Raw genomic sequence first — 60,948 nt, forward strand, 5'->3', positions numbered from 1 at the left:
TCAGTTTTTAATTTTTTTTTTTATTTAAATAAAAAATTTTTTGAAAAATTCAGAAAAATACAAAAACAGTGTGTGTTTGTGTATATCGATTCCTGTGAACCTTAAAATGGCCTTTGAAATAGAGTTTTTTAAACTTTGTATCTCTTGTAGTTTAGATGAGCATCCTTATGCACAACTAAGCAAGTAAGTTTTGTGGCTCTTTGTTTGTGATAAGTAAAGTTAAGTGATCTCTTGTACTTAACACTCGTATCACTCTTTTTGACGGGGAGGACTAGAAAATCCTAAGAGAAAGACATAAATAACCATCTCACCACTGTTACCTGCCAAGCATGATATGACATCTGTATGTTTCGGCATAGCAAAAGTGCAATGTCAATAACATCTGTATGCTTCGGCATAGCAAAAGTGCAATGTCAAAAGCTTAACATAATTAAGTGTTTCTTCTCTCTCCTTTGTATACCCATGCATGGTTTTCTTAATAAAAAGAAAATATGCAAAGAAAATAAAAACAAAAAGAACAAAAATGCTTTAAATATGTTGCAATAGTGTTTTCTAAGAGATGTGGGAGTTATAGGATGTACCTCAAAGGTGATAGTCCCTATCAAACAGTTATGATTGTGTGTGAGTTAAAGTGATTTTCTCATATCTCAAATAGTCATAACTTTGAGACATTCATGCAATATTGCAATGTTTTTCACACACAACACGCAATATTCTTTGCTACTTTTGATACATGTGCAGGTACAATGTGATTTGGCATCACAAGGTTTACATGTGTTGATGTATGCTTGCTAAACTGTCTTAACTTGTTTTTGAAATATAAAATTGGTTAGACTTATTTAGTGTGTGTGTGTGTGTGTGTGTGTGTGTGTGTGTGTGTTTGGGAGCTCAATGCTTAACTCTTTGTTGATTAAGAGATGTTTTGAGAGGTTAAAATGTTGGTTGGATCTTTGGCTGAGTTGCATGTTTGATTGCATTCATATCTGTGTTTTTCCCTTCTTGAAAAACTATTTTTAAGCCATCTCGACACCTTCTCAACACCTCTCAATACCTGGCTTGTCTGTCGAGCTTCTCAGTTGCATCTTATCGCAATCTTGACACCTCTCGATAGCTTCTGGATCGATCGAGAAATCTCCTGACCTCTTGATAGCTTCTCAACAGCTGGTGGATCGATCGAGCTTATCTTTCGTGTCTGATGTTTGGTTCCTCATCACCTACTCGACAGCAGCATCTGTCGACGCATATATTCTCGACACCTACCTTGACACCTGGATTGATACCTCTCAATGCCTATATCTGTCGAGCTTTACTAAGGTTCTATTTATATGTTTTCACATGATCTAGACCTCATTCTCTCGATCTCTCTCGATCTGTCCGCACCTATTCCTCTCCCAAACACTCTTTTCTCACTCAAAACCTTCAACCCACGTGTTTTTTGGCTTTTCTTGCTTCAAAACACTTGGTATGGTTCTTTTTCTTCATAATCTTTTCCTGCGTTCATATCTAGGTTTTGAGTTTTTGAATTTTTTTTTTGGGGTTTTTCAAAATTTGTTGAGTTTTTGAGAAATTTTTGGATGGTTTTTGTCTAAATGTGTTTCAAATCTCATGCATTGCATCACATAAGCATAATAACTGTATTATCATGCATTTAGATGTGTGCAATTTGATTGTGTGCTGGTAGGATTGGATTGGACGGAGCCCATGATGTCTTTTATATCGCATGTCACATGTTTATGCATTTTTCATGCATACGTTCTTTCCTTTCAATATACTTGCTATATTTGAATTGTGTTGGAACTTTTCTGAGTGTTTCTTTCTTCCCCCTCTCTCTTTTGTTTACATTAGTGCGTCAATGGCACCCAAATGTAAGTTTGCTCCTGTCCAGATTCCTCTGTGTTCTAGGGCCTCTTCATCTTTTGATCCTACTCCCTCCGCTATTCGGTTCCATGATGAGAAAGCCCAAAAGGACTTCTCGAAGAACTTCTCTAAACGAGGTGTTCATTCGGAATGTCAAGTTGTCTTGTCAGATTTTGTCGACATTGACCTTCCTAATGTCATTCACAGACAGGAATGGGAGTCACTGTGTGACGTCCCAATCACATGTCCTACTGTGCTAATTCAGGAGTTTTACTCCAACATACATGGAACTGATCCTTCGGTACTTCTCTTTTATACTTGCGTTCGAGGTACGCGCATTGTCGTCACACCGAAATTGGTATCCGATGTACTTCGTGTTCCGAGGGTTGCGCATCCTGACTACCCCAGTTGTGAGCGTCTACAGACTGTGTCCAAAGACGAGATGATCTCTGCGTTCTGTGAACGTCCAGCTGATTAGGGTGAGCATCAGTTTACATCATGTCGACCTTTTGCTAAAGGTCCTAGATTCTTGAACATGGTGATGACTTTTGTGTTGTATCCTCTCTCTCACTACAACTCCATTACAAAGTCTCGTTCTCATTTTCTGTTGTCTCTTCTTGAGGATCTGTCCATAGACTTTCCTTCACATTTCATCTTTTCTATCATAGATGTATATAGGGATACGGCTACCCGTGATAAGCTAATCTTTCCTTCTACTATCACGCGAATCTTACGCCACTTCTCTGTTCCTTTTCCCTCATCCAACCACTTCTCCTTTATGTGTGCCATTGACTACGCTACCGTTAAACGGAGCGAGGCGCAGTTTCGTGCGAGGCAGTCTGGTTCGACAGCTCCTCCCACTCCTTCAGCTCCTTCTACCTCCGCTCCCTCTTCTTTAGAAGGAGGTGTGACTTTGGATGTGATCATGGCACAGCTTCAGGACATGGATGCTCGTCTTGATACCCTTTCTACGGAGTTGTATCAGATGAACACCCGCATTGGCCGCATTGCTAAACGGCAGGCTCGCCTTAGTGGTTTTGTGGAGTCTCCCTCTCCTCCTCCCAAGGCATCTGAGACACCTGATGGTTTAGGCGATGATGATGATGAGGATGGAGATGCTAGCTCTTCTAGTTTTGACGAGATATCTACTTGACACTCTTACCCTTTGTCACTCGTGACAAAAAGGAAAAGTAGTTTTGGATATGAGAGTAGTCATTCTTAGGGGAAGAGTTAGGAGATTTTTTTTTTTAGAGGGAGAGTTTGTTTTTGAGGGATGTAGTAAGGATTACATGTATTTTTTTTCTTTTCTTTCTTGGTAGAGATACATTATTCTTGTACCTAGGTCTTGTGACCATTTTTACATACATATTGCTTCTCAAGTAGTATATATATATGATGATGTATGTTTTATTCACCTATCTCTACATGTGTTGTTTCTTTTCTCTCTTTATACACATGATTCTTTTATTTGTATGTAATCTTTTATTTCTGCTTTACACAAAGATGTCTTGATGTGTTTTGTTTAAAGTGTTTCAGAAATACAAGTTGTCAAAGTCTACTTGTCATGAACTCTCTTCTTGCAAAGTTTTTCAAGAGTTTATGTTAGGATAGATTTTATTGTATTTAACAAGTGAGTATGAGTTGAGTGATTTATAACTTCTCTCATGTGTTCATTTGTTTGTTGTGGTTTTGTCACAGATTGTCAAATGGAGAGATTATTAGGACATATGTGGTTCAATTGTTAAGAACATATGTCATTATTTTATGTAATTGGCTAATCTTTTGACAAAACGCACTTTACTTGTAATTATATCTAGGATGTTTTTGATACTTCAAGAAACAAGGTTTTGAAATCAAGTGTTAAAGCCATGCAAGTCTGTCTAAGAAACAAGCTAAGAAGTGTTCTTCATTAAAGCTCGATAGTTGCATCTATCGAGCTTTAAGAAGATGTTCCAACCTCGTGGCTCGACAGCACCTCGACACCTCTAGCTGTCGAGATTTAAGAAAAACAGTTTTTCAATACTGTTTTGATTCTAATCCGTGAACATGTCTTTGGGCTTTCTTTTCTCATAACCCTAGACATATAAAAGGATTATTTTAAGGGCCATCAAAGTAAGCACAAGTTGCATAAGCATTGAGAAAAGTCTGTTCAAGCAATTTGTGACCGAAGACAAAGTTTACCCTAGTTCATCTCTTTGTGAAGAAGCTGCTGTGTCTTTGCACCATAGGGTTTTGTAACCAAGCATCTTCTTGTTCTTCATTGTGAGGATGAACTGAAGAACTTTGCAGCCAACATTTTTCTAAAGTTGGTGATTGAAGTCGCGTATTGGGATCCACGCAATTGGTTAGTCACATACTGGGAGTCGTGCATTGAAAATGAGAGATTGTCACTACAGAACAAGTCCAATTGGGTATTGAGGTAAGGGTTCAACTGTAGGTTGGTATAAGGTACTAGGATTCCTTTACTTGTAACCGCTTGTTGTGATAATAGTGGATTCTCGGGAGTAATGACCTTAAAATCACTCGGTGGAGTTTTTGCCTTGGAGGTTTTTCCCATTCTTAAACAAATCACCGTGTCAATTTATTGTTCCACTACATTTTAGTTTATTGGTGATTTGTTTGTGCTATCACGCGTTTGCATGTTAATTTGATTAATTAATAAACTTGACTAATTAATCAACGTAATCCATCACAAGGGGTCAATACTTTGGCCTATCAGGGTCAATACGTTTTTGGCCTATCAAGTGGTATCAGAGCAGACACATTCTGATTAGGGTTTAATCTCTGCTGTGAAAATCTATTGACCCCTGTTTGTCATGGATAGAGAACAGTCTCTTATTGTGCCTCCTTTATTTGATGGAACTAACTATGCATACTAGAAAGTACGCATGAGAGTTTTCTTGTAGTCCTTAGATGAGAAGGTGTGGCAAGTTGTGGAGATAGGCTGGACCAAGCCTAAGGAAGTGCCGGCCGATTGGGATGATGCTAAGATCAAGGCAGCGAACTTCAACATTAGGGCATTGGATGCGTTATTCGGTGCAGTCACTAATGAGGAATTCAAGAAGATATCCTCTACTGAAACTACTAAGGAAGCATGGACCATTCTCTAGATAACCTGTGAGGGAACCAAGGCTATAAAGGATTCGAAGCTTCAGAGACTCACTACAAGCTTCGAAGAGATTAAGATGGAGGAGGATGAGTCATTTGATGAGTTCTATGCCAGGCTTAAAGATATAGTGAACTCAACATTTAATCTTGGGGAAACCATTTCAGAACCCAAGATTGTGAGAAAGGTGCTCAAATCTCTACTCGAGAGATTCCATGCCAATATCACTACCATTGAAGAATCCAAGGGCATTGACAAAATTCCTTTGACAGAGTTGGTTGGCAATCCGCAAACCTATGAGTTAGGTTTAACAAGGATCGAGAAATCAAGCAAAAGCAAGAGCAAGAGCAAGAGCAAGAGCAAGAGCATGGCATTGAAGGCCAAGAGCAGTGACACTGATGAGTCTTCTAATGATAAATATTCTAAAATGAAATCATATATCACTCGGCAATTCAAGAAGTTCATAAAGAATGCCAATGCAAAGGGCTTTGACAAGGAACGTAAGCAATCCAGTTCTTCTCAATTCAAGAACCAAGACAAAGGGAAGAAGGATGCAAGGGATGGCGGTTAGTACATTTTTTCTGTAGAACCTAAATGCTTTGGGTGTCAAGGCTTCAGACACATGAAACAAGAGTGCCCCATTTATCTTAAGTCTATTGGGAAAAGCAAGGCACTTGCTGCTACACTAAGCGACACCGAACTTGAGGATGATTCCAAAAATGAGGATGAAGGAATCCTGAATGCCTTCACCGCCATTGTCAATCCTACTGAAGGGATTGTAGAAGATATGGAAGAAGAAGAAAGCTTGATGGAGTCAAAATTTGAGAAGATGGATGAGCAAGATGACATCCATACAGCCTATGCAAAGTTGTACAAGGTCTCAGAAAAGCATGAGAAATTGTATAGGTTGACCACCAAGAAGCTTAGTGATGTGGAGCTTGAGTGTGAAGAGCTTTCCACAAAGTTTGATGAAGCCAATCAGACTATTGGAGCACTAAGGTTTGAGAACAACTTCCTAGCTGAGAAGATCAAGAAGCTTGAGGCAGAACTGTTCCAAGTCAGAGCTCAGCTGGAAAGGACTTCAAGCGCTAAGCTCGATGAGGTGCTCAGTCTTCCAAAATCTGCATCCAATTGAACTGGTTAGGTTATGATTTCTCTTCTCCTAATATTGCTTCTACTATTACTACTATTTTTGTTCCTCCTAGTAATAATGTTGATATTGAGAACACTAATGTCAGAACTGATTTAGCTAGTGAAAACATAGACAAAGGGAAATCCATCTTAGGAACACCCCCTAAGCAGGATAAGAAAGAAGCTAAAAATCCTAGGACTAAGAAGGTTAACTCTCAAAAGCCTAAACAGAAGAAGCAGCATCTCTGCCATCACTGTGGAGCAGCCGGTCATACTCAACCTAATTGCTATAAGTGATTAGCCACTCAACAGAACAACAACATGATCACATCGGCAAGATCGCATCGGGAAACCAGAATCAGTTTCCTTCCTCTCTTGCACCTCTTGGAGATCTTCTCAAAGCCCTCATGTTTCTTTCAAACTTGAACGGGTTCAATTCTTTCCCCTTACCGCGGGTTCAAGGTTTTGCTCAAAGGAAATGTTCTTCCAAAGTGTGGAAGGAAAAGGGCTCCAAGTGGTTTTATCACTTCTTTTCTCTCTCCCTATCTTTTTTTTATTGTATTACTTGTGTGTTTTTGCTTTCTTGTTTTTGAGTTAGTCTAGTTTTATGCACTGTTTTTTTTTTGTTTATCATGTTTTTGTTAGTTATTTTCAGTTTGTTCTATTTTTTTAATAAAAATAAAAAAAAAAATTGAAAATTTTGAAAAATACAAAAACAGTGTGTGTTTGTGTACATTGGTGCTTGTGTACCTTGGATGGCCATTGAAATAAAGTTTTCTAAACTTTGTATCTCTTGTAGCTTAGATGAGCATAGCTATACACAATTAAGCAAGCGAACTTTATGGCTCTTTGTTTGTGATGAGTAAGGTTAAGTAATCTCTTGTACTTAACACTTGTATCACTCTTTTTTACAGGAAGGACTAGAAAATCCTAAGAGAAAGGCAAAAATAACCATCTCATTACTGTTGCCCGCCAATTATGAAATGACATCTGTATGCTTCGGCATAGCAAAAGTGCAATGTCAATGACATTTATATGCTTCAGCATAGCAAAAGTGCAATATTAAAAAACTTAACATAATTGAGTATTTCTTTTCTATCTCCTATATGCCCATTCATGGTTTGCTTAAAAAGAAATATATGTAAAGAAAATAAAAAGCAAAAAGATCAAAATGCTTTAAAATATGATTGCACACGTGTATTCTAGGATATGTGGAAGTTATAGGATGTACCTCGAAGGTGATAGTCCCCATCAAGCAGTTATGATCGTGTGTGAGTTAAATTGATATACTTATATCTCAAATTGTCATAACATAGATACACTTATGCAATCTTGCGATGTTTTTTACACATAACACGCAATATTCTTTGTTACTTTTGATACATGTGCAGGTACAATGTGATTTGGCCATCACAAGGTTTACATGTGTTGATATATGCTCACTAAACTGTCTTGACTTATTTTTGAAATATAAAATTGGTTAGACTTGTTTAGTGTGTGTGTGTGTGTGTGTGTTTTGGGATCTTTGTGCTTAATATTTTTGTTGAGAGATGATTTTGAGAACTTAAAATGTTGTTTGGATCGTTGGTTGAGTTGCTTGTTTGATTGCATTCATATCTGTGTTTTTTCATTCATTGAAAAACTGTTTATAAGCAATCTCGACAGCTTCTCGACACCTCTCAACACCTGGCTTATCAATCGAACTCTTCAATTGCTTTTTATCGCAATCTCGACAGCTATGTGGATCGATCAAGAATTCTTCTGTCCCCTCGATAGCTCCTTGACAGATCCGCTATCCATTGAGCTTCATTTTGCCTTGAACACCTGTTCGATAGCTTCTTCTGTCGAACTCTTTAAAGCTCGACAGATCCTTAACACCTTTCGATCTGTCGAGATTTACTGAGGTGCTATATAAGGAGCACTCACGATTCGGATCTCACTTTCCTCGATCTCTCTCGATTGCTCTCAGCCATTTCACCTCCCAAACACTTTTTTCTTCCTCTAAACCTCTTCATCAAGGATTCTTCAACCTTAATCAAGTCTTTCTTCACTTGGAAAGTGTCTAAATCCTTCATTGTCATGCATTTCATCTTTTATGACCTAACTTTTGGGTTTTGATGAAAAATTTAGGGTTTTTCAAATCAAAGAGGTTTTTGCCAAATTTTTTAGATGAGTTTTGTAGTTTTGATCTCAAAACATCATGCATTGCATCTCATGTGCATTATAACTATATTTTCATGCATTTAGATGTGTGTTATATATGTTATATGATTGTGTGCTGGTAGGATTGGATTGGGTTGAGCCCATGATACAATTACCTTTGCATGTCACATGTTCATGCATTCCCATGCATACGTCCTTTCTTTTCAATATATTTTTGATATATTTGAACTGCTTGGGACTTTTCTGATTGTCTCTCTCTCTCTCTCTCTCTCTCTCTCTTCTGTTTGCGTTAGTCTACTTCTATGGCACCCAAACGTAAATCTGTTCTGTCCAAAAACCCTCTACATTCTGGGGCATCCTCTTCTGCTGATTCTACTCTTTTTCACGTCCGGTTCCTTGATGAGAAGGCCAAATTGGACTTCTTTGAGAACTTTTCCCGACAAGGCATTCATTCAGAATGCCAAGTTATTTTGTCGGACTTCTCCGACACTGACCTTCCTACTATCATCCACAGTAGGGAATGGGAGTCACTGTGTGGCGTCCCGGTCACATATCCATCCGTGCTGATCCAAGAGTTCTACTCCAACATGCATGGATTCGTTTCTTCAATACCTCAATTTTCTACTCACATTCGAGGTACACGCATTGTGGTCAATCCGGTTCTTATAGCCGAAGTGCTTCACATCCCTAGGGTAGCGCATCTTGACTACCCTAGTTGTGAGCATCTTAAGACTGTGTCTAAAGACGAGCTTATGTCTGCTTTTAGTGAGCGCCCTTCTGATTGGGGCGAGCGTCAGTTCACTTACTGTTCGACCTTCGCTAAAGGTCCGCATTTTCTTAACATGGTTATGACTTTTGTCTTACATCCCCTCTCTCATTATAACTCTATCATAGAGTCCCGTGCTCGGTTTTTGCTTTCCCTTCTTGAGCATCTTAGTATAGATTTTCCCTCTTATTTCATTCTTTCTATCATGGATGTGTATAGGGATTCAACAACCCGTGATAAGCTTATCTTCCCTTCTGCTATCACAAGGATCTTACGCCATTTTTCTGTTCCTTTTCCCATGTCTAACCACTTCTCTTACATGGGTGCTATAGATACCGCTACCGTTAAATGGAGCGAGGCACAATTTCGGTCGAGGCAGTTCGGGTCAGCAGTTCCTCCCACTCCTTTAGCTCCATCCACATCTGCTCCCTCTCCTTCTACGAGTGGTGTGACTCTCGAGAACATCATGGTGCAGTTTCAGCGCATAAATGCTCGCCTCGACACTCTCAGCGATGAGTTGTGTCAGGTGAACACCCGTGTTGGTCGTATTACACGACGGTAGGCAGTCATGGGTGGCTTCGTTGCTTCTCCTCCACCTTTTCCAAAGGCTTCTAAGGAGGATGATGATGATGATGCGACTGCTTCTGATGATGAGGATGATGGTGATGCTAGCTCTTCCAGTGCTGACGAGATGTCTACTTGACACTCTTACCCTTTATCACTCGTGACAAAAAAGGGGAGTAATTTTGGTTATGAGAGTAGTCATAGTTAGGGAAAGAGTTAGTATAGGAGATTTTTGTTAGGGGGAGTGTTGATATTGAGGGATGTAGTGAGGATACTTGTATCTTTTCTTTTCTTTCTATTTTAGATACATTATCTCTTGTACATGGGTCTTATGACCATTTTTTACATACATTGTACTTACATTCTTTATATGTTGATGTATGTTTTTCACCTACCCTTACATGTGTTGTTTCTTTTCTTTCTTTATATACATGTTTCTTATATATTGTATGCAATCTTTTAATTCTGTTTCACACAAAGATGCCTTGATGAGTTTTGTTTAAGTGTTTCAGAAATACAGGTTGTCAAAGTCTACTTGCCATGAACTCTCTTCTTGCAAAGTTTTTCAAGAGTTTGTATTAGGATAGATTTTACTGTACTTAACAAGTGAGTGTGAGTTGAGTGATTTATGACTCCTTTCATATGTTCATTTGTTTGTTGTGATTTTGTCACGGATTGCCAAAGGGGGAGATTGTTAGGACATATGTGATTTAATGTTAGGAACATATGTCAACATTTTATATAATTGGTTAATCTTTTGACAAAACGCACTTTACTTGTATTTAGGTAGATCTAGGATGTGTTTAATAATTCAAGGAACCTTGTTTCAAGTCTAAGTACTAAAGCCATGCAGGTCTGTCCAAGATTTAAGTGTGAAATGTGTTGTTCATTAAAACTCGACAGCTAGCATCTATCGAGACTTAAAGAGCTGTTCTAGTCCGTGGCTCGACAGCAGCTCGACAGATAGGGTATCTGTCAAGATTTATGAAACTTAGATTTGCGAGTTTGTTTTTCATTCAATCCGTGATTATATGTTTGAGCTTTCTTTTCTTACAACCCTAAACATATATAAGGATTATTTTAATGGCCGTATCAGGTTACACATTGCCAAGAACATAATTGCACAAGAGCAAATTGTAACCGGAGACCTAGTTTTGCCCTAGTTCATCTTTCTTGTGAAGAAGTTGTTGTGTTTGTGCACCATAGGGTTTTGTAATCAAGGAACTTCTCAATCTTCATCGTGTGATGAACTAAAGAACTTTGTAGCCAACAATCCTTCTCTAGTTGGTGATTGAAGTTGTGTACTGGGATCCGCGTAATTGGTTAGTCACGTACTAGGAGCCGTGTAATACAAGGAGAGATTGTTACTACAGAACATGTCCAATTAGGTGTTGGGATAAGGGTTCAACTGTAGGTTGGTATAAGGTACTAGAATTCCTTTATTTGTAACTGCTTGTTTTGATAATAGTGGATTCTCGGGAGTGGTGACCTTAAAATCACCCGGTAAGATTTTTACCGTGTTAGTTTTTCCCATTCGTAAACAAATCACCGTATCTATTTATTTTCCGTTGCACTTTAGTTTATTGGTGATTTGTTTGTACTACCACGCGTTTGCATGTTAATTTAACTAATTAATCAATTGATTTATCACAAGGGGTCAATATGTTTTTGGCCTATCATTGATAACCCTAAGTATATGTGAAGACAAACACCTCTAGATCTCACAAGAGATTCACATACACAACATAAACAACAACTGCAACAACCTTAAAAACGTGATTAAGGTTTTCCCTTTTATACCTAGGGCAAAACATAAAATCCTACACATCAAATGGGCTTGAGCTGAATTGAAAAATTCTACAGAAAAATAATTTGCACGGGCTTTGTTGTGCATTGATAATAGCTTAATTTTGCATATTTATATCATTGTTAGAAAGCATTATCATACTTATTTTGAGGTAATTCATGCATTTTATATTTGGTTTTAGAATAATGCTAAATAATCAATTTTGTGCTTAATTGAATCTTATTGCGTGAATTTATCATTTGTAGGAGAATGAAATTAAATAAGTGGATTTGTGCAAAGAAGAATGCTAGTGAACTTTACATTTACAAGGGTCATGATGAAGTTAAGGAAGGCCAACTCAATTAAATTTAAGTCTAATTGGAGTAGGGAATCAAATGAAATTTGCACCAAATCCAAGTCCAATTCGGATTAGGATTCCAGTCTGCACATCAGTTAGTATTTTTGACATAACTTTCGGCTCAGATGTCCAATTGAGATGATTCAATTTGGGCTGGAAATTTAACTTAAAGGGTTACAACTTTGTAGTTTACCAAAAGTCCGAATTCTGATAGTAAATGGGCCAAAATTTTCGATTAAGTGAAGCCTAAAAATCTGGGATTTTCCCCAAACAGGAATTCAACTTGTAATAGGATTCCTTGACCTATTTGAAGGTTCTTTAGGGCAAAATTCAAGAGGGCTAGTGCTAGGGCTGGGGGCTGAACATAGAGAGTGCGGCTACTTCTTTGATTTTCTTCCATGACCGTTAGTTTTATTTTATTTGTCTAGTTTAATGTTTAGTATTTTATTCCTGTGTTTTATTTTAATTACTATGAGTAGCTAAATTTATAATTAGGGTTGAGGATGAAACCTTGTTAAGGATTATTAGTAATATTTATGTGATTTGATTTTTCCCACAATAATTGTTCTTTAATGATTTAAATTGTTCTTGATTCATATCAATTGACTAAGATGAGATTCTAGATATGAGTTCAATCATGTTTTTCTCATGATTTAGGATTTGTCTTAGTTAATTGAATGCTTGGTTTATTAATTCTTGATTATAAAATTGGATATCGCTTGTGATTTGTTAGTCAATGGATACAATTTAAGATTTGATTTTTAGAATTTGATATATCTTGTGATTTATTTGGCTACGAATACAAATGATGATTTGATTTTATACTTAAGAAGCGAAGAAGAACATGCTTTTAATTTTTAAAATAAGGATTTTAATGAGAATATTTTCCATGATAGCAAGATTGATTTCTAGATTATCATGTAGTGAGTTGGGAAAAATTAATGATCATAAATACATGCTAATATGACTTATAAGGCGGATTCCAAAACCTTAATTCCTTTCCCTTGATTGTTTACATCTTTTTATTGCTTTATATCTTTTGCTTAGCTTAACTATTTAGTTAATTTTATTATTTACTTAGTTTATTTAATTTCAAAACAACCAATTTTTACTAAACTAGATTAGGATTAATTTGGTTAAGATTTAATTAATTTTCCTACGTTCATTCAAGTTCATGTGGGTTCGACCTCGTTTTTGTCAAACTATATTTCAGTACAGTTCGTACACTTGCGAGTATTTTAAAATTTCACAACAAGTTTTTGTTCGATCGATCAAGTTTAATTTTCAATCGATTGAGCTAGGCAGATTTACACAGTAAATCCTGCAGTGCACTCGATTCTAACTTTACACATAAACATACTTTAAGCAAGTCTAAAAACAGGACTAAACATTTTGATCATGGTTTGCCAATATTACAAAATGAAGTTCTAATACATTTGAACCTAAAATCTTAGAACCCAACAAAAGTTAACCATAAACTAGTTGTGCAGTCATAATTGGTTACTTTAATCAACTTGACTTAAATTGTTTAATTTGAGTCAACTAGAGTCTAAACTCTTTAACAAATGTTAGTTTTAGTGCTTTTTGTTCAAAATGTGTCTACATCACGTACTACACCTTTCGAGTTTGGACATCAAACTTATTTTTAGAATTTCAACTGGTATTCGTAATCTCGATGGCTGCGCATCCATGCTTTGAATTGTTGCCTTAATAAGTTAATAGTTCAACAATTTTAATAAAACTAATATGCTAAAAACTTCTAATTTTTCAAGTTTTTAGGAGCAAACTCAATATATTGCTTCTAAAACACATTTTAATCCATTTGGACGGAAAATTCTACTGTAGTCCTTCCGCAGCCAAGAACAAGTCGGATTAGATTAACTGCAGATAATAACTGTTGAATAGGTCTGAATTTGTAGTATGAAAAAACAAAGTTTGTGGAGCCTCTAACATAATATTAATGTCTAAGTTGTTTGTCAGTTAGTTTCTCGTATGTTTTTCTGCTGAGTATTTTTGGTAGGTTTCAGGGTGTTTAGAAAGAGTATGAATTATGATATTGATTTGGTGCTGAACTTCTAATATATATTTATGTAATTATGTTCTAGAAGAGTGAATGTATTCCAAGTATAATTTTAAAGTCTAATTTGTTTGTTAGTTAGTTTCTTTTTTCTTTTTTCTTTTGATTATTGTCAATTGGGTTCAAAGTGTTTGGAATGAGTCTTATTATGATTTGGTGCTGAATTTAATATACATTTATGTACTGGTACGTATGAATGTATTAGCATATTACCAGCAATAGTCTTCATCGTGAGTTTTTTTTTTTTTTAATTATTTTATTTTTTTCTTAGTAAAATCCAAACTTTCATAAACAGAAACAGCTATATTAGAATTAGAATTTAGAGGGCATATTCTCTCATAGTACAACTCAGAGTTATCATAAAACAACATATATATATATATATGTAATAATGTATCCTTCTGGACTTGAACCCATACTAAAGTGTCGGTGTTATCCATCTTAAATTCTTAATATATATATATATATATATATATATATATATATATATATATACCTTTTTCGTTCAAGTCAGTGTAAAAGTCAGTGGATCCGGCAACGCTTTGTTTTCGAGCTGCTCGACCTTAACTATCTTCACTTGAGTCAAACATTCGGGGAAGCTTCCTACTGAAAATTAAATAAATGAAAACCAACTTTATCTGTAAGTTAATAAATTTGAAATGTCTAATCAGGTTTTAAGGTCAGACCGATCATCGAACCAGTGACGTCATAAATAATTTAATTATTATTTATTTAAATTATATATATAATTAATATTTTTTTAAAAGAAGTATATAACATCTTTTTAAAGAATTTAACATAATCACATTACAAAACAATCATCCTTAACATAATAAACTTTCAACAAAACCAAATAAATAAGTTCATTAGTCATTATATTTACATCCAAATGGCAAATAACAAATAAGTTCATTACATCCAAATAGCAAATAAGTTTTAAAGTTTCAAACAAACAACTAATAAGTTTTAAGACCTAAGCCTCATTTGTTATGAAGAAAATTGAAATCAATATCTCCAAATGCTCCACCCCTAGCATCATGTGAACCAAATGCTCCACCCCTAGCATCATTATCATCATCTTCATTCTCATCTTCTTCATCTTCAATAGGAATAGGATGATTTTTATCTCTAAATCCGAGAGGAGCATCATCTTCATCACCAAATGATTTCAAATTGATGTCATCATCGTCCTTAATCACTTCATTGTCCATATCTATACAAATTCCAAAACCAAAGAGCAATAAATGAAATAACGATTCTAATAATCATTTCTCATAAATCATAAATAGTCTAATTAAAATATGCAATTAGGCAAAGAATTGTTATAAGCTAACCTCTTTGTACATGGCTAGAAGACCCTTCTTCGATTGGATGAGCTCCCTCTTCATATAATGCATTCTCTATCTCTTCATGATCCAGAAATGGAGATTCCTCATCTTCCACTACCCAAAATTCAATTCTATCGATACTTGCATAATCAATAGGATCAAAATTGAACTTCTTCCTTTTGACTCTATATCACAAGATGAACATAATGAATAATTGATAACCAAATCACTTATATTTCACAATAACAAAGAACCCACTTGACCAAATTAGTGAATCACTCATATTTTCCCACAAAAACGTTGAAACAAAGAGATTATATAATGTATACCTTTCTTTCAATCGATAGTTATAATGAACATACACAAGATCATTAAGTCGTTAATGCTCCAATCTATTTCTTCTTTTGCTATGTATTTGTTCAAAAACACTCCAATTCCGCTCACATCCCGAAGAGGCAGCTATTTGGCTAAGGATCCGAATTGCAAACTTTTGTAAGGTTGGAACACAAGATCCAAACAACTTCCACCACTCATCTAAGTTCCATATACAACACAAAACAAAGATACAATGAATCAATAAACATACTTATACCAAAAATATAAAAAAAGAGCTATGATCTTTAAAACATATTTTCATTTTATTATTAGCTAAAGTAAACAATATCTTACCCGGCTGAAATGTCTTGGCTGATTCTTGAGCAAGTTGGGTTCCAAAAGTTTGTTTACGCTCTCAAAATAGCTTTAATTCCTCCACCAACTTCAATCGGCCAACTGAAACTTTTGATTCAATAACATCTGTCACAGTAGATTGTGTCTCTAGCCTCTTATTAAGAGTAGATGAGTCATATTGGAATGCATGATTCAACCAATAAGCAGAAGCATGAATATCTCTATAGAATTGATTATCCCAACGATCCTTGATAATATTAACATAAGGCTCCCATAGTCTCTTCTTGTCCTTGAAATTTTTTTTTAAATTCCATCAATTACTCTATACATGTCATCATATACATAACCTATAGCTGGTTTTTCATCAGAATCAACAATGCGTAATAAACGAATCAATGGTGACATAATATGCACAATTCCATGACAATCATTCCAAAATTGATTGTCAAGAATGATTTTCACCATTGCCTTTGCTTTCTTACCTTTTGCATATCTTGATTCAACACAAAATTTGCTAGTCACCAATGCTTGTAAGTCATGCTTATGTTCCTTAAGACTCCCTAAGGTAATGAAAGTAGTAGCAAACCTAGTTGGCCCTGGACGCACAATTTCTGTCCAATTTTTTCTAATCCTCAACCAAGCTTGCAAAGCCACATAACTATAGATGAACACTGTGATCTTGGATGCACGCTTTGCAAGTTTAGCTACATGATCCATCTTCCCAATCTCCTTAAAAATTAGGTTTAGGCAATGTGCTGCACAAGGTGATCCACTAATGTTCCTATATTTTCCACACAAAATTCTTCCTGCAGCTACATAATTTGCAGCATTGTCAGTGACCAAATGTACTATATTTGCAAGACCAACCCAATTAACAATTTCATCAAACAAGTTACTCAAATTAATAGCATCCTTAACCAAGTCAGAAGCATCAACAGAACGTATAAAAACAATTCCTTTAGGACAATAGACAAGGAAATTAATCAATGTTCTATGCCTAGTATCAGTCCACCCATCAGCCATTATTGTACAACCAGTGTCAGCCCAATATGAACGATGAGAATCAACAATCAATTGGACTTCTCTTTTTGCTTCTCTCAACAAAGGCACTCGAAAGGCATGATAATTTGAGCCTCTATATCCAGGACCATAAGAAGCTACAGCATTGAGCATAGGTTGATAATAACTAGAATTCACAGCATTAATTGGAATGCAAGCATCATACACCCATCTTGCTATAGTCATATCAACCCTCAACTTCTTTTCTTTGCCAGTAAGAATACTTTTAATAGAAAGTTGAGCTCCCGGTGTTGTTTTAGGAGCGAAGTAATTACCAATGTTACCAAACTTTTTCTTACCAAGATTGGATCTTGGTGGAAAATTAATAGGAGCACCACTTCTATTTCCCCTACCTAACCCCCTACCTCTAGGAGTAATTTCTTGGACATCTTCAAATTATGGTGAGTCCTCTAATGGTGAATAATTAGATGCTTCTTATCCTTTTTTGTTTATTCTTTAGATTTAGCAATTTCCTTCAAATTCTTAACTATTTGAAACCTAATATCATAAGGTACACCCATAAATGCAGCCACATCACCTTTAATTCCAGCTAGATGTCTTTTCATCCTATTGATGCCCCTTCCTTTATAACTTTTCCCACAATGTATACATCTATAACTACTTTTTCCGTCTTTCAACTCTTCAGTTACATGATCCCATGCAGGATCACATTTCGCTCTCACAGATGAAGAATTAGCATTAGACCCGATTGTAGAAGCATGTTCATTAGATGGTACAGAGGCAAACTCCATTTCACTCAACAATTTCAGATTGGCAGCAACTATTTTATCAACAAATAAATTCATCAACATAACATAGTGACATACACAAACAATTTTATAATACTCTGTAAACAATATTTCACAAACAATAATGCTCTGTAACAAAATGCACAACATACACAAAATCCACAACATGTATTTTACAATGCTCTGTAAATCAAATCCACAACATACTCTGTAAGTGTAAACTAATAATTGAAAGATAGAAGTTACCACTTACCAAGAAGTCACGGAACAGAAAACTTGAGATGAAGCCAAGAACATGAATGGAGAATCTGAGATGAAGCCAAGAGAAATGAAAAAAAAAACGATAAAAGAAAATGATCAAAAGAAAATCAAAAGAAAAGAATGTTACCTGATGAAGCCGAGAAATAGAAAGCAGAGCGGAGCACTTCAAAGGAAAAAAAAAAAAACCAACACTTCAGACTTCAAAGTCCACGATCACAACCATAAATTGCAACATTTGTCTCTAAGGTCCAGAAATTTCTCCTGCAAACGAGAATTGAAGCATGGAAATGAGAAATTTAAGTGAAAAAAGAAAAGAAAAAAGAAAAGAAAGAAAAGGAAATTGAAATGAAAAAAGAAAGGGAAAAATGAAAAATGAAATTGAACCATACCATTTTTAGTTTCGATCGGGCGAAAAGAAGATCGTGGGCGTGGCGCCGACGCCGTTATGCTTGAGGGCGTGATGGTGAGCGTGGCGGCATGCGTGGAGGCAGAGAGAGTGAGCAGAGTGGGCGAGGCAGAGAGGCGAGGGCCACGAGGCAGAGAGGAGAGGTAGAGTGGGCGAGGGCGCGAGACAGAGAGGCGTGCTGTGTGAGGGAGTGAGGGATGAGGGCGCGAGGGAGTGAGGGGCTGAAGGCGTGAGGCCATGAGGGAAAGTGTGAGGCAAGGAGTATGAGAGCTTAAGGAGGCTGGACGCATGAGGACTGAGGAGAGAACTAGAGAAGTGAGAGGGTTGAATCGGCTGATCATAGTTTTAGGATTTAGGGTTAATTTTGAGGGGGCAAAATGGCATAATTTAGGGCCTTTAGGCAGAGGAGCGGTTCCAGGTTCGATTGGCCGGTTTTACAGTTCTTGAGGTTGAACCAACCGGTTTGTACTGTTTAGCGTTTTTTGCCTTATTTTCGGTTTTATATCATAGCCGGACCAGATCTAAGGCCGGTTTCCAATTAAACCGGTCGGACCGGCCGGTCTGATCTTGTTTTTAAAACTATGTGTCAAATATAACTAGCCAAACCGATAAACTAAGATCTCCATGTCCTATCATAGCTTTTTTTTTAAATGGTTTGTTTAACAGTTCTCCTTCTATTATTTGATAATTAATGAATAATTTTAAGAAAATTTTGATTTTTTTTATATAAAAAATAGAAAAAAAAATTATTAAAAAAAGTTTCTTTTTTATTTCAAGTATAAGAATTTTCTAAAAGTATTTCTGAATATTCTAATATTCTTAGAGCATCTGTAAACAACTTTTTTTTTTTTTTTTAAAATATCAAACTACAACTGGAAAACAGAATATTGCTGGCCCATTTGATTAGAGATTTTTAGCATTGTTGTTTAAGTATTGTAGAAATATGTGTGGGCTAAAAAGTGTTATGAAAATGCGTATTTCAATGTTTAAACACCGAAAACTGTAGTTTAAAATTACATACCAAACAGACCTTGCATCTTGCTTGCCAGAAGAGTCTATAGACTTCGTTCTGGAATCTTTGAATAAAATCAATAGATATCTACCTTCATGCTGTCGTTGCATGGAATTACCTTTGAAAGAGCTTATAAAGTCAATATCATTTTCTAAAGAATTAAAAACAAAAGGAGTACTATTAAAAAGAAATCAAATCTGTCAATATGAACAAATATTTTGTTAGCTTCTGTTTAGCAAGATTCTTTTATGATAAGTAATAATTTGTTAATAAAGAACCAAAAAGGACGAAGCCCAAGTAGTTGGGAAAACTTTGACTAGAATTTTATGTATTTTTTGGTCTCCAAATATAGGGGAAGTCAAATCCCTGGTGAACCAAAATTCCAACAAATATATTCAATATTGTAATATGAAAACTTTAGGAGAAATGTCAAAGATAGAACGAGAGAAAGCAACCATCAGAAATCTGTGTATTAAACTCGCTGAATAAGATAGCGCTAATGCTTTGATTATATAGTTGTAAAGAAGAGCTTGAGTAAGTTGTAACTCCGTAACAAGTTACTAAAACAAACAAAAAGTAACAGTACCTTTTTTTCTTTTTCTTTTTTTGCCAAGAAAAAATTTGTATTGGGTTAAAAAATAACTAAAAAATACAAATACTTATTAGGTATAAAGCGCACTGATGGGACTGACGAAGTAAAACACGGACAAGATCGCCTCCACAGACGAACCTGACCGATTATCCGCGTCACTGACGAGGATGTTAAGACCATTCAATGCTGCCAATAAAGTCCCAGACGGTTACAAGACCAGCTAGACGAACCGTTGGAAACGTATTAAATCCCATTACTCAACTGGAAACGTTATCAAGAAAGACATTAACACCACAATGGCTAGAATCCAGAGGGATATATAAAGCCCTCACAACACCAATGTAAGGTACATACATAGTCACAAGATATACTGAGCTATTTTTTGGTATTTTTATTGTTATAAATCTTCTTCCACACTAATTTTGGCATCGGAAGCGTTGTGGCAGGCACTACACCGGTGACCATTTGAGTGAGCTCTCGCTTCAGTCGCGATGCCGAAGTGTAACCGGCCATATTTGAATGAACTCATAACGACTAACGAACTTTTGCTTCATCACGCACAAATAAGTATTAGCTAATTAGTTTTTCTTCATAAGTTATTGGGCTCTAAATCCACAATTACTTCACCACACAAATTGGATTTTGGCCCATCTCTTTTCTACATGGATCGGAGGCCACGAATACAAGTGACTCATCACCAAGGATAGTGTTTTGACGCTATTAAGCACTTTTTAGCACAAATAGATAAATCGCACCACTCTGTAAGCAACAGGCTTTCACCATCTTCTTCATTTTAGCTGTTGGAGCTAAGCACTTTCCAGCGCAATAAATGTGATCGCATCACTTCATATTATTAATAGAAATTAACGATATAGTCAATATGAAAACAAAATAAAAATGAAAGGTCAAAATAAAGATTTTTAAACATAAAGAGCTAAACTGAAAAAAAAAATTTAAAAAAATTAAAATCTCATATTTTAAGGGCCAAAAATTTATTTAATTTAATTTTATAGTATTAATCATTTTTCAGCAGTCATAGGTGTCACAAAAAAAAAAAAAACCAAGACTTTTATGGCTTAATTGATATCTCTTGATATTTTCAATGAAAACATCCTAAATTCAAATCTCTCCTCTCCATTGTAACTATTGAACTATCAGAAAAATAGGCATCACAAAAAAAAACTGCAAGACATGCATAGGTTAAGATTCCATAATTATCTCTTTGTATTTTCTAATTATCACAATATAAGATATGTTTTCAGTACCTAGCAAGTCCACAAATTTTTTTGTTTTGCTGAATAAGAACACATCATTACACAAATGTAAGACATACGAGCCCGGTCATTTCCGCTCACCTTAAAGAATAGCCAGCAAGGCAAGGCAAAGAGGGGAATAGACCTAACTCAGTTACAATAGTTAGCCCAATGGGCAATATCTAGCCCAGTGAGCTATGTATAAGCAACTACATTACCTTTCTATTGGAAAATTTTACAAGCCCATTCTGAAATGAATTTAAGTAAAAATTAAAGCATCCACATCAGTGTGTGAAAACTCTTCTAAAATACAAAAATTCTCTCATTTTATACATTTTTGGCAATAAAAAACACCCACATCAGTGGGTGTAAAGCTGTGCAAAATTGTGGAAATTCATCCACGAGCTACAATAACCGTGTAAATATACACGGCTACTGTAGCTCATCCATTCATTATTTTATCAATTTTCGGTTCGCTTGTTTTTTTTTCTCTCTTCTCCATGCTCAACAAACTCAGTAAACGTCTCTCCTCATCTTCTTCTTTTTCCTCAGATGCACACAAACACACCCACACACAAACACATCCACATAGACAAATCAACACAGAGAATCAAAGATACACTTGCTCATCAAAAAAAAAAAAAAAAACACACACACACACACACACAAAGATACACAAACACAGATCGGTGCTTGATCAGAACGATCGGTGCTTGTGGAACAATCGGTGCTTGACTAGATCGGAGCTCGTGGGTCTTGCCTAATCGGAGTTAGGGAGATCTTGGATCTGATCGGTGCTTATGGATCGGAGCTAGAGAGATCGGTGCTCGTCAGTTGGGGGTGGGGGGTGGGAGATCGGTGCTCGTCGGTTGGGGGTGGGAGGTGAAGGGTCGGTTGTGGAGGAGAGAGGGAGGGGCGAAGGAAAGAGGGAGGCCGAATCGGTGGAGGGCTGAGGTGGCGAGCTGGATCGGCGACGAAGGCAGGCTGGGTGAGGAGGCGGCTGTGAGGGAGAAAGTGAGAGAAGGAGAGGAATGGGTAAAATGTTTTTTTTTAGTACAGAATGGGTGAGACTTGAGAGAAAATGTAGAGGAACCGGTGAAAGGTATTACTAAATAATAATAAAATAATAAATAATATCATTTAATTAGAATAGATATGTAAAATATATAAATTAATGTGAGTGTTTTAAAAAGATGATGTGTAAAATAAAAAAATGAAATTTTTAGTGTAAAATAAACAAAAATTTTATTCCCTGGTTGAGTGATTCTGCCATTGAAAGTGAATAGTGACAGGATATCCATGATACATCTGTGTGTCTGTGAAACCTCCTCCCCTCAAAAAAGACAAAGGTCAGTGTTTATGTCTAACAGGTTCCATTGGCTGCTCTGAACATCTGATGATGGGATAACCAAAAATCTTCTGGTAAAATCTTAGGATGAAGGATTGTTGCAAGTAACGTGGTTGCTCTTATATCTTCTATAATGTCATTGACATTGATAGCTACCTTGCCAGAAGGGTATTTAGACGTCATTCTGGAATCTTTGAATAGAATCAATATATATCTCCCTTCACAGTTCACGCGGTGGTTGTATTGAATTGCCTCAAAAGCGCAAATATTATTTTGTCAGGTTCAGTTTACTGTTTAGCAAGATTCTTGTATGATATAAGTAAGTAATTTACTAATGAAGAACAAAAAGGAGGAAGCCCGCGTAGTTGGGGAAACTTTAACTATAATTTAATGTATTTTTTGGACTCCAAATGTATGGGAAGTCAAATTCCTGGTGAACCAAAATTCCAACAAATAAGTTCAATATTCTAATACGAACTTTAGGAGAAAATGTCAGAGACAGAATGAGAGAAAACAACCCTCAGAAATCTGTGTACTAAACTCACTGAATGAGTAGTAAAATAGAGCTTCAGTAAGTTGTAACTCCGGATCAAATCACTAACAAACAAAATAATCGCTAACAGTAATATAAGTGACTTCAAAGAAGCTTCCCATATTCTCTTACGTACAGGGCCGGCCTAAGGCCCACCAAATAAAAAAAATTCTCCCCAATTATAACAAGGCCAAATTTTTATGAAATTATATATATATTTTTAAAGGTTCTGCATTTTTTTTATTAGTGATATTAAAGATACAATAAATTTTATTATTGACTTACAAATTTTCATGTTACTAATTACAAAAAAATAATTTAAACATTCACTAGTTAGATTGATGAATTTCATCAATAAGAGTCAATGTCACATTGTAGCGTGAACATATTATAGTGCTTTAAGGGCATTTTTTTCTTTTTATTTCTATTAAATGTACGGATCAATAGAACCCTAACTTAATTGAAACTATAAAATGTTGCAAGAAAATGTTGCAAATGTGTTAAATCATCAATTATAGATTAATTTCTCCTAATAGTTTGAGACTTTAATTTTTGTAAATTGATATCCTATAAAGCCACACACCAAATAATATCTATATTTCTATTTTAAAAATAAGATATAAAATAAAAAATTAGTGTATGTTTGGTAACTGTTTTTTCCTCTTATTTTTTGTTTTCAAAAATAATTTTCTATTTTTGAGTCTAATAACTTGTTTAGCAACCTAAATTGGATAGAAAATAAAAATTATTCTCAAAACTCAATTTGTGAAAGAAAATAAAAACATTCAAGAAGCTTTTTTTAGTTTCTAATTTTCAAAAGTCAATGAAAATATGCCGTTAATTTAATGAATATGTCTTGTTTAATGAGTTAGCATTAGAGTTCAAATCCTAGTAGCAACATATTTTAGTATTTTCTATTTTTTCTTTAAAAAAACTATCTTTTTAATTTCAACTAACCAAACATGTTTTGATTTAAAAAATACAAGAAAATTATTTTTTCTTTATATTCCCAAAAACAAATTTTTGAAAATAAAAAACAAAACCTGTTACCAAACATAATCTTAGATTTTAACTTTACTTAACTACGTATCGTTGTATATCTAAAATAAAGTATTTTTTAATCATAATATATTTTTATTTCTTTTTATTAATATTTATTGTTCAATTATAATTTTTAATTCTCTATATGAAATTAACATTAGATTAGTTGGTATTATTCATCAAATTATGTACTTAATATATCAAATTAACCTAGATTTGATTAGTATTAAATAACTTTGTTTATTAAATATTTACACATTAAAAGCTCTGCATAAACTTTTCGCCTTAGCCCCAAATAATTTCGGGCTGCCCCTGCTTCCGTACATGGGTTGGACTTCAAGGCCTAATACAAGTGATTCACCACCAAGTAACACACAATCAATCATCATATAGTGCTTGAAAGTTGACACATCTATAAAGAACTTTTTAGTAAAAATAAATAAATTAGATCACCCTGTAACACATTTTCACCATCTTCTTCATTAAGCTATTGGAGCTAATCACTTTCCAGCACAAAATCTTAGATTGCATTACTTCATATTACTAAGAGATATGGATGATTAGGTCAATACGAAAATGGAATTTAAGATGAAATGTTAAAATGAAAACATAAAATGCCAAATTGAAAACAATCTCAAGTTTTAAAGACCGAAAATTCTGTTTAGTCTAATTTAATAGTATTAATTATTTTTCAATAATCATAATTATAAGTGACACAAAAAAATGCCGAGAGCTTTGTAACTTATCTTAACATCTTTTGATATTTTTAATGAATACGTTCACCATTCAAATCATCAATTGGGTATTTTAGTCTTTTAGAATAAAAAAGAATTATCCATCGAAGAACGAAATCAAATTATTACAATAACTTCCATGATTTTTTTTATTCCATTTATTTTTCATAATTGTAACTCTAGATGGGACCATGTTATTGAGGATATTTAAAAAGGGCCTTGGCCCATTTTGCCTCTACTCAACTTGTTGCAGCCTTGCAGGTATTTTGTTGGCCCACCGTTTTTGAATTCATGTCTAATGGCAGAAGTAAATAGATTGTAATCCTATAGTTTTCTTGACTTCATTATTTTTGTGCGTACTTTTTTTTTTATTTTTAAAATAAAAACGGACTCTCGTTAGAAAAACTATAGAGCTAAAAAGGGGTTCCCATTGAAATCAGAGTTATAGATTTCAAAGTTGTCCACGGAGAGAGAGACAGAGAGCATGGGAGCATTTCTATGAATTGACCTTTAATGTATGAAATGAAATTCTTGAATTGCACAAAAACCACAACAACAGAGCCTTCTTCTCAAAAAAAAGAAAAAGAAAAAAGAAAAAAGAAAACAGTGCCTGGTGGGCTTACAATGGGCCATTAACACTGGATTCAACCCAACACCCCGAAGGCACCGGCTGGACTTTTTAAGTTCTAGTTACAATGGGCCTTAAATTAAACTACCCTCTAGTTTCTTCTTCTTCAAAATCTAATCTGAATTGGACTGTCCGAGATCCAATTTTATCAGATCAAAGAATTTTTGTTTATTCTCACCGATTGGAGACGATGGATTCAGAAAGAGAGGAAGCCAGTGTCACAATCGCTTTGTATAGATGTACCACTTCTCAAACTGTCTTGTTTATGGAAGCAAGAGGGCGTTTTAGTTCAACCGTACCAATCGGAGATGATGGATGCAAAGAGTAAACGCAACAACAAAAGAAAAAGCAGCAGCAACAGAAAAAGCAAAAGCAAGGAACAACAAGCTTTACTGACACGCACATGAACTTGGGAATATGGATCCATAATAGATCATGTGGAAGTGGGGGCTATGGATCCATAAAAGATCATGTGGAAGTGGGATAATGTTCACGTTAATAGTGTTGAGTCATACATTAGAGGAGTTGTTTATTTTAACATCTATGTTTTTAGATTGTAAACGTTGTGGAGACTACTAAATTGGTAGACATGGCCAAATGGCCCAAATCTAACACGATTTGCGAACTCGACATAATTAACTCATTTATAAATAGCTAAACGAGTTCAAGTCATATTAAGATCGACATAGCTGACCCATTTAATAAATGAGTTGTATTTGTCTTCAACATGTGAACCCATTTAACTTATAAAGTATTAGTTTTTGTTATTATTGCTTAATTTATTATTGTAATTATATGTTTATTACTATATTTATTATTGTAATTGTATTTTAATTTTAAATCTATGAGAATTAATAACATGTTATTTAGGCCAGTTCCTCTTTTGGTTAAGATCATTTTTGATGGCGCTGTGTTCCACGATCTCAACAAAGCAGGTGTTGGTGTCGTGGTTTGTGATACACATGGGATGGTTTTAGCTTCAACGTCTGAACAGATTCCTCTTCCCAATTCTGTGGTAGAGGTGGAAGCCATTGCTGCTGTGAAAGCTGTAAACTTTGCTCAAGAATTCTGTTTCTCTTCGGTTGCTTTTGAAGGCGATTTCGAGGTAGTCATCAAAGCTCTTTGTAGTGAAGATGATTCTTTTTCCTCTTATGGTCACCTTATTTTTTAGGCTAAACTTGGTACGGCTCCTTTTAATTTCTGTCGCTTTTCTCATATTCGTAAACAAGCTAATTGTGTCCCTCATAACTTTGCTAGACATAATAGACATGTTAGCAATCTTCTTGTGTGGATGGAAGATGTTTCTCCACACATCAACTCTATTCTCTTAGCCGATTTTGGTTAATTTGTTTTAATTGAAAGTATATTTTTCTCAAAAAAAAAAAAAAAAAAAAGAGTCAGGTATTACCTATTAATCAAATAAGTTATTAAAAGGGTCATCTGTATTGACTTTTACATGACTTGTAAATTAAACAAGTTAAACGTGTTGTGTTGGATCAACCTATTTAATGAACAAGTTGTGTTGTGGTTAAGGATTCTTGACACATTTACTAAATAGATCGAGTTCGAGTCAACTCATATATCCGAATATTCATGACTCGACATGACATGAACCCAATTCGCGAACACAAATTAATAGCTTTACTAATTGGTTTCTAGAGGTTGGGATTTCCTCAATCAAGTCCAAACTTATTCATTATTTAATTTTTGGTTCTCAATTGTACCCAAGTGTTCATTAGAAGTAACTGAAATTCTATCTTATTTTTTCTAAATAGTTATAAATCTTCCCCCAAAAATTGTGTATGTATCATTTACTTCGAGCCCATTGTTGTGTTCCATGTATGAAATCGACGTAACCAAACATCTCCCTTGTGACTCGTCATCCTCAATCTAAAGCCGCAAAAGAAGCTGAAATCCCTATTCCCCAACCTTAAAATGGAAAATTCCCTTTCAACATGTGCTGCATTTTACGTACTGGGCTCCACCTTTTACTTTTTGGCAGCGATTTTGGGTTCGTTTGGGATCAGCTTATTTTGTTGAAAATAAAAACTTTTTGCTGAAAGTACTGTAGATAAAGGTAAAAATTAGTTGAAAAAGTATAGTGAGACCCATAAATAGTATCAAAAAGTACAGTGAGACCCCTAAATAGTAGCAAAAATAAGCTGAATAGTAAAATAAGTTGGCAAAATTAATCTTGCCAAATGGACACTTCATTGAGAATAACGCGCACATTGCTGATGATGTAAAGAAAGGACTCAAACGTGTAGACCTGGATTTTAACCTGTTAGACGTCCACATTCTCAACATTGGTTCTTCAAATGATGATAACAGGTTGTAGCTTGTACACGATGATCAGTAGAAAGACGAGGCCCGTGGGGTTTGTGGAAGCAAACTCAAATCCACCGACCTTGATCCCGAGGTCTATGATTCTTAGTAAATGGAACTCGACTCCATGTAAATTTTTTTTTTTTTTTTCTTTTACAAAGATGAGCTATGTAAAATGAATAAAAAAAAGAAGTTAAATTGCTATATAATAAAAGTTACACTTAAAAACCGTGCTTATATCAAATGTTGAATCAAATTGCAATTATTTAGATAAGAATAAACAACTTTTTTTTATCACTTTTTCATTGACGTGGGAGTTGGAAAAGAGACCGACATGCATAATTAAACATGGAGAAGATAGCTCATTTGGAACTATCAGGTTAGTAAATAAACAAAAGAATTAATTAATAACTTAAGATATACTTTAGTGGGTCCATGCATCAAAAAGGTTAGAATAAAAGTTTCCTAAATAAAAATTGCATGAATTATCTTAATCAACTAAATAAAAAATTTTAAAATTGGATTTAAGTTAGTCCGACTAATAATGTATCTTGTTCATAGGTAGAGGTTCTACAATCGAATCCTGCTTACATCTAGAAGAAATCATTATTGTTTGGCCTGATGGTAAGAGCACAATTGTCATAGAGTTGACATTATAACTAAAATTATGTTGTGTCTGATAAGGGTATTTTTAGATGGTCTTATGAGGCTGACGACATAACAAGATTGACGAACACATTTTCGTGGGTAGACGAATCCAAAGGAAGCGAACCTCAATATGGACAGACCTTAGGCGGACGGACCCCAAGCGGACGGACCTAATAAAGGGGGACACACGATACTCATGTGGCTGTAAGTGCTCATCAAGAATCTTGATATGGAAAAACATTGCACCCTACGCCCAACCATAATTGAGAGTCATCTACAAGGAAGACCATCCCGAAAAATCCAGAAATTTGATGGAGGGTTCTCCCCATAAGGAAAGACCTTCCTCCTCAAGAAATTAAGGTGAAATCTACACCACTATATAACCCTTGAAACCCTCTCTCAAAAAGGTACGCATAATTTACCCAAACTCTAGTACTCTAGAGTTGTACAAAAAGGTTATTTAACTTAACCTTTGTTAAATTACTGATTATCCCAAAAGCTTAAACTATTAGAAAATGGTAAGTTTAATCACTTAACCATAATTCTAACACTCCCTCTCACTTGTGGGCCTAAACTTCCCCTTAGTAAGTGGGGGCCCAACAAGTGAGAATTTAACATTTTAAATGGGAGGTAGAGTGAAGACAGGATCTCCTGCTCTGATACCATGTTAAATTACTGATTGTCCCAAAAGCTTAAGCTATTAGAAAATGGTAAGTTTAATCACTTAACCATAATTCTAACAACCTTCAGAGGGTATTTGACCGGTACCATACTGGTACTCTCTGTAAAGTCTTCTTCTTCTTTGTTTTGCAGGTTTTGTCTAGGGCACGTGAGGGTCATTCAGCTTACTGACGATTTTTGGCATCATCAATATCTATCCAAAGCAAAAACAAAATCTATGAACAAACTCCAGCTTGTTTATAAAATTATGTATGTGTGATGCCTTTAGTCCTCCACTAGTACTATTCGAGGAACACTATCCCTAAATTGAAGTATTATATGGATAAATGTGTCATTGTCTACAAGATTGAAATTTATTTTAACAGTTTTCTAGAGCTATTTCTTGGGTTCTTGGACCCTCTTGACTTTGATTTGGGAGACCAATTTGCTTGTTATCTCCTGTAGATAGAAATGCATGACCATGTGGATTAGGAACGAAAAATTCTCTAGAAGGTGTTCCTAAATCTTCTGAAAAAGTAAATTCGAGTTCTGTGTGGACTGAACAGCTTATGGACTTGTTGGGCAATTAGTGCTTGGTGAGGCATCACTTGCACCTATTTCGTGAACACAAGTAATGTCATCTTTATCTTTCAATGCTTTGTTCTTAAAAGTATGCGAGCTGAGGTCTTTGTTGTCAAAGATTCTTAAGGCATGACAAATTCTTCTCCATATTGAGTTTTTTGAATCAAAGCGGATCCAAATTTGCAGCCTCTCCTTGTAAAGGAACATGGAGAAGGAGATGATGAGAGCTGATAAGGAAGCAATGCCAACGATGAGGAATAGGCCCCAAAAGCTTTCAAGGCTAAGACTGCCTGAAGAAACTTGGGTGTTAGAGCTTGGACAATCACTTTGGTCCCCTAGCCATTTTTTTTCAATTTCTTTCATTTGCTTTCCTTCAGTCACATTTAAGACTGCCCATGAAACATCAGATACAAAAGGGGAACCTTTTGGGAAGACCTACAAGACATTAAAATAAAAGATATCTACATGAGAAACTACACACCTACACAAAACAAACACATGAGAGAGAGAGAGAGAGAGAGAGAGAGAGAGAGAGAGAGAGAGAGAGAGAGAGAGAGAGAGAGAGAGAGAACTTACAAAGCCATACCCACCATTTTTATATATGGATTGAACCATGGTATACTTGGAGCAATATTGTGATAGTAAACTCTTCATACAAGGGATGTCATCAAAAGCAGCAGCTATACCTCCATTTGCACTACCTTTTGAAAAAAGATCATCACATTCTTCTACAGATTTATATGTCCGAAGCTTAGATGGGTCAAATTTCATTTCTTGTAGAATTCCCAAAACAAAAGAACCTTCTTGGTAGCCCACATACTCCCCATTCTTAATAAGTTGGTTGATATCAGTAACAGTTGGTTGTAGTTGTTGTACTGTTAAGAGTGATGTCAAACTTGCAGTGTAACTTTGAGTGAGAATAAGCACCACGAAAACCCATATGATAACCACAAACCTTGCTAAATTGCTTAACAGAGCCTCCTCTGTAAATTAAATTCAAATGGACTTTAGAAAAGACAGTTACATCATAGATGTCAAGTTAATATGAAATTTGAGTATCATTCAAGTATACCATTAGTCTATTACTTTTTTTAATGCATGATAAATTTGAATTTAAGGAATCTTAGGCTATAATATTATATGTTAAAAGCAATTTTTGTATATGGAATGGTAAGCAAGATAATAGATAGTTTATTACTTGACTATTTCTGAAGGTTGGAAATTCCAAAATTTTAAAGCTATTATAAGCCTCCAAATAGTGTATGTATGTAGATTGTGCATTTAGAAAATGCCTTCTATTGAGTATTTGAATCATTCATTTCTATAATAAATAAGAAAATGATGACAGGAACTTACTTTGTGCAAAAACCATGGTTGAGAAGGAGAACCATAAACTTGTTCCAATCTCATGTGATAGAGGCCCACGAAATTCTTCATTTACTCGATGTTCAAGAACCCAGACCACAAAACCAACGAAGACAAAGAATAGCCCAATTGTTATCCAAAGGTCCCAAGTTAATGGCTTCAAGAACACCCATGCATTTTTCCTCTGGTCTTTGATTGGCACTACCATTGTTACTCCAGATTCCGTGTATGGTAACGTGAAGTCAATATAGTTAGTCCTATTTGAAATGATAGTTGTATCTCCAGCCACAGCATCAAAGTTCTGTCAAAGTAAAATATTTACTTCCATAATTTTCAGTACCACATGGGTGCCCTTGTTTAGATAGATAACAAAATCTATAGGGAAAAGGATAGAAATATAAAGGCTCAACATGTAATCTTAGTTACAAAAAATAGTAAGCTAAAGATTTTACTAACCCCAAGATATACTTGATACACCATATCATTATATGTACCAGCGCTTTCACCATTAGGCTTTGCAAAAGGAATGAACTCGTAGTCAACATTATATGGTAAAGCTTTCATTACAGCGTTGAAGATGTCTATGCTGTACCCTTGGACATTTGTTGTGTTTGTGCTAGCATCATGTTCCACCTGAACAAATTCAAAAAAACCATCCTTCACTGGAACACCTACTTTCAACTTCTTCCCATTTGTTGGAATCTCCCAACCTTTGGGGATAGAACTTGAATCACCAGGCCATATAATGGGTCCTAGGTTGCTTCTCAAAGTGGAATACATGCTTTTGTTTGTAGAGTTCAATTCCCTGATGAGTCCATTTTCTGGAGTCCAAAATGCAACCCCTCTTTCTCCATTACCATTCACATTAATTATCTGAAAAGTTGATAATTGTAGTTGCCCATTTTGGAGACTGAACTTTCCAGCAAGGCCACTAAATTTAGTGTCCAATAATGCTTGGCAAAGTTTTGGACCATTTAGAGAGACCCCCATAGTTCCAAGATCAGTTAAGTTGCTTGAACCAGTTGTATTTTCAAAGCCAAAATTTGTAGTCCCAACCTTCTCAACTGCCCTGGCTAGCGCTGAAGCAGCATCATATGCCCAAAGTCCCTTAACATTCAATTCAACATCCATAATGTTTAGATTGTCTTGATGGAATTTTTTTTTCCATCGAAGTGTAAAATTTTCAAGCTCAATTGTTTTTGGAACATAAGTCTTTACACCAAGTATCCCTTGCATTGAATCACGTGCTGAAGATTCTATCGAGCGAATGGAATCCGTCATCCCACTAGTAATGATCCAAACATAACCTTCACTCATCATTCCAATCTCTTTTGCCTTGGTGAAAAGCCGAGAACCAAGATCAATTGGCATGTGCACTATGAAGACTCTAGTTTGCATTGTCATCAACTTAAAAAGTTCTTCACCAATGTGGTCATCTGAGGCCAATGGAGGAATGAGACTTCGATAGGGGACACGGGCATCAACTTCTTGCAAGGCATCAATCAAGAAGGGTATTATACCTTGTCCGTACTCATTATCAATATAGATTGGCACGACTTCTCTCCATCCATAGGCTTGAACAATTTCACTTATAGCTTTCACTTGAGAAGAGCTACTTTGAGCGGCTTGAAAAAAATATGGACTTTGAAGTGAAGTAAGAGAAGGGCTTGTTGAGAATGCTACAATGGGCACTTGGGCTTTCTCCCCAAGATCGATGATAAACTTGGCTTGCGTAGAATTTTCTGGCCCTATGATGGCTTGCACTTCTGCATTTTTTATCAGGTCTAAAGCTGTAGACCCATTCAAACTCTAACTAATGTTTAGCTTTAGAAACAAATGAGAAATAAAAGGAAAATTTGGTAACCATCCACTTATGCGCAGTGTACAAAGAATAGTCGTTATGACTTTTATGACCCGCCCTACAAAGGTGATAGGGTGGAGACGGGTTTTGCTCGCCTCACCCTATCTTACCCCTTCTCATCCTAAATGTATGTGTGTGTGTGTGTGTATTTTGTAGACACCAAAATTTTATGATACATCCATAGACGTCCAATTGATCATAATCAAGTTTTTTTTTTTTTTATCAAATTAATTTCCAATTGATGATGTGGACAATCAGCAAATGAAATCAAGCCATGCGGCAACATCAAATGAAAAAGGCCATGTGGCAATTTCAGAAGAAAAGACTCATATGGAGGGTTCTTATTAAATGGAAGACCAAATTAAATTCATAATTGATAATTAACTCTCAATAAATGCTAAGACGAAATTCCAAATTAAAGACCATTGAGTCGCCTATAAATAGGGGCTTCTCATAAGAATAAGAAAAAAAAAAAAAGATCATAGACACTTAGAGAGAAAACCCTACTAACACTCTACCAAAATAGAGAGTCATCTATAAGTCCACGAGAATTTCATTGTTCATCAAGGCTTGTTCCTACTTCTTCAAATCAAAGTAGGAATTCCCCTTTAATCCAATTTGAGATCAAGCCAACGGCCGTCACATCAAATCAAGTACATTCAACTACACATTCAACTTAGAGACATATACATACATACATACATACATATATATATACACACACACACACACACACATATTTTATTAATTAATGAGATTAAATTCTATAAGAATGTGGTGAAAAACCCAAGTTTACCACTCTAATTCCAACATAGCACATCATCATATTACATATTAAAGATTAAGCACAAACACACTCAATCAATTCTAAAACCCATTTGAAAATCTAACTTAATTGTGAGCTTATTGAGATGTTATTATGTGTTGTAGGATGAATTTAGTTTTAAGTAAAAAGCTAATATAACAATTTCTTATTGGATGGTATAAAACATGGGTTTTACACCTCATCGTTACTAAATCCAGACTCTTATTTACTATATGTGTAAATTTATTAATATAATGTAGTTTTTTTTATGCATATCCGAGTTATTATATATATAATACATGTTGTATTAATATTCTCAAAACACTTGTCTTTTTCTCTCTCGGTACTCTCATTGTAATCCTTTCTCAGTATATTTCATCTTTATCTCATCAATGTTAGAAACATCTCATTAGGATTGGAAAACATTTTTAACTCCCCTAAATCTAACCTGCGTCACTATTGCCCTACATGGGTTTTCCCCACCCCAAAAAAGAGATGGCATAGGGATGGGGCACCGATGATCCTCCTTTGCCCCAACCCATTACCATTTATAGGACCATAGAGGTTTTTGTAAACAATGGAAAAGTTTAACTATTTAGTGGAATAATATATGAAGTTAGTTAGACACATTTGTAAAAATACCATAAATGTCTCCTCCTAAAACATATAACGCTGTTATGAAGAAAATAAAGCGTAGACAAAAATAGTATGCACTCATTAGGAGTACAATAAACAGATGTGGTTGGAGCATATGGTCCAATAAAATTTTGAAGTTGTTAGGTAGGGTGTGCATTCGACCCTTCAACCTAATTAACGTGCCTCGAGTTGACATCTTGGGTTGGTTTTGCAAAGGTTGATGGGTTGGGTCTTTAAATTTTCATTTAGTTTCTAGAATACTCTGTTTATGTAGAGTTTTAGTCAAATAAGTTGATACCAAGTAGACAATAGTTGAAACTAAACTAATATTTTATTAGATTTGACTAAACAACCCTAACTCAAAACTATCGGACACCTACATGATTGGTTTAGTTTTTAGAACATCATTAATTGGGTTGAATTAATGATTTTCCAACTTGGGCTAGAGTTGGGTTGAAAAATACTCCAAACCCAACCGAGTCAGAGTCATACACACTTAATCTTAGGAAATTGCCCATAACCGCTACTAATAAAATAATTGAAGTTGATATGAAAAGTAAGATATTTTGGTGTAGTCTAGCGTATATAGTGATGATTAGAATAAGAAAAATGCTATGTCCATAACATTTTCACAACAAATCTTAAGTAGTAATTTATTGCTGATTCTAATTTGAACACACATCTCAAATTACTATTTTGCAAGGGATAGTGGATAGAGTTGAGTGTTGAGTGTTGAGTGTTGAGTGATGGCTGGAGTTAAGGATGGTGGTGACAAAATATCACGACACTCTAGCCATAATAAAAGATCGCCACAGATCAGTACTGCATGTGATTGCAAAAACTTGTGATGGAACTATGAATAGAGTAAGACTTTTGAAATTATTTTATTAGTATGCAATAATATACATATAATCAGAAAGTTTTGACTCAAAAATTTACACTTGACCCCATAAAATTAAAAATCAGTTTCCCCAAAACCTAAAAGTGGCTACCTAGATCTAATCTGTAGCCCGTGACCCCCTTTAAAACGAAATAAAAAATATTTTTTTTAAAATAAATTTTTTATTAACAAAGCTAAAACAAATCCCTTATTAAGGAAAAGAGGTTCCTTGCTAAAAAAAATGCAAATGGCTTATGCATCATAATTTTGTGTTTTGCATGAACCAAAATTAAAAGTTTGGGGATTTGTGATTTGCATGATTGTATCCTACCAATTTTGGTTGTTGGCTGAACCAAAATTAAAAGTTTGGGGATTTATGATTTGCATGATTGTATCCTCCCATTTTGCTTTTTTTTTTTTTTTTTTTTTTTCAACATAGATAACTTTACATGGGAAAAGTTTAGCAAATTACCTTAAGAATAACGTATACTTTTAGTCACACAATCTTTTTAATGAGTCATGTGACTTATTTAAAAAGTATATTTTGATGATTTTATCATGAATGGTCATGTAGTAAATTAGAAGAAATTCTTCCAAACTTCTTTGAAGGAAAACTTTGTCCCTTGTGATATGAGTATATAGGATTTTACCATAATAATTTAAAGGAATAGTGAAGCTCAAAATCAAAGAAAAAATATTTATTGGTTATATTTTTTTTTATTTCTAAAGTTGCGCCTCCCTCTTCCAAAAGCTTAGACCTCTTCCCTATTAATTAGCCTAGCCCAACTAGCAATTACTCAACTCAAAGACTTAACAAAAACAAAACTTTTAAAAAAAAAAATCCTAATCAATCCAGTATTAGACTACTAGCATTAGGTGTTCTAAATAATGCTAAATATTTAGTATTTAGAACACTAAATATCAAAAACATTACTGTACGAGATATTTCAAATGCTATATTAAAGTAGCAAAAGTAATTTTTGGTTTGTGATTTTTTTTTTTTTTTTTTTTGCAATAGCTTATGCTTTTAAGAAACAATATTATTTTGTATTTTTTTTGTCATTTTTGGTAGATGAATCCATCTTAATGTATTAAGAAACAATGATTTTGTATATTTATTTTGATTGATAGTTTGTTATATATAGATACCTATTTGGTTTTTTTTTTCCTTATACTTTGGCCCCCTAACTTGAAGTCCTAGATAGGGATGGCAATAGGGCGGAGCGGGGCAGAACGATGGGATCTTCACCCCCACCCCGTATAGATTTTTCTTGCTCCATCCCCGCCCCACCCCGCATGACGGGGAAAATTTCTTGCCCCATCCCCGCCCCTTAAGGCCCCGCGAAGCCCTGCCCTACACCGTAAAACTTTATTTCTTGTTAATTTTCTCTATAACTATTACCATTTTTTCAAATAAAATGACATGTTTCAATATTAAAGATATACTTAAAATTATAAATAAATTTATCATCTCAAATCAAACTAATTTTTAGCAAAAACTAAATAATATTATTTAAATGTTTAACAAGACAATGTCACAACAAAAATCTCATAGTATGATACAAAAATCTCATATTATGTTAATGATGAAAAGTAAGTTGAGAAAGACATATGAATCATGAATGAAAAGACAAAAAAGAGAGTTAAAATTAGTACCTTATTTCCAACTTTACTTGAGAGAAAAGAGAGGTAGAACCACGTTAGGTAGAATAAAATAAACTGATGATATTTTTGTTTAAATAGTAGGATTTTAGAGTATGAAAAAATTATAACTTAATCCTTATTAACGCGAGGTGGGGCGGGTCTAAAAAGTGTAAACCCATCCCCGCCCCGCCTCACCCTATAGTGCGGGTCTAAAATCTTGCCCCATCTCCGCCCATCACCTTTGTGGGGCAGAAAAAACCCGCATGGGGCGAAGCAGGAAAAGGCGGGTCAAGCGGGGCGGGTAAAAATTGCCATCCCTAGTCCTAGATTTGCCCCTGCAGCTATATCAGTCTAAAAATCCCTTACACGAATATCCCCAACTTTACTATATATCTCTATCATTGGTCTTTCAGTTTTAGAATTTGTAGTTAACATCCTTAACTTTTTAATTGTTGTTAACGTCATGTAGCCCTTCAATTTAGTTTCATTAATTGGAGATCATTAACTAACCTATACGTCTTTTTGTAAAATGACATCACTTAAAGGTTAATCATGTACTTAATAGAACTTGATAGAAAGGTTATTCTAATTATAATTCCAAAGTATAGGAGGCTAATTGCAATTTTTAAAATTTTCCTTTTTGATAATTTAATAGTTGCAATGGAAGAGAAGATATTAATTTGAACCCGGATTGTTTACGATGAAAATACCATAAGATGTTATTTATTTAGTTGAGTTACAATATTCGTGACAAATTTAATAAAGCATAATGACAGCTATACTACCAATACACTAATGTTTAATAATCAATGAACAAGTGCCTGACTATAAAAATAAATAAATTAACAAGTTCGTGTTCTAACTTAAAATAATAATAATAATTTTCTCTCCAAAAAAAAAATAATTTCATAATAATAATAATAATAATAAAAAGCGTGCCGTACGTTCTTCATAGATTCCAATTTTCTAGTTCTGGTTTAACCGCATCTTTGGCTTCCAAAAGCCTCAATGAACTCCCATGGTGAATTGAGCCATCATCTACGAAGTACTAGATACTAGATAGAATAACAAAAGGAATTATTAATTCAAATTTCCGTAAAGTCTTTCATTTAGTACTAGTGTTGAGAAAGTTCAACGATGCAGATCATATTATTAATCACTAAATCCCACCATTGCTGCAACTACGAAGTATTCCAATCCAGTAAGAAGAAAATACTGCAGAGAGTGATTGAAAAAACAAAAACCGAAAGCTATCAAACACGAGACCTTACCTACAGTCTACAGTCTACAATGCAGATGGGGGATGATCCAAAGATTAGTGCAAAGATCAGGGGCGGCGCTATGCTGTAGTCAGGGGTTTCAAATGAACCCCCTGACCCGAATTTATATATATATATATATATATATATATATATATATATATAATATTTTTTTTAAAAATTGTTTTGCACCCCTGCAATACAAATTTGCACACCCTCGTATTGAACCTGACATTTTTTTTAAGCCCAGCTTAAACTCCCAAAAAAAAAAGTCCAGCAGAAAATTTATGGCCTTTAATCTCAAAAATAAAAAATCCATAATCATAAATCAAATTTTGAAAAATCATAATAAAAAAAGGCCAAATAAAACTTAAGAACCTGCCGCTCTCCCACTATCCTCCTTCAGTTTCACTCTCCAAGGCGGCCTCTGCTCTGCTTCACACACAATCTGCATCTGCATAGCCCCAAGGATCTGCCTTTTGCCACCGCTTGATCTGGTTTTTCAGTCCTCTCTTTCTCTCTTTCTTTCACTGTGAGAGTGCGTGCTTATAGTGTTTTGATATACTTTTTGAAGAGACTCTTTCATTGAATCACCGTGTGTGCGGGGTTATACATGGATTTGATAAGTATATAGAGTATGTAAGTTGCATCGATAAGGAGATAAGGATTTACACGGTCCTCACGGAGAGAGGGGGGTTATAGGAGATGCGTCTTTTAGGACTCTAGTATAAAGTGAATGGGGTTATACATGGTCAAAGTCAAACTGATGAGTCTTTTGATTTTTGTTGTTGAATGTTGAGTCTCTGACCGTGTGTGTGGGTGGGTTGCTGGCAAGGGGATATAGTGTCTTGATTTTTTCTGTTTTGGGTTGAGTTTTGAGTCTTTGACAAATTTACCTTTTTTCCTGTGTTTTTACTCTTTACTATTACTACAATAGTGTTTGCATTGTTTTAATATAAAGTTATGAGTTCGTTTTTGGCAATTTGACTATTTGACCGAATTTGTGACTTGTGAGTGGTAGTGGTTGTTGGCTATGTGAGTGGGTCTGTACAATAAAATTATAAAATATTTAAAGAATGGTAAACTTATAAATTAAAAAATTGTAAACATACATCAAGAATGAATTACGTAATTGAATGAGAATCAGTGAATAAATGGTTGTTTGATTATAACTTGTAAGACCAACAATATTTCTTATTAACCCGGACAAAAATCTTGAAGTCGCCCTGGCAAAGATGAATAAGAGGGAGCTAGGGAGATTTACCTGCAGCGGCTGCTTCAACAACATCACTTTTGGAGTCTCTGGAGCTAAGAATTAGCCTAGTCTTGTAGTAACTATTGGAGGCATAGAAGTCTGCGAGGGCCATGTTGATGCAACTCAGACCCATCATCCCAGTCCATGAATCGAAGTCAAGAATCACACCCACGTTAACAGAGGTTGTCGTGTTTTGTGCTTTGGCCAAGAAATTACTTTTAGAAAGAATAATGAAGCAGAACAGAAATGAAAAAGCAATTCTGGTAGGGATTTTCATGATTATGTTTTGAATACCTTGTAAAATTTATCATCTTATTACTCTTATTTATAGGACAATGTCAGATAGTCAGACGTAGGACAAACCACATTAATTAAATACAGTATATCTTTGAAAAGTAAAAAACCAACTAATAAATTATGGGCTGTGTAAGACAATTTATGTTTAAATTATTATTTGCTAAGTTCAAAGGACAAGTTGGAATACCGTGGGGCAAAATACTGTGTAAAAAGTATTTTTAAATGTGTAGCAAAATAATTTTTAAATATGTAAAAATTACTGTTTATGTCAAAAATTAATGTTCATTGGCTTAAAATCACTGTTCATGACCAATGAACGGTGATAGACGCGCTTGAAAATAAAAAATAAAAGAGTCAAGACTTGGACGTGGACGTGCAAACGCGCTATCCAAACGCCACTCATATGTTACCAAATTTTAGGAACCTTAGTTTTGTCTTTAGTGTGATTTATTCTATTCCCAAGTTGAAGACAAGTCAAAATTCAAACATCAAGAAGATTCATATAAGTCGACCGTAGATATTTCTTCAATGGCATGCATTATTATTTCGTGGTTTTTAAGCTAAGGTATAAAAGCTATTTTAGGGCATATTTGACTTTTAGAGAGCTGTGTTTTGTATACAAGCATAGAAGTTCTTTTGTGCTACCTTGAACTACTTATTTGTTATTGGTAACAGTTTGTACTTGTAATACTTATGTAGTAAAATTTGTAATATTTTTTTTCCCAAAAAGAAAAAAGTTGGTAGTATATCTAACATTATTCTTTGACTTTTGTAGCCATGAATTATGAATTTAAATAGACTTTTTAATTTTGTACATTGAGAGGGAAATTGCAACAAAATTTATTACAAAATCAACCATTTATAATTTTTAGGATTCAAAATAATGTCATGTTCCATTTTAATAGGTGATTGAGTTAAAATGTATATTTCTTAATCTTCTTTTTGTTGATAATTTGAAGTTAGGAGAGGGGAATATTGAACCCTAAATATCTTCATTGTTGTACCTTTTTAGACCCCTTAAACACAACTAGATTAATCTAGTTATTTAGTCAAGTGATTAACTTAAGTAAATCATGTAGATCTAGGTTAACTCATATAAATCATATCATGCAAAGTAGCGAAAATATAAAAAACACAATGATAAGATGACCTAGGAAAACCAAACTAGTAAAAGACCTGGAGAGATTTAACCTAACTATCCTCAAGGTAAAACAGCAAAACCACTATGAAAGAATTGAAGTTTGTACAATAGTGACTTAAACCACTAACATCCTATTACTACCTCGAGTAGAAAACTTACTACCACTATCTTGTGATAGCTCTGAATCCACAGACTACTTCTTTCTTTGGCCTTTGCAAAACATAAATACCCACGTTTGTGACTTTGAGATCTCACTCAAAGGTTTACCAACACAAACTCTCCTGTTTGTGACTCCAAGACCACCCTTGAAGGTTTAGATCATCAGCACCTTTGATGACTAGAGAAGGCAGCAACTTCTACAACACCGAATCTTGAGATTCTTCAAGTAATAACATCGGTAGAAGATATAAGAGAGCTTTTTAGGAAGAAAACCCTAAATACAAAAGAGGCACACTCTTTTCTCTCTAAAAAGCCATATAAAAACGTGCTTAGGGTTTCCTTTATATACTGGGAGAAGTAGATTAGAAACTCTAATCCTTAATGGACTTGAACTTCTATTTGGGCTTAATTAAAATTTTTCAGATACGACTTTCGATTAATCAAGCCTATTCTTCGATCGATCGAACTAGACAAATTCTGAAATCTTCTTTCTGCAGCTTGTATGTTCTTGTGTGTTCATGATTTTTCAATTGTTCTAAACTTCTAGAACCTAATAATCTCCCCCTTTGGCAATTCGTGACAAAAATTTCATTCAAAATGAAATGCTCAAATACAAGAACAATCCAATACAATAAAATGCCCAATTACATCACAAATCCCAATCTATGACTCCTAACCTAGAAGTTGCAATAAAAAGGTAGAAGGTCTTGATCAGAATGAACCTGTCTTTCCTGAAAACACTCAACAAAAACATAAACACATGTGTGGAAAGAAAGACATATAAACAATAATATGAAACACAATATAAAAACAAAAGTAAATTCTAACTCTCCCCTTAAGTTAGATACATCAAAAAGTTTTTATATTCTCCCCCTTTCAAAAACAATTTTATCTCCCCCTAAACAAGATCTCACATTTCATCTATTTCTCTCCCTTTTTGTCACGTGTTGACAAAGACAACTCAAACAAAGAGTAAACAGAAAACATATGCAACAAAAGTCAAGAGAAAATAGAGAATCAAGGAAGCAAATGAATTCAACTCTATAGAGAATAGAGAAAACTCCCCCTATGAAGAGCAAAAGTTAAAAAAAACTTTTCCCCCTATAAAAATAGGAAAAACAAAACAAGTTTTGGAAAAAAATAGTTTTGGGGAAGTTTAGGAGGTGGGGAAAAATAAAAAAACACAAACCAAACTTAAAAATTAAGTTGAGGATACACATGAAGAAAAATATTCTCTCTTTCAATAAATGCAAACTTGACATTATGTGACCCATAAACAGTTGAATGAGTAGATAAAATATTTGCACATTGATTATCCATCATATCTATTAAGAAAAATATTTTTTTGTAATTCCCACAAAAAAATAGCATATACTAAAAGTACATAACTCAAAAATTAATCAATTAATCTTTAAATCAAGTTGAGTACCCAATTTAACAAAGTGTATGCATGGTAGTGTGAAAACAATGAGAGATATGATTGCAAAACTGCAAGATGAATACAGAAAACAATGCAATGCATGTGCATTCTAAACATAAATGATGCATAAAAAAATTGTGTCAAAAACTTAAAAGACTGAAAATTTTTCAGTTTTAATCGGTCGAGCATCGATCGAATATTAATCGAGCCAGGCAGATTCAAACTAAAATTTTTATCGCAATTTCGATCGGTCGAGAGACATATTTGATCGATCGAAAATCTGGAAAAATCAATTTTTTTGAAAAACAAAGCATTATGATGCAAAAACTCCTCAAAGCATAGCGTTTCATGAATAAAATGCATAAGTATGAGATTAAAGTTTTTCAAAAATACTAGAATTCAACCCAAATCTTCAAAACAAAGTTTTTAGTCATCAAAAACACAATTTTTGCCAACCTTTAACCATATTTTGCATCAAACACCATAGAACACATAATCTTGGATGGCCAAACCAAATTCACACACAATATCATGTACCAAGTTTAACAAAGAGTAACTTGTGTAGTGTTTGTAACTAGTAAAAGCTTGAAATACATGTGAGGTGATGTGTAGATAGTAATCAATTACAATTTCTACAAAAATCCATCACATATATTTAAAAGAGACCATCCCTTATAGAGTTACATCATATAACTCTCACATCTCCTAGAATAAAAGCTTGCAATCATGTAAGTTTCTTGATTTGCTTCATAATATACACACTAATTTTATTTGATCAGAAACTTATTAAGTATTAGCCGGGATAATGTACACACCAATTTTATTTGATTGATTTAATTATAATCCAATAATACACACACCAATTTATCATTAAAACCGAGGTTACACCTTATGTTCTTTTTGTGCATGTGCTACACTTTCTCGAGCACAAAATCTTACGATATGTACTAAGGTATTCATGATTGGCTAGTAAACAGTGGTGAGATGGTTATTTATGCTTTTCTCATTAAGTTCAAGTCCAAAAATCAAAAGCATGTGACTTCAAGATTAAGATCAAGTGATCAAAAACTATAAACATCTCCAACACAACATGCACTACAAAACTCAAACTAGTAAAGTGCAATAAAATAAGCTCATCCAAGCTAAACAAGGTACATAAACATGTTATGTAAAGATAATATGGCCAATCTTGATTAAAAATCCATGATATGTAATACAAAACACAAAAATCTTTTTGGTTTAAAAAAATTTTATGACCAAAAACAAAAGGCTCACATTATGCTAAATGATTAAAAATGCAAGTGCAATGCATGACAGTGCTTAACTAAGCTATAGAGGGTACACAAATAAGAAATATCAATTTCTTAATTAATCCATGAGTATATCTACAAACTAGTACATACTCACACAAAATCAGAAATAGCTTAGCACTTATATAACACATACTTTTCAAGTTTCTCCACAATGTCAAGAATGTTCTAAATCAAGAGAGAGATATCATAATTCATGTAATCCTCAAGAAAAATAAAACTAGACACAAAATAAAAATATTTTTGTCTTTTTAAAATTTTTCAATATTTTTGGATTTTTGAATAATCAAAACAACCTAAGAAAATAAAACAACCAAAAACTAAAAGAAAATATGTCTACAATTAATTGAAAGAATTAAATTAAGGACAAATAAACAACACTTACCTTAGAGAATCTTTTCTCACCCATATAGCACAAGTTTTCGGCTTTGTAGGTGAAAATCCATGTGAAGCAGAGTGTATTTGGGGGATTACACCAATCTTCTGAGAAACACTGAAATCTTGCAAAATCATTTAGACTTATGACAGGAGAAATATCATCACATATCCTAAATTGAAATATAGAATGTTTAAATTTCAATTTATGACAATTAGGACGAATGTGATCGGAGACATCACAACAGTGACTAATAGGAACAAATTTAGGAATATCAGTATTCCTAACAGCAAATCTAGTCTCAGATTTTGGTTTTTGCCTTAACAAAGACAAATTTGGTCTAATATCACCAAAAACACCACAAAGGTGACAGGTAGGTACAAAAACAAATTTCTTTTGCTCTCTAATAGTAGGTTTAGACATAGGTTTAAAAACTTCAGTGTCTACATCAGAACTTTTATCTTTGTCTAACCTAGCAAAATAAGCATTTTCTTTATTATTCCTCTTGAAATGAGGGATATAAAATTTCTTAGTTTTAGGCTTAAGAGAAATAGAAACACTTTTGTTATCAACAGCAGGCTTGGTACTATTCAAATTTTCAATTTTAGCCTTAGATTCAACTAACTCTTGTTCCAAGCTTTTCATCTTCTCATCTTGAGAGGAAATTTGATTTCTCAAAAATTCATTCTTTTTATTAGATTCATCTAATCTAACAACCAATTCATCTTTTTCAAGATTAGCCAATTTTAACTCTTCCTTGAATTTCTTAACAGTCTTCATAGAGTTCAATAATTCCTTACGAAGAGTTTCATAGGCATCAATAAGATCAACAGAAGCAACAGTGTCCTTTTTATTCAAATCATTACAAACATGAGCAGAAAGACACTTCAAATTCTCCATAATAGCAGGGATCAAGGATTAACTCTTAGATCAAAAGATCTAAATACTAGAGCTAACCCGCTCTAATATCACTTGTACGTTTTAGATCCCTTAAACACAACCAAATTAACCTAGTTATTTAGTCAAGTGATTAATTTAGGTAAATTATGCAGATCTAGGTTAATTCGTATAAATCATATCATGCAAAGCAGCGGAAAAAACCTGGGAAGGATTTAACCTAGCCATCCTCAAGGTAAAACAGCAAAACTACTATGAAAGAATTGAAGTTTGTACAATAGCGACTTAAACCACTAACATCCTATTTCTACATCGAGTAGAAAACTTACTACCACGACCCCATGATAGCTTCGAGTCCACGAACTACTTCTTTCTTTGGCCTTTGCAAAATACAAACACCCACATTTGTGACTTTGAGATCCCACTCAAAGGTTTAGCAACACAAACTCTCCTGTTTGTGACTCCAAGACCACCCTTGAAGGTTTTGATCATCAGCACCTTTGATGACTAGAGAAGACAACAACTTCTACAACACTGAATCTTGAGATTCTTCAAGTAATAACACCGAAAGAAAATATAAGAGAACTTTTTAGGAACAAAACCCTAAATACAAAAGAAGCACATTCTTCTCTATCTAAAAAGCCTTATAAAAATGTGCTTAGGGTTTCCTTTATATATTGGAAGAAGTAGATTAGAAAATCTAATCCTTAATGGGTTTGAACTACTGTCTGGACTTAATTAAAATTCTGTAGATATGACTTTTGATCGGTCGAGCATGTTCTTCAATCAATCGAACTAGACAAATTCTGAAATCTTCTTTCTGCAGCTTGTATGTTCTTGTGTATTCACGATTTGCCAATTGTTCTAGACTTTTAGAACTTAACAATTGTAAACACCAATAGGCATCAACCAATTGTGTAATAGGACTTTTGACTTAAAATTTTGAATCTTAGTAATATTTCTTATTCTTAAAAGGGGAAAATTTTCAATTTTTCCTCTTGTTCACCTGCTTGTGCCAAAGCAAAAGCTTCTGATCTTGCTATCTATTTGAATGTTTCAACTAGCTCTCAACTAATAAATTCTATTATTGTAGAATAGGAAGTTTGAAATTTAAACCTTGCCTACATGCTACATCAAAAATTAATTGACTTTTTAGTTTAATAATAAAAAATAATTATCATAAAACAGACTCTATAAATTAAAATTCTATCATAGTTTTCAAAAATAATATAAAAATAAATAGCAATTGCTAAGTGGCAGCCAAAGCTCATCCCATGGGATAGCATGGAATATTTGTTAGCTCATGTGTCCGTCTCCTCATTTAAAGTACTGGGTCTGGGACGTACCTGTTGAGCATGTTATAAGTTCTATTCATCTCCTGTCTTTTACACCAAATTATCAAAAAATAAAAAATAAAATCTCTTCATTTCCGTTTACCTGGACCAAATAAAATATTTATGGTCGTATGTATAGAGGTCAGCGTAACGAAAAAAAAGAAAGTAAATATAGAATGGTGGATAAATTGAGGGGCAATCGATGCAGCCAGGTCCCATCTTCTAGAGATAAACTCATAAACTAGTGAGTCAATAAGAGTTAATTATTAAGTCAATTGAAGAATAAACAATAAATAAAAACAAAAACTATCCTGTCATTGACACGTCCACACGAGATTCAGAATTTTTATTTTTATATTAATCAACCTTATCACCATGACGAATGATTGGACTTGGAAAAGTCTAGCTGGTTTCTAAGCTTTATCATAATTTTATCATCAATGTTAATTAGCATAAAATTTCATGTATTTTAAAATTATAGAGTTTATGAATTAAAAAATAAATAATATTCAGTTGATACAAAATTTAGTATGTAGATAAAGAATGTAGAAAACATGTATCCAACTATAGAATTTTCAAAATATTAATTCGGTAAAGAATTATAAAGTGGTGTAATATTATTTAAAATTACACTAAGTAAAATTTGTTCTTAACTCTAAATATATATATATATGCATTATATATAAGTTTAACTCAGTTTTGTTGCCAAATAAAGAAGTTAAAATATAATGCTAATATTCCAAATAATTTTATCATGTGCTAATTACCTTGAATTTTTAGATCTCTCTCTCTCTCTCTCTCTCTCTCTCTCTCTCTCTCTCTCTCTCTCTCTCTCTCTCTCTCTCAATGGGATCTTGGCATACATTAGCACCCCCATGCTAACGCGCGCGAGCCTAAAGTTCTCCTTGGCTATTCTACTAGTATTGCTCTTGATAAGTACGACTCGCTCTATCATTTTATAGGGTTCTTTTAGTCCCCCTCGAGAGACTCTCATCACCCTTAGTGGTGGTTTTCTCCATCCTTATTGTTGGTCTCACACTGGCCTAGATCGATTGTATCTCCTCCGAAAGTGGCAGTTTGGTCACCCTACAAAGCCCCTAGAGGGAGTTTCCAATTCATATTTGACTTAGAATAGTCCATCTATGAGCTCCTCTAGCACCAAAATGATAGGTCTTGAGCTTGGATCCCAAGAAACAACTGTTTTCCTCCATCTGGCTACCAAACCCCAATATCTTCAGGAAACTACTTATTTAATACCATTCTATAGATTGTGAAAATGTTGTTTGGTCCAAAAACCATCCACGCCTATTGTGTTGTTGTTGCTGTTGTTGTCGTTTTTTTTTTTTTTTTTTTTTTGTGTCATGAGTCATTGTTGATGCTCGATGACAACACTCAAGCATAGCTTTACTTTGCAAGCAACCTTTGATGAAAAATATTTCTTAGTAAGTGTCATCTAAAAGATTATCTAAAATTTGAAAGGTTTAACCCAGGGGGCAATAGTCATTCACACTTCAATCATAATCAGTGTTTATTCTATCATTTTTTACTTTTTCATATGCATTTTAAAAAAATCCTCCCAATCTTTGGGAGTACGTAATAGTATAATATACTCTTGTACATTGCACTTCGGAAGGGTTGAAGTTTCATCATTTTAGAAAACAAAGGTGATATTTTCCTTTTGAAAACAGGAATGTATTTCATATCACATATAACGTATTAAAATGGAAGTACAATCAAGAATATAAATTAAATTCTAACTGCATTTCAATTTTGTTCTAACTATCACTCTAATTATACTCTAATTTTGTGTCAATTATATTTACATGCAAATTCATGTCTCTAAAATTAGAAAACATAAAAGGACTTAATTAAAATTCACTATTAATGCAAGAGTTTAATGCATTACAATGATTATGATGACGTTGCAATGCAAGGTGATGTGGCATGAGAGAGTAACATGACACAAGAATAGATTTGAGCAAATGTGCCAAGTTCATTGTAATATTTAAAAATTGGAGGGAAGAGATGCATGCAAATGCTAGATTTTAGGAAGTAGTTTGAAATAGAAGCCATGTACTTTATTAAATCTAGGTGTGATTAATATGTTACAATTATAAGTATTATTCTAGCATGTGATAAATGTGAGCTAGTTATGGATGATCTCATCTCATCACGAATAACTGACTCTTGAGATAGGCCACAATAATTATCAGTCGAGAATCGCAAGTCCAAAATCCAAATCAAGTCCATTGAGTTGTCCAATCTCTAGTATTTCCTGATCTAGTTGATATAGTATGAAAGGACTTATAAAGGACGGCAATATAGACTTTTGGAGGGCTGCATATTGTGAGCTTGGTGAGTCCTCTCACACCATCAACCGAAAATAAGATTTCAGGACTAATGATCAAGGTGAAGTTCATGCACTCAAGTCATAATTTTTTCTACTATGAAGAATTTCGAAACTGTACTTAATTCAAGTCATAGATAGGACCTTCATAAGAAAAGAGTCCACACACTCCACAGTAAAAGAATTCAAGGATTTGGAGCCGCGTGTGGCCATATCAATAAGTACTACTTAATCCATCTAGAGAATTAATGTTAATGCCACTATAAAACTTCAATTATATATAGTGGATATGTTTCTACTTTCCTTGAGGGTTAGCGGTAAACCTTGGAGAGTTTTCATCATTTAGAGTTTTCTCTTCACACACACACACACACATATTTATATATATTCGCAATATTGGTTTGTATTAATTGAAATTAACCATAAACTGGTCGTGTGAGTATAATTGGTTAATTAATTATTCTTGACTTAAATTGGTTAATTTGACAAAACTAGAGTCTAAACTCTCCATCAAATGTGAGTTTTGGTGCTTTCTGTGCAAACTTTGTCTAGATCATGCGCTACACCTTTGGGCATCAAAGTCATTTTTAGAATTTCAACCCTATTTGTAATCTCGATGGCTGCGCATCCATGCCTTGAGTTGTTGCCTTAATAAGTTAATAGTTTAACGTTTTTAATAAATTTAATATGCTAAAAGGTAAAATCTTCTAATCTTTCAAATTTCTAGGGACAAACTGGATGTTTTACTTCCAAACCACATGTTAATCCATTTGGACAGCGAATTCTACTGTAGTCCTTCGGCAGCCAAGACACAAGTCGGATTAGATTAACTGCAGATAATAGCTATTTGAATAGGTCTGAATTTATGGTACGAAAAAACAAAGTATGACTTGTTATTTGTTAAGAGTATCCAACTCAAAAAGTTTGTGGGGCCTCTAACGAAAAATTAATGTCTAATTTGTTTGTCAGTTAGTTTCTCGTTTGTTTTTATGTGGAGTATTTTCGGTAGGTTTCGGGGTGTTTAGAAAGAGTCTATGAATTATGATATTGATTTGATGCTGAATTTAATATACATTTATGTAGTTAATGTATTACAATTATAATATTAAAGTCTAATATCTCAACTGGGTTTTTTGTTTTTTTTGGCTGAATTTGTCAACTGGGTTTAAGGTGTTTAGAATGAGTCCTATCATGATTTGGTGCTGAATTTAATATACATTTACGTACTAGGGAAAAAAAAAAGTGTAGTACCGGCAATAGTTTTCCTCGTGAGGGTTTTTTTTTGTGTGGTAAAAACTAACTTTCATAAACTGAACAAAAACAGCAACATCAGAATTCAGAGGACATATCCTCTCATATTACAACTCCGAGCTATCATAAAATAACATACATAAGTCCATAAGCGATTTATCAAAAAACACAAAATCCTAATTAGAAACACCTCTTCTTCTAGCCAAAGTATTTGTATCTTTGTTAATTTCACGGAAACAATAAATCATCTTCACTTGAAAATTTTGGTTAATTGACTCATTTTTACTTGAGGAATTTAATTAATGAGTTAATAATTAAAAAATTAAGATAGATATCACCTATACTTTTTATTTTTATTTTTATTTTTTTTGAGGGGGATATCACCTACACTTTATGGGTTCAAGTAGAGAAGGATACATATATTGATATATACCTATACAAATCATTCTAGTCAGCGTAAAAGCCAGTGGGTCCAGCAACGCTTTGTTTTCAGGCTGCTTGACCTTAATTATCCTCACTTGAGTTAAACATTCGGGAAGCTCCCTAATGAAAATTAAATAAATGAAAGCCATGCATCTGTAAGTTAATAGATTTGAAAGGTCAAATGTAAGCCAAACTGATAAACTAAGCTATCCATGTCTTATCATAACTCTTTTTTTGTTTTTCAGAAAGGTAAGATTAAAGATTGTCTTTATGGCATTTGTTAATGGATAATTTTTAAAAAAAATTATTAAAACTACTTTTATAGAAAATAAAAAATAAACTGTTAAGAAAATTGGTTTCTTAAACAAATGCCCTTCAAAAAATTGTTAAAACATTTTAAAAGTTTTTTCTTAAATGAATATCCTTAAAACATCAGTTAACAAAATCATTTTTAAAATATCAAACTATTTTTTTTTTTTTTTATAAGACATCAAACTACAATTGGAAAATAAAGAATATTGCATCTTGCTTGCCAGAAGGGTCTTTAGACGTCATTCTGGAATCTTTGAACAGAATCAATAGATATCTACCTTCGTGCTGTCGTTGCATAGAATTACCTCGATAGAGCTTATGAAGTCAATCTCATTTTCTAAAGAATTGAAAACAAAAGGAGCATTTAAAAGATATCTCATCAGACAACATGAACAAATATTTTATAAGCTTCTGTTTAGCAAGATTCTTTTATGATAAGTAATAATTTATTAATGAAGAACCAAAAGGAGGAAAAACAAATAGTTGGGAAAACTTTGACTAAAATTTTATGTATTTTCTTGGGCTCCAAATATATGGGAAGTCAAATGCCTGGTGTACCAAAATTCCAACAAATATATTCATTATTGTAATATGAAAACTTTAGGAGAAAATGTAGAATGAGAGCAAACAACCCTCAGAATTCAGAAATCTGTGTATTAAACTCACTGAATAAGATTACACTAATGCTTTGTTTATATAGTTGTAAAACAGAGCTTCAGTAAGTTGTAACTCCGAAACAAGTCACTAACAAACAAAAATAACAGTACTTCTTTTTCTTTTCTTTTTTTTTCCCAAGAAAAATATTTGTATTGGGTTAAAAATAACTAAAAAAATACAAATAATTATTAGGTATAAAGCGCACAAATAAGTATTAGCTAATTTATTTTTCTTCATAAGTTATTGGGCTATAGATCCACAATTACCTCACCACACAAATAACTTCATTTAAGCTGCTGCAGCTAAGCACTTTCCAGCGCAAAATATGAGATTGCATCACTTCATATTATTAATAGAAATTGACGATATAGTCAATATGAAAACAAAATAAAAAATGAAAGGTCAAAATAAAAATTTTGAAACATAAAGAGCTAAACTGAAAAAAATATCATATTTTAAAGACCAAAATCTTACTTTAAGTGCCCATTTACACCGAATTTCTAAACTGAAAACAAAAAAAAAAAGTAAAAAAAATAAAAATATAATGTATTATTTTTTGTCTTATGGGATATGATTGTAAATTTATATAATTTGCATTTTTTTTCTCCTTTTATTTTTCTTCTCAAATTTTTTCCACCCTTCTAACCAAACACCATGAGAGAAAACTAAAATCTCATTTATTCTCCCACTTTTCCATCCATTCTCTATTTTTTATCTCCTCACTTTTTCATCTCTCAACCAAACAGACCATAAAAGTAAGTCTCATATAGATAATTGAGTCATTGTTTAAAATTTTCTAATTTATATTAATAGTTTTTGCAAACTATTTCTTGGGCTCTTTGACCCTCTTGATTTGAATTCAAGTGAACAATTTGTGTTGTGAAATTTAGACCTGGGTTGATAGAATTAACAAATTTTAAACCCAAGTTGTTAATTAGATTTATTATGAATAAATCTTATTAAAAAAAACAAACATCAATATCATGTTAATATCATACACAACGGAATAGTAAATAAAACAAGATATGATGATTCAAGAAAACCAATGAAACAAACTAGATTCACAATAACAAATCTGAGGGGAAACTTTCCCGAAAAACAATTCATTATAGTAAAGAGAAGTTTCAAATCTAGTACAAAATCTTTGTCCTTAGGCTCTACAATCCTCATAGATGAACTTACAGTAGAAATCTTATATCGCTTCAGAACCTCTGAACTCTCTAGTATATAAACGCCATCAATGATGTACGGATCCCAGTACGTGACTAACTCCAGCAACTTAAAGAAGACGTAATTGGCTGCAAAGTTCTTCACTTCATCAACAATGAAGATCGAAAAGTATTTGGTTACAAAACCCTAAGGCGCAAAAGATGTAGTAATTTCTTGCAGAGAGAATAAGGCACTAGGTTACTTTCTGCATATGTTATACATTTTTTAACGGCCTTTAAAATAAGCCTTATATATGTCAGGGTTATGAGATAAGAAATCCTATACATACATGTTAGCATGAGCCGAAAATCAGATCTGAAAATTCTGATTTCATAAATCTCGACAGATTCAGCTTTTGTCGAGCTTCTGTTGAGCTTCATTCTTAAGTCTCGATAGATACTATTTTTGTCGAGGTATCTGTCGAGTTTTAATGAACAATTTTTCTTCACTTGTTTCTTAGTCCAATTTTTATGGCTTTACTACTTGGCTTGAACAATATGTTTCTTGAAGTATTAAACCTATCTTAGATCTACCCAATTACAAGTAAAGTGAATTTTGTCAAAGGATTAGCCAATTACATAAAATGTGACCCTAATAATTTGCTCACTAGCTTCTACCAATAAAAATGACTGACCATGTTGACTAGGAATGAAAAATATTCTAGGAGTTCTTGAATGTACTAAGGAAGTATATTTGGGTTCCATGTGGACTAAACAACTTGTTGCACTTGTCAGGCAGTTAGTACTTGGTAAGGCATCACTTGTGCCTATACTTTGAACAATATCAATGTCGCCTCTATCTTTCAGTGCTTTATTCCAAAAAGTATGAGAGCTAAGGTCTTTGTTGTCAAAGATTTTTAAGGCATGACAAATTCTTCTCCATATTGAGTTCTTTGAATCAAAGCTAGTCCAAATTTTCCGTCTCTCCTTGTAATGGAACATAGAGAAGAAGATGATGAGAGCTGATAAGGAAACAATGCATGCGATGAGGAATAGGCCCACAAACTTTCAAAGCTAAGACTGCCAGAAGAAATCTGGGTGTTGGAGCTTGAACATTCACTTTGGTCCCCCAACCATGTTTTTTCAATTTCTTTCATTTTCTCTCCTTTAGTCACATTTAAGATTGCCCTTGAAAAATTAGACACGAAAGGCAAACCTTTTGGGAAGACTTATGAGAAATTAAAATAATGAAATCTACATGAGAAACTACACACCTACACAAACACATACCAGAGAGAGAGAGAGAGAGAGAGAGAGAGAGAGAGAGAGAGAGAGAGAGAGAGAGAGAGAGAGAGAGAGAGAGAGAGAGAGAGAGAGAGAGAGAGAGAGAGAGAGAGAGAGAGAGAGAGCTAGCAAAGCCAAGCCCATCTTTTTTTTTTTGATAAACCAAGCCCATTTGTTTTGTATATGGATTGAATATTGTGATAGTAAAATCTTCAAGCAAGGAAAGTCATCAAAAGCAGCAGCTATCCCTCCATTTGCACTTCCTTTTGATAAAAGTTCATCACATTCTTCTACAAATTTATACGTCCTAAGCCTAGTTTTGTGAAAATTCATTTCTTGTAGAATTCCGAAAACATAAGAACCTTCTTGATAGCCACTTACTCCCCATTCATGAAGAATTCCTAAGCCTATTTTAGAGTTATGCACATATAAAAAACAAGTTTTAGGATTGAATAGTAAATAACATCTAATTAACATGAAATTTAGCACCAATGTTAAGAATTTAGAAACCATGTATTCAATAGTAGAATTTTCAAAATATTAATTCAATAAAGAATTGTTAAGTGGTGTAATATATATATAAGTTTAACTCAATTTTTTTGCTAATAAAGAATTTAAAAAATAATGCTAATTATTTGGAATGCTCTCTCTCTCTCTCTCTCTCTCTCTCTCTCTCTCTCTGCCGTTGCTATTAAAGGACCGAGGGGGGCTTGGGCCCCCCAAAATTTTTGGAAAAAATTAAATAAATTTTTTTTTGGAAATATCTTATATAATTTGAAAAAATTTTAAATAACCTTATCAATTTGTTCCTCCATACTTTTTTTTTTTTGAGAAGAAATGGAATAATTTTATTGCTACAAAAACTAAGAGATTACATCAATATGAACTAAATAAGCTACGTCTGGTGGCACCGACTCCATCCAAACCAAGAGGGGGAAAGATTTCCTTGCTCTTTTGGCTAATGCATGGGCCACTGCGTTGCCCTGCCGCCTAGTATGAGAGAAGGAATGAGTTTGAAACAAACTCGAAATAGACTTGCAGTCTTTTATGATGTGTCCAATACGAGAGCAATCTGAACAAGATTCGGATAGTGCCTTAAATACAATTTCAGAATCTCCCTCAATGATGACCCGTTGTAGCCGCAATTCTGTTGCAAAGAGAATTGCTCTCCTAGCTGCTAAGGCCTCCAAAACTTCAATACTATCTGGTAATTTAATTTTTTCTGCTAAAGATTGTCTACCCTAGAAAAAATATTTTTGACCACCCTATGTTTTTTTTTTTAATGCCCAATAAAATTAAACTTTGGTCTAATTAACAATATATTAGGGTCTTTCAAGAAGAAAGAAAAAGCCCAAAAAAAATTGCACATTACTATTTTACATTTTATACTAAAAGAAAAACAATTTATATATGGTCTCTTAAAGATAAATTCCTAGCTCTGCCACTGCTCTCTCTATCTCTCTCTCTCTCAAAAGAAAGTGGCTCTTGGCACACTTTAGCGCCTCCTTGCTAACGTGCATTTGAGTCCTCCATGGCTCTCATCACCCTTAATGGTGGCTTTCTCTTTCTTTGTCATTGGTCTCACAACAACTTAGATTGATTACATCTCCTCCACTAGTGGAAATTAGGATTTAGACCACCCTCCAAAGTCCTTGGAGGGAGTTTCCAACCCATATCTGAGTTATATTGGTCTGGCTATGGGCTCCTTCAGCACCAAAATGATGAATCTCAAGCATTAAGTTGTTTCATCCTCTTAGCTGTTACTTTAAATGAATGAATTTATTATCGCCTAATAGCAGTGGCGGAGTTAGGATTTTAGTCTAGAGGGGGCAAAATTAAAAGACGATATTAATAGTGAAATTTATCTAAAAAACATTAATTAACAATAATAACAAAATATATAAACAATTGTAAGCAAATATGAATATATTTTATATTATTAAAATAAATAAACAAAAACATCCAATCCATAGTTGCTAAAAAATTTACAAATTGATGGAGTAAAAATATGATTAGTGTTACTTAAAAAATATAATGAATAAATGTTTGAAATTATTTTTTGTGATTGGTGACATGCCAATTTGTAAAACATAAGTAGTAAAATTTGTAATATTTTTAGCATCATTCAAAGATAAAATGCTGTGAAAAGTATCATAAATAGTAAAAATTGTATAAATAATAATATTAAAAAAAATAGTGAAATAGGTGGTTTGGTCACTTTTAAGTTTCAACAAGTAGAAGTTTTTTTTTTTTTTTTCCCTCCATGTGACTACTAATACAAAAAAAAAAAAAAAAGAGTCAGGGGGCAGGTGCCCTCCTCGCCCCTCTCTGGCTCCGCCAGTGCCTAATAGTTTAAACTTTTGGATAAATGTTAATCTAACATTAGCTTCGAAGGCCCTGTGTTTAGAATGCTAATATTTCATTTATTGTCTTTGGTTGCAACGTCTAAGACGCACATGCGGTATGAATAGCTGTGCTTTGAATTCTTGCCTTGTTTTATAAGTTAAGAAGAATTCAAAACTTTCAAATTTCCTGGACCAAACTCAATATTTTAACCTATTTGGACTGCGAATGCTACAGTAATCCTTCAGCGGTCAAGAGCAAGTCGTGTTGGATTAACTGTTGAATTGGTCAAAGTATGACTTGTTGAGTACTTGAGAGCACTTGCAGCAGTGGAGCTAAATAGCTATATAGCTATTTTAGCTCCATCAAAATATCAAAAAGAAGTATGCAGCATTGGAGCTAAATCTATTTTTTTTTTAGCTCATTGCTACAGTGCACATCTATTTTTTTTGCGTTCACATTACTTTTTTATTGTGGTGTTTTTATTGTAGTGAGATGTATTATTTTATTGTGGTAGATATATTATTTTATTGTGATGTTTATATTATTTTATTGTGTTGAAAGCTAAAATAGATCCACTGCTGCAGCATGTGTGTAGGTAAAATAGATAAAGTAACTTTTGGTGGAGCTAAATTGCTAAATTTTTAGCTCCACTGTTATGAATGCTCTGAGTATGCTACTCAAAAAAGTTTGCTGGCCCTGTCTCTAACATAATATTAAAGTCTAATTTGTTTGTCATTTTTAGTTTCTCGTTTGTTTTTTTGCGAAGTATTTTCAGCTGGCTTTTTGCTTTTGTTTTTGCTTTTGAGTATTGTCAGTTGGTTTCCAAGTGCAAAGGAGTCTCATAATGATTTGGTGATGAATTTAATATTCATTAATGTACTAGTCTGAATGTATTACCAGTAATAGTCTTCATCCTGAGTTGCTAATAATTAAGAATTTATGGGTTCAAGTCAAGAAGAATGCACATTGATACTTCATCAGTTAAGTATTCAATTTTCCTGATTTTCTCCTTCTTGAGTCAAAGATTCGCAGGGGAAGCTTCAAGCTGAAAATTAAATAATTGAAGGGGAAAAGTTAACAAATAGTCCATTCCTTAATGCACTATTTTTAGAAATTTTTACGAGAAAAGAAAAACTTTAATAAAGTAGTTAAATTTTTTTTTTGACAATTTTTTATATTTTTCATAAAAATAGTATTAAAATTTTTCTAAAATAATTTATTAAGAAATGTCCTAAGGACACTTGTTAATTGGACACATAAATGAAACCAACTAAAAATAATTGGGTTTGAACTTTGAAATGTATGCAACTAGACAAACTGCCAAACTAATTCTCGACCTATCATAACCAATTTTAACAAATCAAATTAACTAATGGATAATTGAAGAACATGGCATCTAGCTAGCTTGCTAGAAGGGTCTTCATTCTGGAATCTTTGAATAATAGATATCTATCTTCATGCGGTGGTTGTATTGAATTACCTCGAAAGAGCAAATTAATATTATTTTGTTTGGTTCTGTTTACTGTTCAGCAAGATTCTTGTATGATATAAGTAGGTAATTTACTAATGAAGAACAAAAAGAACGAAGCCCGAGTAGTAGGGAAAACTTTGACTATAATTTGATGTATTTTTTGGACTCCAAATATATGGAAAGTCATATCCCTGGTGAACCAAAATTCCAACAAATATGTTCAATATTGTAATACGAACTTTAGGAGAAAATGTCAAAGATAGAATGAGAGAAAACAACCCTCAGAAATCTGTGTATTAAACTCACTGAATGAGCTGTAAAATAGAGCTTCAGTAAGTTGTAACTCCGGAACAAATCATTAACAAACAAAATAATCGCTAACAGTAACTGTACTTTTTCCCCCTTTTGGGCCAAGCAAAAACCTTGTATTGGGCTAAAAAATATACAAACAGCTATTGGGTATAAAGCACACAAATACGTATTATTAGTTAATTTATTTTTCTCTATAAATTATTGTGCTCTAGGTCCACAATTACTTCACTACACAGATAGGATTTTTGACCCATATTCGTTTCGTGCATGGGTTGGACTTCAAGGCCTAATACAAGTGATTCACCACCAAGAAACACACAATCTTATCCACGAAAAAAGTAACATACAATCAAGCCTCATATAGTGCTTGAAAGTTGACACACCTATTAAGCACAAATAGATAAATTAGATCACTCTGTTACGCTAAAAATGAAATGTTAAAACGAAACATAAAGTGCCAAAACTGAAAACAATCTCAAGTTTTAAAGACCGAAAATTCTATTTAATCTAATCTTATGGTATTAATCATTTTTTAATAATCATAAGCGACAACAAAAAAATATCAAGACTTTTATAACTCAACATCTTTTGATGTTTTCAATAAAAACATCCAGTGTTCAAATCATCAATTGGTCATTTTTGTCTTTTATAATAAAAAAATATTATCTATATAAAAAAAATCAAATTATTACAATAACTTCCATGATTTTTTTTATTCCATTTATTTTCATAATTGTATCTCTTAATCTATATGAGTTTAATATGAACAAATATATATATATATATATATATATATATATATATATATGTAGTTTCAAAATGGTTTAAATTATTTTCATTTCAATTTTTTTTTTTTTACTTTTTTCATAATATTTTCTCTTAATGAATTATTTCTACCTTTATTTGTGTTGCCGTTTTGACATATGTCTAATTTTTCTTATATAATTTTATTTTTTTGATCATTTCCTTTTTGTTTAGAAACACTGAATTATTTCGTTAATAACTTAAAATCAACATTCTTTTTAGGAAGAATTACACCCCCCCCCCCTCCCTTGAGATGCGAAGAAATTAACACTACCCCATTTAGTTATATTAGTAATGAAATATTCTAAAGTTTTATAAGAATCTGTTTACAAAAGTTTAATCATGGTTAATAAAAGAAAACTGATAAATTTAAAATGAAAATGCAAAATTTATCAAGTACCAAAACATTTGTAATGGTAAATCTCTCCATAACCTGTTGAAAAAAGAAAAATATAATAATTAAAATTCATACTCGATATTTTTAAATACACTTTAATTGAAATTTTAAAACAATGAAGAATTTTAATTTTGAAATGGAGGTTTAAAACAAAGGGCAAGTTAGCACACAACATTTTTAATAGTATTAATTTCACAAAATTTGGTAATGAACTATTCTAAACTTTTATAAGAATCTATTTACATAAGTTTAATCATGGTTAATAAAAAAATAACTAATAAATTTAAAATGAAAATGCAAAATTTATAAAGTACCAAAACACTTGCAATGGTAAATCTCTCCATAACATGTTGAAAAAAGAAAAATAATAATAATCAAAATTCATACTTGATATTTTTAAATACACTTTAATTGAAATTTTAAAACAATGAAGAATGTTAATTCTGAAATGGAGGTTTAAAACAAATGGCAAGTTAGCACACAACATTTTTAATAGTATTAATTTTACAAAATTTGGTCAATCAGACATCAAGGGGGAAAGTATTTTTTCCCTTCAAGTTTGGGGTGAAGTGTCATTTCTCTAAGGGTTCGTTTGGTTGGAGAGGTTGAAAAGTGAGAGGATAGAAAATGGTGGGAGGATGGAAAAGTGGGAGGATAGAAAAAATTTTAATTTCTCTCTTTTTTGTTTGGTTGGGAATGGAAAAGTGGAAGAATGAAAAAATTGAGTTTGTATAAATTTACTCATACTTTAGTTAAAAAATGATAGCCAATTAAAACAAAAAAGTGACAAACAACCGGGAAAAAAAAAAAACAAAAAAAAAGAAGCAATCACCTAGTTTATTGAAAAATAAAAATCATGTTTAAAAAATCATGTCTAGTTAAAAAAAAAAAAAAAAACAGAACAACTATCACACCCACAACCCAGAAAATCCAAAAAACAGAAGAAGGAAGAAGGCAACGTCCAAGAAAGGAAAAGAAAAAAAAAAATGGGAGAGGAAACATGCCTAGGAAAGGAAAAGAAAAAAGAAAAAATTGGAAGAGGCAAAGGCATTTTGCCTGGGAAAGGAAAAGAAAAAAAATTGGCAGAGGCAATGTGCAAGTTTACATGGGCATTTTCGTCTATTAAACAGCTCTATTTTCTCCTTTCAGTTTTCTCTCCATTTTGGAGAGAAAACTTTTTGGTAGGCCTGGAGAAAAAACACTTGGGCCTACTATTTATTTTCCTTCCTCTCCACTCAACTAAATACACTCCAAAAAAAGTTTTTCTTTCCAAAATTTTTCATCCACCTTATTTCAAATCTAAATAAACACAGCCTAAATCTCAAGAGAGGGGAGGTGTAATTACCCCTTCTTTTTATGACCCATCATGTACGCATTTGTTTGAATATTAACCTCAAGGATTTGATCATTGAAATTTTTTGTATAAAAATACTGTTGAACTCTCTATGTTTACGTTTCACAAAGAGTACTCAATAACTAATATTGTGTTAAGTTAATCATTATAATATGTACTGTGAATATTTACATTTTTTTTTGAAATTTTTTAAAAAATTATCCATTTTTTTATAATTTTTTTTTATAAATCATTAATAATTGTTATTTAAATTTTAATAGAATATACTATTCAACCTATGACTCGTTGATTAAGACAATTACCCAAACAAGCCAAACCCTAATCAAGTTGATAATTGTATCTCTTAATTTGTTTGCGTTTATTTTCATAATGAAGACAATGCATGCAATGATCATTTGGAAAGTAATTGTCCCGTGCAACTATGATGGGTAAGTTTCTTTGCAAGTTGCAACTATAGTTAGAGTAAATATTGGGTACTCTCGGAGTACCATAAATGTGTATTTTTTCATTTCACATAACTATGGATCTTACTTATTAAATTTATGGTGGGACTCATAATTCATATGAG

General features: G+C 33.5%; 1 protein-coding gene and 1 pseudogene across 1 annotated transcript; both read right to left on the minus strand.

Moving 5' to 3' along the window:
* Nucleotides 1-14,788: 14,788 nt before the first annotated feature.
* Nucleotides 14,789-17,050, minus strand: LOC142621763 (uncharacterized). Its single transcript, XM_075795120.1, has 4 exons — nucleotides 16,134-17,050; nucleotides 15,895-16,026; nucleotides 15,143-15,321; nucleotides 14,789-15,021 (listed from the first exon to the last, which is right to left on the minus strand). Exons 1-4 carry the CDS (start codon nucleotides 17,048-17,050, stop codon nucleotides 14,789-14,791), a joined length of 1,461 nt encoding a protein of 486 aa, XP_075651235.1.
* Nucleotides 17,051-29,331: 12,281 nt separating this feature from the next.
* Nucleotides 29,332-39,631, minus strand: LOC142643723 (glutamate receptor 2.8-like; annotated as a pseudogene).
* Between the last annotated feature and the right edge of the window lie 21,317 nt (nucleotides 39,632-60,948).

Source organism: Castanea sativa, chromosome 1 (assembly GCF_040712315.1).
Source record: "Castanea sativa cultivar Marrone di Chiusa Pesio chromosome 1, ASM4071231v1".
In the NCBI taxonomy this organism is placed as follows: Eukaryota; Viridiplantae; Streptophyta; class Magnoliopsida; order Fagales; family Fagaceae; genus Castanea; species Castanea sativa.

Bases quoted from the DNA above. Each gene is read 5' to 3' on its own strand.
- LOC142621763 (XM_075795120.1), bottom strand. From the start codon at position 17,050: ATGACTATAGCAAGATGGGTGTATGATGCTTGCATTCCAATTAATGCT. The intron at 16,027-16,133 runs GTATAGAGTAAT...TCAATTCTATAG, and splicing joins GGTTATGTATATGATGACAT to AGATATTCATGCTTCTGCTT. The intron at 15,322-15,894 runs GTTGGTGGAGGA...CTTGTGATATAG, and splicing joins GTTTCAGTTGGCCGATTGAA to AGTCAAAAGGAAGAAGTTCA.